General features: G+C 38.3%; 1 protein-coding gene and 1 pseudogene across 1 annotated transcript; both read left to right on the plus strand.

The window, feature by feature from the left end:
* The first annotated feature begins 7,049 nt into the window (after window positions 1–7,049).
* On the plus strand, window positions 7,050–43,176 carry LOC127670600 (vomeronasal type-2 receptor 116-like). Its single transcript, XM_052165090.1, has 6 exons — window positions 7,050–7,258; window positions 21,173–21,464; window positions 21,830–22,636; window positions 24,473–24,700; window positions 30,278–30,401; window positions 42,239–43,176. Exons 1-6 carry the CDS (start codon window positions 7,083–7,085, stop codon window positions 43,174–43,176), a joined length of 2,565 nt encoding a protein of 854 aa, XP_052021050.1. The 5' UTR covers window positions 7,050–7,082.
* A 2,450-nt stretch (window positions 43,177–45,626) lies between these two features.
* Window positions 45,627–46,800, plus strand: LOC127670601 (leucine-rich repeat-containing protein 58-like; annotated as a pseudogene).
* The last annotated feature ends 14,148 nt before the right edge of the window (window positions 46,801–60,948 follow it).

A 60,948-nucleotide genomic window follows, 5' to 3' on the forward strand; every position in this document is an offset into this window, starting at 1 on the left:
CAAGTGATACTCTCACAGAGAGGAGAGAATAAAATGTGTTTTAAATGTGGAGGTTTGGGTCATTTTAGAAGTGATTGCCCTAGGAACAGAGGCTCTGTAAGTGGGCAATCAAGTTATCCCCAGGAGTTTGTCCTAGATGCAGGAAAGGTAATCACTGGGCCAGGCACTGTAAATCTAAAATATATTCAGGGCTGTTCTGTGTCGGGAACCAGGCAGAGGGGCCAGCCTCAGGGAGAGGGGCCAACCTCAGGCAGAGGGCCAGCCTCAGGCAGAGGGGCCAGCCTCCCCCCAGATGCCCACAGCAAGCATTTTGTGGGGCCATGAAGCCGCTGCCAGGCCAGGGACATCTGTTTTTGAATTTTCAGGGCAACACCAGGCAGCTCAGGATTGGACATTTATTCCACCTCCCATGTTGTATTAACCCCAGAAATGGGAGTTCAGACCCTGCCTACAGGAGTTTTCGGATCTTTGCCTGCAGAAACTTGTGGATTGCTTCTAGGACAAAGCAGTACTATTGTAAAAGAACTGCAGGGTTATCCAGGTTCATAGACAATGATTATGAGGGAGAAATTAAAATTATGGCTGCTTCCCTTCATGGTATTATAGCTATACCTGCTAACCAAAGAATTGCTCAACTTAGTTCCCTTGTATCAACTAACTACCTTCCAGATTCCAGTAAGAGAGGACAGAGTGGCTTTGGTTCCTCTGTTGTGTACTGGGTTCAATCTATTATTAGTAAGAGATCTAACCTTAAATTAACAATTGAGGGAAAAAACTTTGAAGGATTAGTAGATGCTGGAGCTGATGTGACAATTATTAGAGGACAAGACTGGCCTTCAACTTGTCCCTTGTCAGATATGCTCACTCACCTCTGAGGGATTGGTTATGCCAATAACCCAAAGCAAAGCGCTAAACTTCTAACCTGCAAAGATGAAGAAGGCAATTCAGGACAAATTCAGCCTTATGCCAAATTTGCCTACTACCCTTTGGGGGAAAGAGATCTCTTGTCACAGGTGGATTTATAGTGTGTAGTCCTAATAAGGTAGTGGCTACCGCTTTACAGTAAATTGCTTTCACTATGTTTGGGTATGGGCCTTGAACTCCTGATCTCTCCAAGATTTTATCATGAAGGGATGCTGAATTTTGTCAAAAGCGATTTCAGCATCTAATAAAATGACCATGCCGGTTTTTTTTTTATTTTGTTTATGTAGTGGATTACATTGATGGATTTGCATATATTGTACCATCTCTGCATCCCTGGGATGAAGCCTACTTGATGATGGTGAATTATTGTTTTGATGCATTCTTTGATTCGGCTGGCCAGAGTTTTGTTGAGTATTTTTGCATCAATGTTCATAAAGGAAATTGGTCTTAACTTTTCTTTCCTTGTTTGGTCTTTGTTTGGTTTAGGTATAAGTATTATTGTGGCTTCATAGAATGAATTGGCTGGTGTTCCTTGTGTTTCTATTTTGTGGAATAGTTTGAAGAGTATTGGTATTAACTCTTCTTTGACGATCTGATAGAATTCCCCACTAAACCCATCTGGTCCTGGGCTTTTTTTCCCCGTTGGGAGACTCTTAACAACTGCTTCTATTTCAACAGGATTAATGTAACTATTTAGATGCTATTTAGATGGTTTATCTGATCCCGTTTTAACGCTGTCACCTGGTATGTGTCTAGAAAATTGTCCATTTTGTTCAGATTTTCCAATTTTGTTGAGTATTAGCTCTTGTAGTAGTATCTGGTGATTTCTTAATTTCCACAGTTTCTATTTTTTTTCCATGAGACAGGGTTTCTCTGTATATCCCTGGCTGTCCTGGAACTCACTCTGTAGACTAGGCTGGCTTTGAACTCTGGAATCTGCCTGCCTCTGCCTCCCAAGTGCTGGGAATTAAAGGCATGTGACACTACCGCCTGGCTAGTTTCTATTGTTATATCTCCCTTTTCATTTCTGATTTTATTAATTTGGGGAGAGCCTCTGTGCCCTCTGGTTAGTCTGGCTAAGGGTTTATCTCTCTGGTTGATTTTCTCAAAGAACCACCTCCTGGTTTCGTTGATTCTTTGTATAGTTCTTTTTGTTTCTATTTGGTTGATTTCAGTCCTGAGTTTGGTTATTTCCTGAAGTTTACTCCTCTTGCGTGTATTTGCTTTCTTTTGTTCTTTAACTTTTAGGTGTGTTGTCAAGCTGCTAGCATAAGCTCCATTTTTTTTGGAGACACTTAGAGCTCTGAGTTTTCCTCTTAGCACTGCTTTCATTGTGTCCCATAATTTTGGCATGATGATGTGTCCTCATGTTCATTAATTTCTATAAAGTCTTTAATTTCTTTCTTTATTTCTCCCTTGAGCAAGCTATCATCGAGTAGAACATTGTTCAGCATCCCTGATTATGTATATTTTTGCTGTTTTTGTTTGAACTAAAGTCCAGCCTTAGGCCGTAGTGATCTGATAGGGTGCATGGAATTATTTCAATATTCCTGTATCTGTTGAGACCTCTTTTGTGACCAATTAATTATATGGTCAACTTTGGAGAAGGTACCATGAGGTGCTGAGAAGAAAGTATATTCTTTTTGTTTAGGGTGGAATGTTCTATTAATATCTGTTAGATCCATTTAGTCCATAACTTCAGTTAGTTTTACTGTTTCTCTGTTTAGCTTGTGTTTCCATGATTTGTCCATTGCTGAGTGTGGGGTGTTGAAGTCTCCCACTGTTATTGTGTGGGGTCCAATGTATGCTTTGAGCTTTAATAAAGTCTCTTTTATTAATGTGGGTATCCCTGCATTTGGAGCATAGATGTTCACAACTGAGAGTTCATCTTGGTAGATTTTTCCTTTGACCACTATGAAGTGTCCTTCCTTATCTTTTTTTGACAACTTTTTGTTGAAAGTTGATTTTATTTGATATAAGAATGGCTACTCCAGCTTGTTTCTTGGGACCATTTGCTTGGAAAATTGTTTTCCAACTTTCGACTGTGAGGTAGTGACTGTCTTTGTTACTGAGGTAGGTTTCTCGTGTGAAGAAAATTGTTGGGTCCTGTTAACATATCCAGTCTGTTAGTCTATGGCTTTTTATTGGGGAATTGAGACCATTGATGTTAAGAGATATTAAGGAAAAGCGATTGCTACTTTCTGTTATTTACATTGTTAAAAGTGGAATACTGATTGTGTGGCTATCTTCTTTTGGGTTTGTTGAAAGAAGATTACTTTCTTGCTTTTTCTACGGTGTAGTTTCCCTCCTTGTGTTGGTATTTTCTACTCATTATCCTTTGTAGGGCTGGGTTTATGGAAAGATATTGTGTAAATTCGGTTTTGTCATGGAATGTCTTGTTTTCTTTGTCTATGGTAATTGAGAGTTTTGTTGGGTATAGTAGCATGGACTGACATTTATGTTCTCTTAGGATTTGTATGACATCTGTCCAGGATCTTCTAGCTTTCATAGTTTCTGGTGAGAAGTCTGGTGTAATTCTGATAGGACTGCTTTTATATGTTTCTTGACCTTTTTCCCTTACTGCTTTTAATATTTTTTCTTTGTTTAGTGCATTTGGTGTTTAAATTATGTGATGGGAGGGGTTTCTGTTTTGGTCCAGTCTATTTGGAGTTCTGTAGGCTTCTTGTATGTTCATGGGCATTTCTCTCTTTAGGTTAGGGAAGTTTTCTTCTATAATTTTGTTGAAGATATTTACTGGCTCTTTAAATTGTAAATCTTTTCTCTCTTGTATACCTATAATCCTTAGGTATATAATCTTCTCATTCTGTCCTGGATTTCCTGCATGATTTGAGTTACAAACTTTTTGTATTTTGCATTTTCTGTGATTGTTGAGTCCATGCTTTCTCTGGTATCTTCAGCCCCTGAGATTCTTCTTTCTCCTGTATTCTGTTGCTGATGTTTGCATCTATGACTCCTGATTTCTTTACAATGTTTTCTATCTCCAGAGTTGTCTCCATTTGTGATTTCTTTGTTGTTTCTACTTCCATATTTAGACTCTGGATGGTTTTGTTCAGTTCCTTCACTTGTTTGTGTTTTCCTATAATTCTTTAAGGAGTTTTTGTGATTCCTCTTTAAGGGCTTCTACCTGTTGACCCATGTTTGCTTTTATTTCTTTAAGGGATTTTTGTGTTTCCTTTTTAAAGGACTTCTTGTTGACTCATGTTCTCCTGTATTTCTTTAAGGGAATTATTTATGTCCTTCTTGAAGTCCTCTGTCAGCATCATGAGATGTGATTTTCAATCTAGATCTTGCCTTTGTGTTGTGTTAGGTGTATCCAGGATTGGCTGTTATGGGAGATCTAGATTTGGATGGTGCCATGTTGCCTTGGTTTCTGTTGGTAATGTTCTCGTGTTTGCGTTTTGCCATCTGGTTATCTCTGGTGTTAGCTGGTCTTGCTGTCTCTGACTGTGGCTTCTCTGTCCTGCAAGCCTGTGTATCTGTACTCCTGGGATTCCTGTTCTCTCTGTGCACACTGGTATGTAGGCACTCCTGGGAGACCAGCTCTCCTGTGGTGGTGTTTGTGGATGTAGCTCTGTGGTCCAGGATCATCACCATGCTCCCAGGCCTCTCCACACTCCTGCAGAGGGACCAAATGTCCTGAGTGCAGTGGGCTCTTTATGATGTATCAGGAGACGTTGTCTTCACTATAGCAGACCCAAAGTCCCTGAGTGGTTCTGGTTCTCAAATGCTCTGAGTGCAGCTGATTCTCTAGAATGTATCGAAAATGGTGTTTTCACTATAGCAGACCTGGAAAGAGTCTGCCCCAGTAGAAATGACAGGCAGCCGTGGCACTTATTATCCTTTTATCAGATGTAGGGTTGGTAAAGATCTTTTCCCATTCTGAAGGTTGTTGCTTTGTCCTATTGACAGTGTCCTTTGCCTTACAGATAACAGGAAGGTCATGAAGAAGGAATATCAATCTCTGGATGCTTCACTTCTATTTAGAAAAGAGAACAAAATAATCGCAAGAGGTAGAGGGTGGGAGGGACTTTGAAGGAAGAGAGGAGGGAGAGAAAAAAAGATGGAGCAGGATCAGGTGTGGGAGGAGACTGGGGGTGTGTAAAGAGGGTCAGGAAATTGAACGGAGGTCTGTACCAATGGCAGATGGGAACTGGGGGTAGTCAACAGGAAGTCCCAGAGCAAGGAAAGCAAGAGGCTCCCAGGACCCAATGGGGATGACTTTAGCGGAAATATCTAACAAAATATGGAGAGAGAAACTATAGAGACCATATCCAGAGGTTAGGCACAGCCCCTGGTTGAGGGATGGGGTCACTCACCCTTCTTAAAATTTTAATGTACAATTACTCCTGTCTAAAGGAAATACAGGGACAAAGAATGGTACAGAGACTGAAGGAGAGGCCATCCATAGACTGCCCCACCAGGGAATCCATCCCATATGCAGCCACCAAACTCATTCTCTATTGTTGATGCCAACAAGTACTTGCTGATGAGAGCCTGATAAGGCTCTCTCCTGAGAGGCTCTGCCAGACCCTTACTGATACAGGCAAGGATGCTTGCAGCCAACCATCAGACTGAACATGGGGACCCCAGTGGAGGAGTTAGGGGAAGGATGAATAAGATGATGAGGTTTGTAACCCCATTGGAAGTACAACAATATCCACAAACCAGACCCCCCCAGAGCTCTGAGGAATTAAACCACCAACCAAAGAATACACATGGAGAGACCATGGCTCCAGCTGTATTGGTAGCAGAGGATGGGATTATCTGGCAACAGTGGGAAGGGAGGAACTTGGTCCTATTAAGGTTTGATGCCCCAGTATAGGAGAATGGTAGGGCATAGAGGCAGGAATGAGTGGTGAGTGGGGGAGAATCCTCATAGATGCAGGGGGAGGGAGGGTGGGATAGGGTTTTTTTTTAATTTACAGAAGTTTTTGCTTACCTGTATCATTCACCTACACGTGCCTATACATTCTTTTAGTTATTATGTTGTACAACCTTCATGGCAATCAAACTAACAGGAAAATGCAAGCACGTATACACTACAGAACAATGTATTTATTGTGCCTTAAATTTTTTTATTGATTGAAAATAGTCCTTGCTTATGATACATTTGTTGAGTGACTCCATGAAAGAAACATAGAGACCCCCTCAGCATATGATATGTTCTTTGGAGAAATGGGGGGAATTTCTCTAATACCCTCATGTCAGAAAAAGAAAAAAAGGAATGAGTTGTTAAGAGGGCAATGAATTATATATATATATATATATATATATATATATATATATATATATATATATATATATATATTCATTGTTCCAGGATGGATAAAGAACAAATTATTAACCTGATTTCTACCTTGAAATTAAGTTATGCATCTGAAGTAATAACTTCACCTTGGTAGTAGGTTACACAACAATGTGACACAAATGTGACACAAAGGGTATGCAGGAGTAAACTGGCCAAGTATTGGTATATAGACATGCATGTATGAAAGATAGAATTGTCTCAGAACCCTAAGAACCATACGAGAGTAAAAAGTGAACTTAAGACCAATACTATTAAGTTTTTTGGAGCATGGTGCACCTTTAATTAAGTTCATCAGTTCTTGGTATGGGTCTTTAATGTGTATTTATATTTTTCCAACAATGATTTCCTTTGATGTGATATGTGGGCATTATCTTGAAAGGCTCTCGAATAAATTCTTTCTTGGTAAACATTTTAGGCCATAAACACAGAGGCAGAAAGCAACACTGGGGTGTTTCAGTCTTGGAGTAATTATTGTGATTCCTAGTGGAAATGAAAGCATGTCCTTTGATGCTGTAACCTGTTTGTCACTGAGTGAGGTGACTCATATGGATAGCCTGAAGGATAAAGTGCCATAGAATTCTCACAGGGTGAATGGAAGGATCCTTGCACATATCTCTGGCTGATTAGAGTGTAATATTCTGTCATCATGTCAACAACAACAGTGCAAACACACTCACACACTCACAGGCACGCAATTGCAAACACATATGAGCACTGAATATATATACATGTAACACACCATAGGTTGTACCATCCCACGACTTAGATCTTGGCAGAAACATCTCTTCATGTGCTCTTCTCTTGGCTTTTTATCTTCTGGTTTTTACAGATGCGAACACCCATCTGGATCATTGCAACCCCTTTTGGCCTAACAGAATCAGAACATGTACTGCAACGTGATGGGTCTGTGGTCATTGGTGCATTTTTTCCTCTCATAGGTGACTCTGCTTCAAGTTTAGAAATAGATTGGAAAACATTACCTTTGGGCACATCTAATGATGTATGGTAAGTGATTTGTATCAACTCATTTTTAAATATTCGTTTGTCCTACTTTAAGTGTGGATTTGAACCTTATTCCAAAAATTTCTCCTCATGAGGTTTCCTTCATATATTCCATTCCAAGATCCTCTGTTTAATTTTCTTTTCTTGATGACTCCTTATGTCCTCTCAAGTGAGAAGAGAAATATGTCATTACAGAGTTTTGTGTTTCATATTTGGTCATTGCAGTTTGATCACCTTTCACCATGCTGTCTGTAATTCCTCAGACTGTGAGCACATTTCATGCCAGTCCTGTACTACAAGGGATGTTGGCAGTAGCCTGACACAACACTTCAGAGAATCGCGGAGTTTTATTTGTGATTGTATTAGAGCAGGTAATACCTTTGAAATCTGTGACATTGTAATACCTCCTCAGGTTCTAGAGTGATCAGTGTTGTTTGTGTCAGCTGACACAGATTTGAATGCAGTGATGGCAGAATTAGAAATTTATCTCTCTTCACTTTTATTTTCTATCCTTAACATTTTGCAGAGTATTGAAAGCTAATGTTTTTTAATTTATATGATTTCAGATTTTTATCCATTACAACCTATTTAATTTATAAATTTCCACTATGCAATACTTGATTTCATGAATTTATTCATACAGGAATATTCTGAGATTATGTCACTGAAGGCTCTTTCCTAGACAGTCTAATATCTGCAGGAACAGCAGATCTAGATAAAGTTTGCTTCAACTTCCTTGGTAATCTCAGACATAAATAGCAATGTACAATAATTTTTCAAGGAAATAAAGTGTATATTGTAGCATGCTGAAATTTCTATCAGGGTATATATAAACTAAAGAACTGAAATAGAGAAACAAAGTACACACTCAACTCTGAATTCAACCTGGGGAAGGAAAACTGTGCAATGAATGTCCTGCTTCTGGTTAGTTGCTGGAAAATTGCTGAATGTCTATGTGGATTTAGTCTAAGTAGAAACATTGCTAACACTTTGCTAGCAAATTGGTATGGTGATAAATTGTTAGGTCAAGGCAGTGTAGAAGGGAAATGATTCAGAAATAAAACATTATTAGGTGAAGAAGACATCTTTTCATATTTTGAAATAAATTTTAATATTAAAGATGATCAGAATGATCCAAAAATTCACAACTAGCTGAAATATTTCATGTGGCTCTCTAAATGCTCCAGGTATATATCTTTTTTTAACTTTGCAAGAACCATGGATGCATTTGATAAATCTTTTACACTGTTGTGCAGTTGCACCACGTCAGGAACCACTTTGCACTATGCCCCATGTCTGTCCAGACAGTGTAGTGGGAGCAGTCTCACTGCAAAAGCACATTTGCAGTAGAACAGCTCATCAAATACTAGCAAGTGGAAAATGACTTGTCAGATGATTTAACAGGATATGAAATAAGACAACAGAATTTGGGAAGTGATTTCTTTTTTCATGTATGATAAATATATGTATAAAGTATAAATATATTAAATATATTTATATTCGCCTTATTTAATGTAATTTAAAATTATCTAGTTTTCTACAAGAAAGGGTATCTGAATATAAAGTATTCATATAAAGTAAATATAGAGTAAGATCTATTAAATTTCATTCATGCTTCTGATTAAATCTTTTATAATAGATTGATGCGGTGCACAGTCATTTGAAAATGGATCTTTCTGATATTCTTCCTTTTCCGTTTCTATGTGCACAAGTGCAAGTGTCATGGTCACAATGAACACAATGATCATGTGCTTTCGAGTGGCTAGAATTATGAACCTTAACACTGGAGTTTCAATTTACGTGTGTTTAATTGGACTCATTTTCTGATTTTTTTATTATTAATCCATTTTGCAATAGTTTAGTGGAAGGTATTTTTTTATTAAAAAAATTTTGGAATCATAAACAGCAGGCAAGCATGAAAACCCCAAGCTGAAGTATTTCCCAATAAAATGAAGTCTGCAAGTTTGATCCATTTTACATAATGGTGTTTATAAAACCATAACTTTTTTCAGCAAAAATATTGCTAGTGATGCCTTCAGTTACAAGGATATTTGGTGGATTTCAAATTACCCAAAATATCCTAATCATTAAACCGTAGTATTTTTGGTGTAAGGTGATTTAAATTAACAAAATAACATGACAATAGTACTGTGGAAGTGAAAGTACATAGTAATAAACAAAAGAACAAGTTCTTTTGGTTTTTTTTGTTTTGTTTTTATTTTTTGTTTGTTGTTTTTGTTTTTTGGAGACAGGGCTTCTCTGTATAGCCCTGGCTGTCCTGGAACTCACTCAGTAGACCAGGCTGGCGTCGAACTCAGAAATCTGCCTGCCTCTTGTCTCCCAGAGTGCTGGGATTACATGTGTGTGTAACCACCGCCTGCCAAAGAACAAGTTCTTTATACACACATGACACTAATATTTGTTACATTGTGACTATTCTTGCATTGTCCCTTAATCCCTATTTCTTACTTGCTCTCTCCAAATCTGTACCTCAGAACTAATCCACTTGTCAGTGAGAACATGCCATGTTCATCTTCCTGGGTCTGGATAAGCTTGCTCTGGATAAATAATTCTACTTCCAAATTCCATGATGCCCTATTAAAGAGTTGTGTACTATGGCAGTATGTAAACTTAACACATTTTGTCTATTCTTTGACTGAGGGATATCTAGATTGCTTCTGGTTTCTGGCTGTTATGCAGTAAGTTGCAAAGAACATGGTTGAGCAAATGTCCTTGGGCACAACTGTAGAATATTTTGATGTATGCTCAGAAGAGGTATGGCTGGCTATTGAGTTGCTGATGGACAAGGTCACTGTAGAAGTTTGCCATGAATGGAGGAGCAAGCACATCCTTTCCTTGAGGTCCTCACCAGCGTCAACTGTCACTTTTGTTTCTGATCTTAGCCAAGCAGACATGTGTAAGATGAAATCACGGAATCATTTTGATTTACATTTTTCTGTTGAATTTTGAACATTTATTTAAATGTTTCCCAGACACTTAAGATTTTTCTGTTGAAAATTCTGTTTAGATCTGTACTGCATTTTAATTGAAATATTTGATTTGTTGTTTTCTAGTCTCTTGAGTACTCTAAATATTTTGGATAATAGCTATCTGCAAGAAGTGGAATTGGTGAAAATCTTTCTGCATTCTGAAGACTGCTGTTTTGAACAACTGGTCTTTCCTTGGCCTTACCAAACCTTTTTTATTATCATTTTATTAGCTGTGATAATGTACAGCAACTGCATGATTGGTGTTCTGTTCAGAAAGTCTTTCCTCTTCAATGCGTGCAACGGTTTGCCCTAATTTCTCTAGGATTAGATTCAGTATTTCTGGTCTAATGTTAATATCTTTGATCTATTTGGAATTTAGGTTTGTGCAAAACCTGGATGTGCAACTAATTGCATTCTATAATCATTGACATCTAGTGAGACCACAACAATTCATGGAAAATATTTTCTTATTTACAGTTGTATAATTTTTGGATTTTTATCTGAGATCAATTGTCCATAGGTGTATGGATTCCAATAAGGGTTTTTTCGTTTAATTCTATTAATAAACCTGTTTGTTTTAAGCTAAAATAATGATGGTTTTATTACTATTGCTGTGTAGTACAGTTTGAAATCAGGGAAAGTAATACCTTGGGATTTTCTTTATTGTACATAATTGTTTTATCTACAGTGGGATTTTATTTCTACGTATGAAGTTACATATTCTTTTAATTTTTGAAAAGTATTCTGTTGTAATTTTGATAATGATTAAGTTGAAACAGGAGATTTCTTTTGATTAGAAGGCCATTTTCATTATGTTGATCCTACTATTGCATCAGCTCTTGAGATCTTTCTGTCTTCTGACATCTTCAATTTATTTTCAATGACTGAACATTTTTATTATACATGTTTTTAACTTGCTTGGTGTTTGTTACCACAATATTTTTATATAATTTGCGGCTGTTGTATAGAGTGGTTCACTAGCAATTTCTTCCTTGGTCTCCTTATTGATTCCATATATGATGGTTATTGATAATATTTGGTTAGTTTAGTATATGTGACTTTGGACTCACTTATTTATATTATCATATCATCTGTGAATAGTGATATTTTGATAGCTTCCTTTTCAATTTGAATTCCCATAAACTCCTCTTCTGTTTTATTGTTCAATCTACAACTTCAAGTACTATATTAAATAGTTCTGGAGATAGTGGACAGCTTTGTCTTCTTCCTGATGTTTGAAGAATTGCTTTCTTGGATTTAGGCTTGGTGTAAACTGGCTTTCTTAAGTGTATGTCCCTTATACCACAGATCAGTAGAAAACTATTTATCTTTAAAGGTTTCTCCATGTTTTCAAATGCTGTTTCAGCATTTAATGACATGATTATGCACTTTTTTCAGGTTTTTCATACTGTGGATTACATTGAAAGATTTGTATATATTTAACCATTTCCTCATCTCAGAGATGAGACCCGGTTGATCATAGTAGATGATGCTGTCAATGCCCTTTCAGTTCTTTGCAAGTCTTTTATTGAGTAGTTTCACCTACTTTCAGTAGAAATTTTTCTACAACAGGCTTTCTTATACTCTGTGGTGTTTGGTCATTAGAGTGTCAGTGGCATCATAAAATGAATTGGGCAATGTTCCTTTTGAATATATTTCTAGGAAGATTAGCATTAGTCTTTCTTTGAGAGTCTTGTTGAATTCTCCTCTAAAACCATCTGACCTTCAGTTTTTTTTTGTTGTTGTTGTTGCTTTGCTTTAACTGAATGATTTTAATGACTTCTTCTATATCCTTTGGGGCTACAGGACAATTTGCACTGCTTATCTGATTTTCATTTAACTGTGGTAAGTAGTATTTATGAAGAAAACTGTCCCTTTCTTTCACCAATTATGTGGAAGAAGGGTCTTTAAAGGAGGAACTAATGATTATTTGAATTTCTTTTTTATCTTTGGTTGTTTGCCTCTTTTTCTTTCTGAATTTGGTAATTTGGGTATAGCTTTCGTGTCTTTTAGGCAGTTCGGATAAACATTTTTTCATCCTGTTTGTTTTAGAGAATCAACTCTTGTTTAACTGATTGTTTTGTTCTTTCTGTTTCAGTTGTAATAATTTCAGCCATGTGTTTGATTGTTTCCTACCATGCAATTATCTTGCCTGTGTTTGCTTCTTTTTATTGTAGAATATTCTGGTGTGCTGTTAAGTTGAATGTAGAAGATCTCTCCAATTTCTTTATGAAAGTACATACTGCTTTAACATTTCCTATTAGCACAATGTCATTGAGTCCACAACTTTGATTATGATCTGTATTCATTTTCATTGAATAGCAACGAAGTTTTTAATTTCTTCCTTTATTTATACCTTGATCCAGTAGTTATTCTGAAGAGATATCTTCAGTGTCCATGAGTTACTATGCTATTTGTTGTTCTGTCATTGATGATAGATTACAAGTGATGTCATTGTTGATAGCTTGTTAATTATTATTTTCCTGATCAAATATAAAGGTTTATTTCAATGTTTTTATGAGTTTAAATATACTTTGTGAATAATTATTGGTAATTTTCTAAGAGTGTTAGAGGAGGTGCTCAGAAGAAGGTATTTTCTTTTGTGTTTGGGCGAAATACTTTTTAGTTATCTGCTATGTCCATTTGGTTCTTATTGTCTATTACATCTACAATTTCTATGTTTAGTTTTTGTCTGGTATGTCCAGACTATTGGTGAGCGTGGAATATTGAAATCTTGCTCTACAAGGGTGTGAAGGATGATGGGATTTGAACTTTAGTAATGTTTCTTTTCAAATATTGGTGCCCTTGAATTTGAGGCATAGTTGTTGAGAATTGAAGTATACTATTGGTAGATGTTTCCTTGGTAAGTATGAAGTCCACTTCCCCATCTCCTTTTGGCAATTTTAGCTGGAAGTCTATCTTGGTAGACGTGACCTTACTGATCTTCTTGGATATTGGTTTGGAAACCCCTTCCAGGCCTTAATTCTGAGATAATTTTTTTTATCTTTGATGTTGAGTAGTGTTTGTATTATGCAGCAAAGTAACATCTTGATTTTGTAGTCATTTTATTTGGTTGTGTTGTTTTTCAGGGAATTATGTCCATTGGTAATGAGAGACAATGATTAATGATTATTAACTCTTGTTATTTTATTTTAGGTATTGATGTTGGTGGTAGGGTGGAGTGTATGTTTGCTTTGCTGCTTTTGTTATGCTGGTATGAGATTATTTATTGCCTGAATTTTCAGGGCTACATTTGACATCCTTTAGTTTGAATTTTTCTACAAGTACATTCTGTACTTTGTCTTTCTCATGGTCTATCTCGTTTTCTTCATCTATTGTTAGTGAAGTTTTCACTGGGTAAAATACTATCCATGGATATCTGTGGTCTCTTGGAGTCTATATGAAATCTTCCTGGGCCCACATGGCTTTTAGAGTGTCTCTTAAGAATTCTGATGTAATTCTATTTGGTATGCCTTTATATATTACTTTCCATTTTCTCTTTTAGTTTTAATCCTTTTTTGTATTTCTTCTTTTATTTTCTTTTGTGTACTTAGTGTTTTGATTATTATGTAGCAGGAATGTTTACTTAGCTTGTCTTTTTGGTAATTTGTAAGCTTCTTGCATATTATAGGCAACTCTTTCTATAGGATATGACATTTTTATTCTAAGGCTTTGTTAAAATATCCTGGATTTCTGACATGGGGATTCTCTACTTCTCCTATTTCTATGTGTGTAAACTTTGTTTTTTATATTGTCCAAGATTTTTCTGGATGTTTTGGGTCTGGAATTTTTTAAAATTTAACATTTATTTGAATGATATATCTATTTTATCTATGCTGTCTTCTTTTTTCTTATACAAATACATTATTTATCATTTTTTGTTTATATTTATAATGAGAATTCCCTTCCCAGTTCCACTTCCACAAAGCTCCCAATCACATTATCCCTCACCCCCTACTCTTTACCTCTATGAGTGTGCTCCTCCATCCACTCACCCCGTACTGCCTCACCAGTCTAGCATCCCTTTACACAGAGAATCATGCCTCCTTACCCTCCCTTGATGTCAGAGAAGGCCATCCTCTTCTCCATATGTATCTGGAATCATGTCTTGGTTCATGTACAATCTTTGGTTGCTTGTTTAGTCCCTGGGAGGCCTGGATGGTCCAGTTACTTGATGTTGCTCTTCATATGGGGTTGCAATCCCCTTCAGCTCCTACAGTTCTTCCCCTTCTCTTCTATTTGGGTCCCTGCATTCAGTCCAGTAGTTGCCTATTAGTTTCTCCATTAGTAATAATCAGTTGCTGGCATAACCTCTCAGAGAACAGTCATATCAGGCTCCTTCCAGCAAGCCCTTGACATCAACAATATTGTGGGAGTTTGCTTCTACAGGTAGGATGAATTCCTCTCGTGGTGGCCTCTAGATGGCTTTTACTTCAGTCTCTCTTCCATTTTTGTCTCTCTCTTTCCTTTGGACAGGAATATTTCTGGGTTTAAAGTTTTGAATTACATGGGTGGCATCATGATTCAACTGGGGGTCATGACTATCCACTGGAGGTTGTATGTAGAGGTTTTGTATCTCTTTCTTGGATATTACTACTAAAGCCATCCCCATTGCATCCTGGGAGCCTCTCACTTTTCTGGAGTCTAGGACTGTCTTCTGGTTGCCCCAGTTTCGACATCTCCACTGCTACTTGTTTCTGTTTTATTTTCTGTCTTCTCCCCTGCCTCTTCTATTACCTGTTCATGCCCCTCCTTTTTGCCCTCCTGCTCCTCTATCCCTCTTTGGTTACTCCTGTTCTCTAACTCTGTTGGTTTGCTTTATAGTTCTTTAATTATGTTTAGGTATGGAATTGAATTCCGGATCTCTCCTATACTTTTAGCATGAGGGGGTGTTTTATTTTGTCAAAAGTTTTTCAGGATCCAATGAGAAGATCATGTGGGTTTTTGTTTGTTTGACATTGTTTATATAATGGATTAAGTTGATGGATTTCCATATATTGAACCATCTCTGCAACCCTGAGATGAAGCACAATTGATCATGGTGAATAATCATTTTGATGTGTTCTTGGATTCATTTTGCTAGAATTCTATTGAATATTTTTACAGCAATATTCATCAGGGAAATTGTTAACTGTTCTGAAATTCTCTTTCTTTGTTGGGTCTTTGTGTGGTTTAGCATAAATGAGGCTTTACAAAGCATAAATGAGGCTTTGTAAAATGTATTGGGTAGTGTTCCTTCTGTTTTATTTTGTGAAAGAGTTTGGGTTTATTGGTATTAAGACATCTTTAATTCTGATAGAAATCTACCCTCAAATCTTCTGGCCCTGTGCATTTATTTATTAATTTATTTTTACTATTTTTTTATTGAGTATCTTCTTCATTTAGATTGCCAGTGGTAAAACCTTTCCCAATTTACCAACTCCCAAAAGCCCCCCTCCCCAAAGATTCCCTACACCTCCTCCCACCCCCTGCCTCCACATATATGCCCCTCTACCCGACACAGTCCCACCTTCCCACCCCACATTCCCCCTGTTCGTTTCCCTTTGTTGGGGCCTCTATTGAGCCTTTACATGACCAAAGACCACTCCTCTCACTGATGCCTAACAAGGTCTTCCTCTGACACATTTTTGGCTGGAACCATGTGTACCCCTTTGTTGATAGTTCAGTCCCTGGGAGTGTTGGGGTGTCTGGGTGTCCGAAGTCATTGTTCTTCACAGGGGTCTATATACTCCTTCAGTCCTCCGGACCACCCTCCATATCCTCCGTTGGGGACCACAAGCCCAGTCTAATAATTGGTTGCTAGTTTCTGCCTCTGTATTTGTAAGGCTCTGGCAGGGCCCCTCTGGAGACAGCCATGGCATGCTCCTTTTGGTACATGCTTCTTGTCGTAGTATCAGGGTTTGGTGACTGTTTATAGGATGAATCTCCACGTAGGGCAGTCACTGGGTGGCCTTTACTTCAGACTCTGCTCCACACATTGCCTCCCTTATTGTTCCTGTGAGTATTATGGATACAGAAACTGTGGTATATATACACAATGGAATACTATTCAGCTATTAAAAACAGTGAATTCATGAAATTCTTAGGCAAATGGATGGAACTGGAAAGTGTCACCCTGAGTGAGGTAACCTAGTCACAAATGAATGCACATGGTATACACTCACTAATAAGCGGATGCTAGTCCAAAAGCTCAAAATAAACAATTTACAATTCACCCAGAACAGGAAGCTCAAGAAGAAGGAGGACTTAAGTGAGGGTGCTATGGTTCCTCTGAGAAAGGGACTTCCAATTTTGTTGAGTATAGTCTATGGTATTAGGACCTGATAATTTCTTTAAATTTCCTCCATCTCTGTTGCTATGTCTCCCTTTTCATTTATGACATTGTTAATTTGGATACTGTCTCTGTGTTGTCTAATTAGTTTGGCTAAGTATTTCCACTATCTTGTTGATAAAGAAACAACAACTGCTTTTGCTGATTCTTTATATAGTTCTTTTTGTTTCTACTTGGTTGATTTCATCCTCGAGTTTGATTATTTCCAGCTGTCTACTCCTCTTTGGTGTATTTGCTTATTTCTGTAAGAGAGCTTTCAGGTGTGCTGTTAAACTGCTAGTGTATGCTCCCTCCAGTTACTTTTTGGAGGCACTCAGAGCTATGAGCTTTCCTCTTAGCACTGCTTTCACTGTGCCCCATAAGTTTGGGTATGTTGTGTCTTTCATTTTCATTGAATTCTAAAAGTCTTTCATTTCCTTCTTTATTTCTTTCCTGACCAAGTTAACATTGAGGAGATAGATGTTCAACTTCCATGTGTACACGGGCTTCCTGTTTTTGTAGTTATCGAAGATCAGCCTCATTCGGTGGTGGTCTGATAGAATACATGGGATTAACTAAAAATTCTTGGATCTGTTGATGTTTATTTTGTGTCCAAATTATATGGTAGATAATTTGAGAAGGTACCATGGTGAGAAGAAGGTTTATTATTTTGCTTTAGGGTTAAATCATCTGTAATTAGCAGTTAAATCCATCTGTTTCATAAATTCTGTTAGTTTCACTGTGTCTCTCTCTTTAGTTTCTGTATCCATGATCTGACCATTGGTTAGATTGAAATATTAAAGTGACCCACTGTTATTGTGAGGTTCACTGTGTGCTTTGAACTTTAATAAAATTTCTATTATGAATGTGGGTGCCCTGGCAATTGTAGCACAGATGTTCAGAATTGAGAGCTCTCCTTGGAATATTTTTCATATGTTGAGTACGAAGTGTCCTTCCTTATCTTTTTTGAAAACTTTTGGTTGTAAGTAGATTTTATTCAATATTGGAATCGCTACTCCAGCTTCTTTCCTGAGATCATTTGCTTTGAAAATTGTTTTCCAGCCCTTTACCCTGAGGTAGTTTCTGTTTTTGACTGTGAGCTATGCTTCCTGTATGCAGCAAAATGCTGTATCCTGTTCACATATCCAGTATGTTAGTCTATATCTTTTTATTGGGAAATTGAGTCTATTGATATTAAGAGATGTTAGGAAATAGTGATTGTTGTTTCCTGTTATTTTTGTTGTTAAAGATGAAATTATGTTCTTTTCTTTTGGGTATCTTCTTTGGGGTTCCTTGAAAGAAGATTACTTTCTTCTGTTTCTAGGGTGTAGTTTCCCTCCTCCTGTTGGAATTTTCCATTTGTTACCCTTTGCAGGGCTGAATTTGTAGAAAGATAGTAGCCTCGGCTGGCATTTGTCTTCTCTTAGGGTTTGTATGATATCTGCTGAGGATCTTCTAGCTCTCATAGTTTCTGTTTAGAAGTCTGGTGTAATCCTGATAGGTCTGCCTTTATATGTTACCTGACCTTTTAAACTTACCGCTTTTAATATTCTTTATTTGTTTTGTGCATTTTGTGTTTTGACTATTATGTAATGGGAGGAATTTCTGTTCTGGTTCAGTCTGTTTGGAGTTCTGTAGGCTTCTTATATATTCATGGGCATCTCTTTCTTTAGGTTATGGAAGTTTTGTTCTATAATTTTATTGAAGATATTTACTTGCCCTCTCTGTCGGGAATCTTTGTTCTATTCTATACCTATTATCCTTAGGTTTTGTCTTTTCATTGTGTCTTGGATTCCCAGGATGTTTTGAGTTAGGAACTTTTTTCATTTTGGGGTTTCTTTGATTGTTGTGTCAATATTTTCTATGGTGTCTTCTGCACCTTAGATTCTCTCTTCTATCTTTTGTATTCTGTTGGAGCTGCTTGCATCTATGAGTCCTGATCTCTCTCCTAGTTTTTCTATCTTCAGTGTTATCTCCTTTTGTTTCCTTTGTTGTTTCTATTTCCATTTTTAATCATGGATGGTTTTGTTCAGTTCCTTAACCTATTTGGTTGTGTTTTCCTATAATTCTTTAAGGTATTTTTGTGTTTCCTCTTTAACACTTTCTACCTGTTTTCCTGCATTTCTTTAAGGGAGTTATTTATGTACTTACAGTCCTCTATCATTATCATGAGATTTGATTTTAAATGAGAGCCTTGATTTCTGGTTTGTTGGTGTATCCAGGGCTTGCTGTGGTGGGAGATGTGGGTTATCCTGATGACAAGTAGCCTTGGTTTCTGTTGTTTATGTTCTTCCCCTTGGCTCTTGCCATCTAGTTATCTCTGGTGTTAGTTGGTATTCTTGTCCCTGATTGTGGCTTGTCCCTTCTGCAAGTCTGCGTGTCAGCACTCCTTTGATATCAGTTCTCTCTGGGAGGAATTCTCTCTGTGGCCCATGGTTAACTCTGGGCAGTGACTGAAACCCAAGTGATTCTATCTCACACTTCTCCTTGATTCCTGCGATCTGAGGACTCTGGTCAGGTCCCTCAGAGCAGATTGGTAGTCTTATCACTGCTCATAGGTTTGTCATCACTACTTGGAGACTAACTCTCTACTGGCAGTATTTTGGCATAGAGAGCTGGTGCACAGGTTCAGCTCTGGGATAGAAACCAGAAGTGAAACTAGATGTTGTTTGTGGGCAGGGAAAATATCCTGTCAATGTTGCAGCTTCAGAGCTTATGTGGGCTTCTATGAGTGCTCATCAGTGAGGAAAAGCAGAAATCACCAAATCACTTGAGGCTAGGCGTTCATATGTTATTCTGACCTCCAGACCTGACTGTCCTCTTTAGCAGTGAAGTCCTACTATGTTGACTCTTTTCTTTCTCCTGTATTTTAGAATCATTTAGTGGAGAGCATCTAACTTAGCCAAAAGGTCAAGAAGCAATAACTTAGGTACTTTTAACAATATTTGTGACTTCACAGTGAAATTTTTCTACTTTTTCATTTTCTTTGAGATAGGGTTAATGTATATCCAGGGTTGTCTGGAAGCAAGATATAGACAGACTCATATGGAATTTACAGATAGGCCTGCTTCTGCATGTTTAATAAGGTTGTATGTAGTAGACTCATGCACCCACCAGTGGTATAGATAATGACAGATCCTTTTCAATATTTTAAGGCATAGGAGTTTTAGGTGAGCAGATTACCAGAAAACTTTGAAACTCTCCACTGTAATACCTGCCACTATGTCCTGGATGTGGTCCACTTTACTTCTCTGCTCATCTTCAGGTCCATCCAAAAACCACAGTGTCCTGCTAGCAAGACTCCCACCTTTGATTTCTGCTTTGAAGTATCCCTATATCTCCTGGAAGTTTTGCTATTCACTTTCTTCCCAGCTATTGGTAATCAGATATATCTTACGTCCTACAGGCAAGTGAGGAAGGATGAATGTTCACAAAATATCAGGCCACTAATGGTCTGTAGAAATAGCAAAACCAAGAACTGACAACTAAGCCAGTGCTTTACTCCCTGAAAGATTAGAATTCAGCAATCCAATAATAGTGACAAAACATCACACAATGTGCGCCAACATAGAAACTTGCCACCAATCTTGATCCTTTTCCTAGTTTTCTTTCTTTCTTTCTTTCTTTCTTTCTTTCTTTCTTTCTTTCTCTCTCTCTTTCTTTCTTTCTTTCTTCTTTTTTTTGGATTTGGTTTTTTTTGAGACCAGGTTTCTCTGTTCCCTGAGACAGAGTTCCTTGGCTGTCCTGGAACTCACCCTGTAGACCAGGCTGGCCACAAACTCAGAAATCTGCCTGCCTCTGCCTCCTAGAGTGCTGGGATTACAGGCGTGTGCCACTGCCACCCAGCTCCTAGTTTTCTTAAGGAGATGAGTCTGGGATAGAAGAAAAAGCCAGAAACCTAGTAAGCTTGAGTATGTCTGAGACCCTGGCACCCTGGTACCCAGGCACCCACCAGAGATTGTAGGCATCTCCTAACTCCCTACTACATTCCTGAATTGGATACTTGCCATATTTTCCACATAAGGACATAAGGCATGTGATCACATACCACAAAACATAGTTTTCCATGCAAATGAGGTACCTAGTGGCTCTGAGGGTTTACACAATATGATTCCCTTTCTAGCCATTCCATCTTGCAATAGTTATTTAATCTCTGGCCCACACAGAGAAGGTTGCATCCATCTATTTTCCAGGGTAAACCAAAAATGAACAGGTTTTTCAAAAGCCAAATCTTGCCACAGATAGACTGAATTCACAAAGTGAGCTCTTTCATAATAGTATATCACATGAATCTGGTGGATTCATGAAAAATAAACTATTTTTCATGGTTTGGCATACTGGAAGATAAGTACAGTGGATAATTTGTGAAGAAATATATTTCATTCTACGACGGAATTATGTTATATTTCCACATCTGGAAGTCAGAGAAAGCAAACTCTCTTGGATATATAATTAATAAGTTTTGCTCTTCAGCATATCATTTGAAATGAAGAATTTGTTGAAGGACTGTGTGTTCTAAGCAAACACAAGCTTTCAGAATATAAAAGCCATTGCTTTAAAGTTATAGGTATAATAGTTATGAGTTCCCAATATGAATGCTGTGATACTTCTATGCAGGATGGATATACGAAACTACCAACTTGTTTTGGCCATGTTATTTGCCATCAATGAAATCAACTTGAACCCTCATGTTTTACCAAACACGTCTCTGGGACTTGAGATATATAGTCTCTCAGATACTGAAAGGAACATTCTGAAGAGTGTATTCTATTGGCTCACAGGTTTGAGCATATTTATCCCTAATTACAATTGTAGAAAAAAGTGGAAATCGGCTGCTACACTTACTGGAATATCATGGAAATCATCTGAAATCATTGGGACATTGTTGGGTCTTTACAAATTTCCTCAGGTGAGTGCACATGATGTGAGTGGTGGGAAGCCAGCTTTCTTTTCTCAGAATTAGCTGTTTGCAAAATGAAAAGGAGAGATTTTGATTAATTGGCATTAAAGAGCAAATAGAAAGACAAGTACGGACACAGTCTGTTATTTTTTTTTTTTTACTTTGATGTAGAGTAAGGAGGGTGAACAGTACACAAGGCAATTTAAAACTTTGATACTTTTAATAATTTTTCTGGAAACACTCAGGAGATGAGATGTGACATTAAGAACTATTGAGCAGAGTATCAACTTTATAACTTAAATCGGGTTTTTAAGACTAAGACTATTTAAATGACATTTATTGTTCTCCTTTTTAAAATACTGATTTCCTTTCAGCTTACTGTTGGGCCTTTTGATCATGCAGAGATTGACACAAATCATTTTACATCTGTGTACCAGGTAGCCCCCAAAGACACGGCTCTGTTCTGTGGTATTGCCTCTTTGATGCTTCATTTCAGCTGGACCTGGGTGGGACTGCTCATCACAGATGACCACAAAGGTTCTCCGTTTGCATCAGATTTTAGAATGGAGATGGAAAAGAACAAAGCCTGCATAGCTTTTGTGGAAACAGTATCGTTTGTGGGAGAACCAATATATTATTTGCTAAGATATGATCAGATGCGTACTATAGAGTCATCTGCAGATGTGATTGTAATTTATGAACACAATAATTTCCTATTAACTATAATAGTAAATATCCATAGAAAGTACACAATGAATAAAATCTGGATTATGAATAAAAAATGGATTAGCCCAAGTATTCATCCATATACAGTGTTACATTTATCCCATGGGGCTCTCACTTTTTCACCCCATCATGGGGAGATTGTTGGTTTCATAAAATTTATGCAGGAAGCCAATCCTGTTAAGTACCCAGAAGATACTTTTCTTCTTATCTTGTGGATGATTTTTTTCAATTGCTCAAGATTGCATTCTGCACGTAAAATCATTGAAAACTGTGTGCCCAATGCCTCTTTGGGATTGTTGCCAAGGAGTCTTTTTGAAATGGTCATGACTGAAGAGAGTTACAATGTGTACAATGCTGTGTATGCAGTGGCCCACAGTCTCCATGAGAAGAATCTCAATCAAATACAAGTTCAACCACAGGCAAATATTGATAGGACTCTGTTATCCCCCTGGCAGGTAATGTGCCTTTCTTTGTATTTTAAATTCACCAATAGATTCCTGAAAAGCTCTCAAACTAGTAATACTATATTATTTTTCCATTCAATAACCTATAAGACATAGTGCATATTTCAGTGCTTAGATATCAATATAGTTCAATGTCTATGTATATGATAAGTGGCCTGTAGAAGATTCTGTTCAACAGACTAATTCTTCTTTTTTGTAGAAATAGCAGAGATAGCTGGGCATGGTGGCACATGCCTGTAATCCCAGCACTTGGGAGGCAGAAGTAGGCAGATTTCTGAGTTCGAGACCAGCTTGGTCTACAGAGTGAGTTCCAGGACAGCTAGGACTACACAGAGAAACCCTGTCTTGAAAAAGAACCAAAACCCCCAAGCAAACAAAAAAAAAATAGCAGAGATATTTGTCTTGATAATTTCTCAGTAGAAAAACCAAGACTTTCATTAATGTGCCGATCGCTGAGGAATCTTCATGTCTTAGAGTTGGGAATACCCAGGGGATGCTCCACCATCTCAGAGAAATTGATGGGGGTTGGGTGGTGAGATAGATTAGTCTAAAAAGAGGAACTGCAATCAAGATGGAACTGAATAATTACATTGAAAAGCATACAAAACCTATAAAAAAGGAAATGAAGATCCAAATTCTAGAGTAGATTTAGAAAGTAGAATGGGAATTGCCAAGAAAATGTGATTATAGGGTAAAGGCAATGAAAATGTTGTTTAGAGGATACCCCACTTTAGATAAATAAGAATAATTTGGTGTTTCACAGCATGACATACAGTTAGTTGTGATGGGTAGTCATAGTTGTCAATGTGACTGCATCTGCAATCCAAATCCAAGTGCCAAGCTGCTGGGTCTCGTGGGGTTACCCTGTTAAGCTGTCTTGAGAGGCATGTGTCAGGCGACTTTTGGGCGTTAGGTCATTGGATCTAGGGAAATGTTGTGTGACTTTTTATTCATAGGAACTATAAGCACTCTTTAAGTCAGTGAAGCATACAGGACAACTGTGTATCTCTGGGTTTCATAGAAGTCAACATACATGTAAATCATGGCTACCAATTCATGTTAAGCTATGCTTTCTAGTTTGAAAACTGCCATTGTATTCTATGTTGCTAAGTTTATAAAACATTTGATTGTTTGAAATGCATGTTCTCATTCTTGCAAATAAACCAGAACAAAAAGAAAAAAGAAAGAAGAAAAAAAATCCAGGTTTTCAAGTTCATTTTACACAAAATATATACAAAATTCCTGTATGCCATTAGCATAAGTATGTGCTCTAAATCAGCCCACTCCTACTCTCCACCAAACACAAATAACCCCATCTTAAACATTGAGGCTGTGAAAATGTCCGGAAATATAAGGATATACCTAGTTTTTCAAAGAAGTTGAGATCTGTTCACTCCATAGTCCTTGAACATTTAGTAGTACTTGGAAGAGTAATAAGATAGTTTTTTTTTCAACCATGGCAAAGTAATACGCTCTTTTGTAGCATTTTATAGATTCTTGGAATTATATTTTATTCTATTAGATAATAGTGATAGAAATGAAGTAGTTTCAATCTTTTGAAAAGGGATAAAAAGTTGTGACTTGTTTGCTGTATTATCTTTGATCATTTGGTACTTCTTGGCCTGGCATTTTCTATGCAAACTGACATTTAAGAAATAAATTATATTTATTTTCTCCTAAGGTTTCTTTTGTTGTGTTCAATCCCATAGATAATTAATTAAAACAGTGTTAACATCATACCTTATTGTCAGGAAATAACTCCTTATTCATAATTAAATTATAAATCCATAACTTCAACTTCATTTTACGATTTCTCATATCTTTCAGCTTCACCCTTTTCTGAAGACTATTCAATTCAAAAACTCTGTTGGTGACCCTGTGGTTCTGGACTGGAAAAGGATGGCTGATCCAGAGTATGATATTCACAACGTTTGGAACTTTCCATCAGGTCTTTCACTATTGGTGAAAGTGGGTACATTTGTTCCTAGTGCTTCCAAGGGGGAACAGCTGATGATATCTGAATACATGATTAACTGGCCCATAGGATTTACAGAGGTGTGATTCTAAGTAAACCTTATATGCTTCTTGATGTAGTAAATCTTGGTTGTTAATAATTACCCCATCAATACACTCATAACTATTATTATTAAAAGTTTTACTGATCGCTCATTCTTGTGGAAGTGTTTTAAATATTTTTAAATTATCTAATTATTTTGACCTTTAAAGAAAGGTTATCAGTTAGTACTTTCTGATATCATTGTAACATAAGAGATATCACGCTGTTTACATTAACTTCTAGAGTCCAAGGTAAATTTTTTTCAAAATAACACAAATTGAACTTCCCTGAGAAGAGGAATCTTAGTATAGATAGTATTTCTGATCTTCTTTCATCAAGGAAAACCTGTCGAGTATTATCATAAAACATGGTACTATGAGGGACCATTACTATGGGAGATATTTCCCTAATTTATTAAAAAAACGGGATTAGAAAGATATTAGTGAAAAAAACACCCTTACCAATAATAACCACAAATAATGTAAACTATTTTGATATATCTCTAACCAAGGAAATCAAAGACGTGTATGAAAACAAATTCAAGTCCTTGAAGAAATAAATTGAAGAAGATGTGAGAAGATGGAAAACTCTTTCATTCTCATGGATGAATTTGATTAATCTAGTGAAAATTGGAAATTTAGAGTGTTACCTAAATTTTACAAATTTAATAAAGGAATCTACAGATACAGTGTAATTCCTATGAAAATTCTCACACAATTATTTACAGACCTTCAAAGAGCAATTCTCAACTTCATATGGAAAAAACAAGAACCAAGGATAGCTAAATGAACCTGAACAATAAAAGAACTTTGGGAGAAATCACCATCCTTGCCCTCAAAATGTAATACTGAGCAATGGTATAAAACCTTTATAGTTTCCTATAAAATGAAAGTAGTTGATCAGTGGAATGAAATCAGCTCCCTGTAGTACATTTACGGACACTTGATTTTTGACAGAAGCCAAACCTTAAAATGGAAAAAGAAAGAAAGCATCTTCAACAAATGATATCTCTCCTACTGAATATATGCTTATAGAAGAAGGCAAATAGACCAATATTTATCACTCTGAAGACACCCAAGACCAAGTGCATCAAAAACCTTAACATATTGAAAAGATATGGAGAGAGGGGGCAGCCTTGTCTAGTCCCTGATTTTAGTGGGATTGCCTCAAGTTTCTCTCCATTTAGTTTGAAGTTGGCTACCGGTTTGCTGTATATTGCTTTTACTATGTTTAGATATGGGCCTTGTATTCCTGTCTTTTCCAAGATTTTTAGCATGAAAGGATGCTGAATTTTGTCAAATGCTTTTTAAGCATCTAATGAAATGATCATGTGGTTTTTTTTCTTTGAGTTTGTTTATGTAGTGGATAGCATTTATAGATTTCCGTATATTGAACCATCCCTGCATCCCTGGGATGAAGCCTACTTGATCATGGTGGATGATCGTTTTGATGTGTTCTTGGATTCAGTGGGCAAGAATTTTATTTAGTATTTTTGCATCGATGTTCATAAGGGAAATTGGCCTGAAATTCTCTTTCTTAGTTGGGTCTTTGTGTGGTTTTGGTATCAGCGTAATAGTGGCTTCGAAGAAGGAGTTTGGTAGTGTTCTTTCTGTTTCTATTTGGTGGAAGAGTTTGAAGAGTATTGGTGTTAAGTCTTCTTTGAAGGTCTGATAGAATTCTGCACTGAAACCATCTGGTCCTGTGCTTTTATTGGTTGGAAGCCTATCTATGACCCCTTCTATTTCTTTAGGGGTTATGGGTCTGTTTAGATGGTCTATTTGATCCTGGTTTAATTTTGGTAACTGGTATCTGTCTAAGAAAATGTCCATTTCCTCCAGATTCTCCAGTTGTGTTGAGTACAGGTTTTTGTACTAGGATCTGATGATTTTTTGAATTTCCTCGGTTTCTGTTGTGATATCTCCGTTTTCATTTCTAATTTTGTTAATTTAGATACTTTCTCTGTGCCCTTTGGCTAGTCTGGCTAAGGGTTTATCTATCTTGTTGATTTTTTCAAAGAACCAGCTTTTGGTCTTGTTGATTCTTTGTATGGTTCTTGTGGTTTCTACTTGATTGATTTCGGCCCCGAGTTTGATGATTTCCTGTCTTCTCCTCCTCCTGGGTGAATTAGCTTCTTCTTGTTCCAGGGTTTTCAGTTGTTCCGTTAATCTTCACCTCACACCAGTCAGAATGACTAAGGTCAAAAACTCAGGAGACAGCAGGTGTTGGCAAGGATTTGGAGAAAGAGGAACACTCCTCCACTGCTGGTGGGATTGCAAGATGGTGCAACCACTTTAGAAATCAGTCTGGCGGTTCCTCAGAAAACTGGGCATGTCACTTCCTGAGGACTCTGTTATACCACTACTGGGCATATATCCAGAGGATTCTTCAGCATGCAATAAGGACACATGCTCGACTATGTTGATAGCAGCCCTATTTGTAGTAGCCAGAAGCTGGAAAGAGCCTAGATGTCCTTCAACGGAGGAATGGATACTAAAAATGTGGTATATTTACACAATGCAGTACTATTCAGCCATTAGAAACAATGAATTCATGAAATTCTTAGACAAATGGATGGAGATGGAGAACACCATACTAAGTGAGGTAACCCAGTCTCAAAAGATCAATCATGGTATGCACTCACAGATAAGTGGATGTTAGCCTAGAAACTTTGAATACTCAGGACATAATCCACAAATTAAATGATGTCCAAAAAGAATGGAGGAGTGGGCCCTGGTTCTGGAAAGACTCAGTGCAAGAGTATAGGAGAATTCCAGAACAGGGAAGTGGGAAGGGGTAGATGGAAGAATAGGGGGACAGAAGAGGGCTTATGGGACTTGCGGGGAGTGGGGACCCAGAAAAGGGGAAATCATTTGCAATGTAAATAAAATAAATAAATAAATAAAAACAAACCTTAACATAATACCAAGATACACAGAGTCTAATAGAAGAGAAAGTGTGAAATAGCTTTGAACCCATTGGCAGAGAAGACAATTTCCTGGACGGATCATGAAACCATTGATAACTGAACCTGAAATGCTTCCATAAGGCAAAGGACATTATCAATAGGACAAAAGTGGCAGCTGATAGACTGTGAAAAGATCTTCATTAACATTACATTCAGTAGAAGTCTAATATTCTAAATAATGAGTAATTCAAGAAATTAGATTCCTTATTTTGAAAAGCTAATAACAAAATTTTTAAAATGTGGTAAAGAACTAAATAGAGAATTCTCAAAAGAGGAGCCTTGAATGTCTTAGAAGCAGTTAAAGAAATGTTCAACAACCATAGTCATCAGGGAAATGCAAGTGAAAATGACCCTGAGAAATCATCTTACACCAATCAAAATGGCTAAGATAAAAAGAAATGCTCAAGAGATAGTATATGGTAGTAAGGATATAGATAAAGGGCAGCACTCCTCTCTTTCTGGTGTGATTGCAAACTTGTACAATCACACAGGAAAACAATCTGGCATTTTCTCAGAAAACTTGAAATAGTACTACGTGAAGAAGTGTATATATACTGCTTCTGGGCATATAACCAAAACTGCTCTACCATATCAGAAAGACACTTGCTCTACTATCTTTATAGCATCCTTATCCATAATAGCCAGAAACTGGAAACAACGCAGATAGGCCTCAATAGAAAAACAGATTCAGAAAATGTGGTTCATTCACATAGTGGTCTACTATTCAGCTATTAAAACACTTGGCCATTATAAATTTTCAAGGAAAACGGATGGAACTAGAAAATATCCTCCTCAATAAGGTAACCCAGACCCAAAAGGCATGCACTGTATTTGCTCACTCTTGAGAGGACATTAGTCATAAAGTACATGATAGCTCTGATTCAGTCCACAGATCTAGTGAAGCTAAATAAAGCAGGATACTGAAGGAAGCATACTTGAATCTCACTTAGAAGTGGTTTTTAAATAGTCATAATTGGTAGATGGAGGAAGGACTTGGGTGTGAGAGGGAAGGTGGTAGGGAATGGTGGTCTCAGTATCAGGTGTTGGGAGAATTAGAAGAATGAAAGGCAATCTGTAGCTGCCAGCAGTGGAGGGTTTGGGGGAATCACAAGAAGTGTCAGAAACATGGCTTTAGGAAGGGTACCAGTAGAAAATTCAGGTGATCATAGCTGAGAAAAATAGCCGTGGAGATATAGTACATGAAGAGGACAAACAACTCCTATAGCCATGCTGGTCCTGCCTTGGGGGGATAAGGACAACAACACAGACACAAAAATTTTGACCCCAAATCTGTCCTATTTAAAAGAAATGCAAGGATGGAAGAGAGATTGATAGAATGGCCAACCAATAATTGGCCCAATTTGAGATCCATCCTGGGGCAATACTCAATCCCTGAAACGGTTAATGATATTTTGTTATGCTTGCAGAAAAAGACCTAGCACAAGTGTCGTCCAAGATGCTTCACCCAACAGTAGACAGACACAGATGAAGAGATCCACAGCCTAACACTGGACAGAGCTAAGGGTCTCTTATGGAAGGATTGAGGATAGTTTAGGAACTGCACAGGAAGACCAAGAGTCTAGTAACCTCAACCCTTGGGGGCTCTGACAAAATAATCCACCAATCAAAGGTCATACATGAGATAGACATAGTCTCAACACCCTCAAAATATGTAGTAGATGTGCAGCTCAAACTCCATGTTTGTTCCAAAAAGCTGAAGTGGGGGCTGTCCTTAAGCTATCTGTGGGACTCACTCCACAACTTAGCTGCCTTCCTTGGCCAGAGTGGGAGAGTATGAAGCTAATCCTGTAGAGACATGATGTGGCAGAGTGGCAGTAAATCCAGGGGGCCCACACCCTCTCAGCACAGCAGGCCAGGGGGAGGAGTGTTAGGGTGTGGACTAGGAGAGGTAGCATCCTGTATGTGAAATTAATAAAACAATTAGTGAAAAAATAATCGCAATGACACATAAAATGGAGTGGTGTCAGGTGGTCCTAAGTTGTTTAAAAATCATGGGTGAGAAACCCATGATTAGCAGGATAGTAAACAGAAATACTGCATGTTCTCCATTTCTATTAATTTTCCAGTTTCCTGCTTTAACTCCTGTCCTTATTTCCATTGATGAGAAACATGTCTGTCCTCAGTTTACTATTGGCACGGTGTTTGATCACAATAGAAACCACAACTAAGACAACTAGAAAGGCAGTCACAGTCAGTTTTCTGGCGGCCTTTGCTTTTAAGCCTTTGGCAGACACACAACAAACTGAGAGGATGTCCCTTTATTCTTAAGTCTCATCTTGGAAAAATGGCAACAAAACCAATGCGAGGAAAGTAGGATTGTCTTCAGAACATCGCAGTTGGAGGGTGAAGTTCATCATGGCAGGGAATCAGGACAGCAGTGATGTGAGGAAATTGGGCAGATTCTGTCCACATTCAGCAGGAGGAAAGCGATCGCTGTTGCTGGCCAAACTTCATTTCCACTTTTCATTCAATAGCACGTTTGTACGTTTTTAAATATAAATTTTAATTAATACACCTTCCATTATAAAATATGTACTTGGGCACTGAAAAGGAGCTAAGCATTTTGTATCTTGTATTAAATATTTTTCAGATTCCTCGGTCTGTCTGCAGTGAGAGCTGCAGTCCTGGATTCAGGAAAGTTGTCCTGGAGGGAAGGCCTACCTGTTGCTTTGACTGCAGTCCTTGCCCAGACAATGAGATTTCCAATGAGACAGGTGAAGGACAAGTCTCTCAGAGGGTTTTACATCCTCCCTATGGCGCACTGACAAAACTAAGTAATGAAAAAAAACTAAACAAGAGAACTACGTGGCAATTACATTACTTCAGATTCGCAACTAAATCTTTAAGTCTATGCTCTTTCTTTAAAATTTTTTATTGTTTGTTTTATTTGTTTACATTTCAAATATTATCTCCCTTCCTGTTTTGCCTTCAGCAACCCTCCAATCCCATCCCTCCTGCTTCTATGATGATGCCACCCCCACCCACACAACACCTTCCTACTTCAGAGCCCTAGCATTCTCCACCGCTGCGTCATCCACCCTCCACAGGACTAAAGGGCTCCCCTCCCACTGATGCCAGATAAGATAATCTTCTGGTGCATATGCAGCCGTACCCATGGTTCTCTCCATGTGTTCTGGTTGGTTGATACTGTTCTTCCTATGGAGTTGCAACCCCTTCAGCTCCTGCAGGCCTTCGTCTAACTCCTCCATTGGGATTCTTGTGCTCAGTCCAATGATTGGCTGTGAGCATCCCCATCTGTATTTCTCAGGCTCTGTCAGTAGACATCTGTATCTGGCTCCTCTGAGCAAGCACTTTTATAATTATTAGTTATATTCTTTATTTACATTTCAAATGTCGTCCCCATTCCTGATTTCCCCCTGAAAATCCCCTAACTCATCCCCCCTCCCCCTGCTCACCATTCCACGGACTCTCACTTCCCTGTCTTGGGGTTCCCCTATACTGGGGCATCTAGCTTTCTCAGGACCAAGGGCCTCTCCTCCCTTTGATGTCCAACTAGGCCATCCTCTGCTTCTTATATATCTGGAGCCATGGGTCCATCCCTGTGTACTCTATGGTTGATGGTTCAGTCCCTGGGAGCTCTGGGGGAGCTGGGTGGTTCATATTGTTGTTCTTCCTATGGCGCTGCAACCCCTTCAGCTCCTTGGGTCTCTTCTCTAGTTCGTCCATTGTGCTAAGTTCAATGGTTGGCTGACAGCATCCACCTCTATATTTGTCAATCACTGGCAGAGCCTCCCAGGTGACAGCTATATCAAGCTCCTATCAGCAAGCACTTGTTGGCATCCACAATAGTGTCCAGGTTTTGTAACTGTATATGAGTTGGATCCCTAGGTGGGGCAGTCTCTGGTTATCTCTCCCTCAGTCTCTGATCTACACTTTGTCTCTGTATCTCCTCCTGTGGGTATTTAGTTCCCCCTACTAAGAAGGACTAGAGTATCCATAATTTGTTCTTCTATCCTCTTGAGCTTCATTTAGTCTGTGAATTGTATCCTGACACTCTTTTCTCCTCATCCTCTGCTCTGTCAACCAATTTTTTCCCTCTAGCTCCCATTATTATTTTCTTCCATCTTCTAAGTAGGACTGAAGGATCCACAATTTGGTCTTCTTTCAGCTTGATCTTCATTGTTTGTCCATTGTATGGTGGGTATTACAAGCCTTTTGCCTAATAGCCACATCACTATGAGAGAGTAGTACATATGTTTCATGTTCTTTTGCTGCTCAACATTTTCAGTGAGGATGGTATTTTCTACTTCCATCCATTTGAATGCAAAACTCAAAGTTGCCATTTCTAATAGCTAAATAGCACTCCATTGCGTATTTGCATGATAAGTATTGTATCCATTCTTTCATTGATGGGCATCTGGGTTGTTTCAAGTTCTGGCTATTATAAAAAAGGCTGATATGATCATATTGGAGAGTCTTTTGGATATATGCCCAGGAGTGGTGTAACTGGATCCTCAGGTAGTACTATTTACAATTTTCTGAGAAACTATCACACTGATTTCAAGAGTGGTTTTACCAGCTTCCATTCCCACCAGCAATAGTAGAGTTTGCCTCTTTCTCCACATCCTTACCAGCATTTGCTGTCACCTGAGAGTTTGATTTTAGTTATTCTAAAGGGTGTGTGGTGGAATCTGAGGGTCATTTTGATTTACATTTCCCTGATGACTAAGAATGTTGAACAATTCACTAGGAGCTTCTAAGCCACTTGAGATTCCTTATTTGGAAAGTCTTTTATTAGCTCTGTATTCCATTTTTAATAGCATTACCTGGTTCTCTGGAGTCTTTATGCTAACGTCTTTGATCCACTTCACTTGAAGTTTTGTTCAGGGTGATAGATATACATCTATTTTCATTCCTCTACATCAGACATCCCATTAGCTCACCACTATTATTTAGATGCTTTCTTTTTTCCCTATTGTATGATTTTGGGTTTTTGTCAGAAATTTAAGTGTCTGTAGGCATGTGGCTTTGAGGATTGATTCCATTGATCAATATGTTTGTTCCTAGACTAGTATCATGCAGATTTTATTACTATTACTTAAGGTCAAGGATGGGGTTGCCTCCAAAAGTTCTGTTATAGTTCAGGATTCCCTTAGTGATGCTGGGATTTTGTTTTTCCATATAAAGTTAAGATTACTATTTCAAGGTCTGTAAAGAATTGTAATTTTGATGGGAATTGGATTGAATACGTAGATTACTTTTGGTTTGGTAATCATTTACATTATGTTAATTTCAATTTCAAGGGCATGAGAGATCTTTGGATATTCTGATATCTTTCTCAATGTTTTCTTCAGTGATTTCAAGATAATTTCTTATAGGTTTTCAGTTGCATGGCTAGAATTACATGAAGATATTTATATTATTTGTAAATATTGTAAAGTAATCTGTTTCCCTAATTTCTTTCTCAGCTCATTTATCATTTGTGTAAAGAAGGAGTATGGCATTTTTAATGTTAATTTTGTATTCAGCCACTTTTTTCTGATTTTTAATATTTCTTTAATTATTATTTCTTTTTTCTTTTTTATTAATTTTATTAATTTTATTCGATACATTTTTTATTTACATTTCAAATGATTTCCCCTTTTCTGGGCCCCTACTCCCCGAGTGTTCATCAGTTGTACGTGTTCTCTGGTAGAAATTTTTGGAATTATTTATGTTTATTATCATATCATCTGTCAAAAGCAATACTTTGACTTCTTTCTTTCCAATTTGTAGCCACTTGATCTGTTTTAGTTCTCTGACTGTTCCAGCTACAACTTCAACCTCTGTATTGAATAGATTAGTGAGAGTGGGCAACATTGTCTTGTCCCTGATCTTAGTGGAATTACCTAAGTTTCTGTCCATTTAATTTGATATTAGCTACTGGCTTTCTGTATGTTGTTTGTGTAAAATTTAGATCTTTGACATATATCCCTGATTTTTCAAATACTTTAAAAATGAATTGATGTCACATTTTCTTTCTTTTAATTAATTTTTTACACTCCATATTTTATTCACCCCCATCTACTCACCAACTGTTCAACATCTCATACTTCCTTCACACCCCCTGTCTCCACATGGAGGTCCAGACCCCCAACCTGCCTGACCTCTAAACTCCCTGAGGTCTCCAGTCTCTTGATGGTTAGGTGCATCATCTCATAACACTGACCCATCAGTCCTCTACTGTATGTGTGCTGGGAGCTGGTATATGCTGCCTGTTTGGTGGTCCAGTGATCGAAAGATCACATAAGTCCAGATTAATTGAGACTGCTGGTCCTCCTACAGGATCGCTCTTCTCCTCAGCTTCTTTCAACCTTCACTATTTCAACAACAGGGGTCAGCTGCTTCTGTCTATTGGTTGGGTACAAATATCTGCATCTGACACTTTCTGCTGCTTTTTGGGATTTCCAGTGCTCTGTCAAGCTAGGAGGTTCCTTTCTGTGAATGAATTGGTATCACATTTTCATAATGTTTCCTTCAGCATTTAATGAGATGATCAATATGTTTTTTTTTCTTCAGTTTTTTTCTATGGTGAATCAGGCAGAAGGATTTTCATGTATTGAACCATCTTTGGATCTCAGGGATGAATCCTACTGAGTTATGGTTTATGACATTTTTGATGTGTTCTTGGAATTGGTTTGTGAGTTTTGATTTTTATAGATTGTTTTTAGTATTTCTGCATCAATATACATAAGTGAAATAGGTCTGAAATTATTTTTGTTTGTTGAGTCTGTGAAATTTGTGTATCAGTTTGACGGTGGACTCATAAAATGAGTTTGGCAGTGCTCCTGTTTCTATTTGGTGGAGTAATCCGTGAAGCATTGGTTTTAGCTCTCCTTTAAAAGTCTGGGAGAATTCTGAAATAAAACCACCTGGCCCTGGGTATTTTTTTTTTATTTGATATATTTTTTATTTACATTTCAAATGATTTCCCCTTTTCTGTTAGCCCACTAACCAAAAGTCCCATAAGCCCTCTTCCCTCCCCCTGTTCTCCCATACACCCCTTCCCACTTCCCTGTTCTGGTTTTGCCCTATACTTCTACACTGAGTCTTTCCAGAACTAGGGGCCTCTTCTACATTCTTCTTGCACATCATTTGATGTGTGGATTTTGTTTTGGGTATTCCAATTTTCTAGGGTATTTTTAATCAAGAGACATTTCATGACTGCTTCTCTTTTTTTTTTTTTAGGGTTTTACAGATATTTATATAGGATACCTGATCTTGATTTAACTTTAGTAAGTGTGGAATTTGTTTAGAAATTCAGCCAGTTCATTAAGCTTTTCCAGTTTTGTGGAGTATAAGCTTTGAAGTAAGCTAACACTTCTTTTTTTCTTGTCTGTGTTTTTGCCTCCCTTTTCATTTCTGATTTTATTTATTTATATATATATTTATTTATGTTTGATTAGATGTTTTCTTTACTTACATTTCAAATGTTATCCCCTTTCCTCGTTTCCCCTCTGAAAACGCCCTATTCCATCGCCCCTTCCCCTGCTCACCAACCTACAATCTCATGCTTCCTTGTCCTGGCATTCCCCAATACTGAGGCATCGAATCTTCTCAGGACCAAGGGACTCTCCTCCCTTTGATGTCCAACAAGGCCATCCTCTGCTACATAAGAAGCGGGAACCATGGGTTCTTCCATGTGTACTCTTTTGTTGGTGGTTTAGTCCCTGGGAGCTCTGGGGGGGTTCTGGTTGGTTCATATTGTTGTTGCTTCTATGGGACTACAAGTTCCTTCAGCTCCTTGGGACCTTTCTCTAGGTCCTCCATTGGGGACCTTATGATCAGTTCAGTGGTTTTCTGAGATCATCCACCTCTGCACTTGTCTGCTACTGGCAGAGCCTCTCAAGAGACAGCTATTTCGGGCTACTGTCAGCAAGTGCTTGTTGGCATCCACAATAGTGATTGGGTTTGGTGACTGTATATGGGATTGATCTCTCTGTGGGGCAGTCTCTGGAAGGTCTTTCATTCAGGCTCTGCTCACACTTGGTCTCTTTATCTCCTCCCATGGTCACTTTGTGCCCCCTTCTAAGAAGGACCAAAGTATTCATACTTTGGTCTTCCTTCTTCTTGAGCTTTGTTTGGTCTGGGAATTGTATCTTAGGTATTCTGAGCTTCTAGGCTAATATCCACTTATCAGTGAGCACATTCCATGTGTGTTCTTTTGTGATTGGGTTATCTCACTTGGGATGATATCTTCTGCTTCCATTCGTTTCCCTAAGAATTTCAAAATTAATAAATTCATTGTTTTTAATAGCTGAATAGTGTATTCTATTGTGTAAATGTACCACATTTTCTGTATCCATTCCAGTGTTGAGGAACATGTAGGTTCTTCCCAGCTTCTGGCTGCTATGAACATAGTGTAGCATGTGTCCTTATTACATGTTGGAGAATAATCTGGGTATATGCCCAGCAGTGGTAAAGCTGGGTCATCAGGTAATACTATGTCCAATTTTCTGAGGAAACAGCAAACTGACTTCAGAGTGGTTGTACCAGCTTGCAGTCCCACCAGCAGTGGGGGGGGGGGTGTTCCTCTTTCTCCACATCCTTGCCAGCACCTGCTGTCACTTGAGTTTTTGATCTTAGCCATTCTTACTGGGGTGAGGCCGAAATTCAGGGTTGTTTTGATTTGCATTTCCCTGATGACTAAGGATCTTGAACATTTCTTTAGGTGTTTCTCAGTAAGAGAAAGAAATTACAAAAATAACATCCTACACAGTAATCACCAACAATATAAAGTATCTTGATGTGACTCTAACCAAACAAGTCAAAGATCTGTATGACAAGAACTTCAAGTCACTGAAGAAAGAAATTGAAGAAGACCTCAGAAGATGGAAAGATCTCCCATGCTTGTGGATTGGCAGGATTAATATAGTAAAAATGACCATCTTGTCAAAAGCAATATACAGATTAAATGCTGTCCCCATCCAAATTCCAACTCAATTTTTCAGAGTTAGAAAGAGCAATTCTCAAATTCATCTGGCATAACAAAAAACCCAGGATAGTAAAAATGATTCTCAAAAATAAAAGAACTTCTGTGGGAATCCAGCATCCTGGACCTCAAACTATACTACAGAGCAACAGTGTTTAAAAAGTGAATGGTAAACTGGTACAGTGACAGACTGGTAGATCAGTGCAATGGAATTGAAGACCCAGAAATGAAACAACACACCTATGGTCACTTGATGTTTGACAAAGTAGGTAAAACCATCCAGTGAGAAAAAGATTATCATTTCATCAAATGGTTATGGTTTAACTGGTGATCAGCTTGCAGAAGAATGCAAATTGATCCATTATTATCTCCTTGTACAAAGCTCAAGTTCAATTGGATCAAGGACCTCCACATCAAACCAGATCCACTGAATCTAATAGAAGAGGAAGTGTGGAAGAGCCTCGAGCACATGGACACAGGGGAAAATTCCCTGAACAGAGCACCAATGACTTATGCTCTAAGATAAAGAATTGGCAAATGGGACTTCAGAGCCCTGATTTGATTATTTCCTCTTCTTGCCTCCTCTTCCTGGTATTTCATTTTTCTAGAGCTCTCACATATATGCTTAAATTACTCTTTTGAGAATTTTCAAATTAAATTCTTTATAAAGACACTCAGTGCAGTGATCCTTCCTCTTAGCACTATTTTTACTGTTTCCCAAGAATTTGGGTTTGCTGTGCTTTGTTTTTATTGAAATCTAAAAATTTCTTTATTTCTCCCCTAATCCAGAGATCACTGAGTAATGAGTTCTTCAGTTTTCATGAGTGTTTAGGTTTCATGGTATTTCTGTTGTTGAAGTCCAAATTTCCTCCAAGGTTCTCTCATAACAGAAAAAATGATGTTTCAATTTTCTTGTATCCATGAAGGATGCTTTGTGACTGATTATCTGGTAAATATTGGGGGGAAGAATCCATTAGGTGCTGAGAAGACAGTATATTCTTTTGTGTTTGTGTGAAATATTCTCTAGATGCCTTTTAAGTTCATTTGATTCATAATGTCTGTAAGTTTTGTTATTTCTCTGTTTAGTTTCTGACTAAATAACATGTCAATTGGTGAAAACAGGGCGTTGAAATTAACCACTAGTAGTGATCAGAGTTTGACATGTGGTTCAAGCTTTATCAATGTTTCATTTACAAATGTTCATGCCTTTGAACTGGAGGCATGCATGTTGAGAATTGAAATATCATCTTAGTAGATTTTTCCTTTGCTGAGTATGAATTATCCATTCCCATCTCCTTTTATTAATTTTAGTTGGAAGTTTATTTTAATAAGTATAAGAATGATTATTTCAGCTTACTTCTAGGGCTTTTTGTCCTGGAAATTTTTTTCAGAACTTACTCTAAGGTAATGTCTATTGGTATTGCTGAGTTCTTTGTTTTATACAGCAAAGTGAAAGCATCTTAGTCAGGGTTTCTATTCCTGCACAAACATCATGACCACGAAGGAAGTTGGGGAGGAAAGGGTTTATTCAGCTTACACTTCCACACTGCTGTTCATCACTAAAGGAAGTCAGGACTGGAACTCAAGCAGGTCAGGAAGCAGGAGCTGATGCAGAGGCCATGGAGGGATGTTACTTTTGGGCTAGCATCCCTGGCTTTCTCGGTCTGCTTTCTTATGGAAAGCAAGACTACCAGCCCAGGGATGGCAACACTGACAAGGGGCCCTTCCCTGTAATCACTAAATGAGAAAATGCCCCACAGCTGGATCTCATGGAGCCATTTTCCCAAATGAAGCACCTGTCTCTGTGGTAAGTCCAACCTGTGTCAGGTTGACACACAAAACCAGCCAGTACAGAGAGTTCCTGTTTTTGTACTTGTTCTGTTAGTCTGTGTCATTTATTGAGAAATTGAATCCATAGATGGTGAGAAATATTAATGATCAGTGTTTGTTCATCCCTATTATTTGATGTTGGTGTTGTGTGTATATGGGTTTGTGTGTGTTTAAATTGATTTTCCTTGTATGGAATTACCTATTTCTTGTGTTTCCTTCAAATTAGCTATCATCTTTCTGTTGGAGTTTTCCTTCTAGCATTTTGTTTTAGGAATGGATTTTTGGATAGATATTGTTTAAATCCAGACTTGTCTTGAATTATGGTTGTTTACTCCATCTATTGTGATTGACAGTTTTGCTGGTTATAGGACTCTAGGTTGGCATGTGTGATGTTTTCATAGGTTTTAGATATCTGTCTAGGCCCTTCAGTTTTTAGAGAATCTATTGAAAATGCACAATTCTAACAGGTCTGCCATGGAATGATACCTGGTCTTTTCCCTCAGTGCTTAGTCTTTCTTAGTCCTCTACATTCTGCATTTTCATTATTTTGTTGAGGGAGGACTTTTCTGGCCCACTCTATTTTGTGTTACACAAGCATCTTTTATGTTTATAGGTATTTCTCTCTTTACATTGAGATTTTTTCTAATATAATTTTGTTGAAAATACTTTCTTACCCTGGGATCTGGGAGTCTTTACCTTCTACTATTCCGATCATTCTAAGGTTACTTGTTTTCTTTGTATTCCAGATTTCTTGGCTGTTTTGTTTCAGGGATATTTTAGCGTTAACATTTTCTTTTACTGATGTGCCAGTTTCTATTTTTGTATGCCTGAGATTCTCTCCTACATCCTTTCATCTTATTGGTGATCCTTGCATTTGTTGTTGTGTAAGCTTCTTTAGGGTTTCCATCTGCCGTTTACTCTCAGTTTGTATTTTCATTCTGGCTTCTATTTCCACTTTCATTTCCTGAACAGCTTTACTTACTTCCCTGGTTAACTGTAGTTTCTGCTATTACTTTAAGAGATTTATTTGTTTCCTCTGTAAAGTCCTATATTTGTCTGATTGTGTTTTCCTTTTCTTTTTTAAGCATTTTATTCCTTTCCTTTTTAACGGCCTCTATCATCTTCATTAGACTGGATTTAAGGGCACCGTGGTTCAGTTGTGTTAAGATTTGCAGGGCTTGCTGTTGTAGAGTAAGTTTGCCCTGTTGGTGTCATAATATTCTTGAATTTTTTTGTTTGAGTTAGTTTCATGCCTTTAGCCATCTAGATGTTTTTTTTTAATAATAAAACAATAAATAAAACAATAAATAATTCGACAACATAAGGAGGTCAAAGGGATACAAACTGGGAAGGAAGAAGTCAAACGATCATTATTTGCAGATGTCATGATAGTCTACCTAAGTGACCCAAAAAACTCCACTAGAGAACTCCTACAGCCATCTAGATGTTTTAGTCACTGCATGTTCCTGTTATGATATATATTGGGATGATGGCTAACCACCGTGATCTTGGTGTGATAGTCCCCTGGTGTATATTTTGGGGCTATATGGTTCTGGAATAGCAGGTCTTAAAAAGATGGCAAGAGACTTGGCAGAAAATTTTATATCTGGCAGGGACGATCTCCTCAGAGCCATGCCTGACAAAGTTCTTTGGGCAGGGACGATTAGAGAAGGAAAGAAATCTAAATGTTTTGGTTCTGGATCAACAGGCTTGATGAACCTGGGCAGAGATGTAGTGGGAGAATAGAAGTCTGGTGCAGATTTCTGGATAATTATATTTCCTCATCTATTAATTTCCATTATTTGACTGTAAAATATTTTATATAAGGTATTTCTCTGCTACATATAGACTACCTAATTGCCTGTTAATTCGGTTATAGTTCCTGTATGCAGATTGAAGACATATAAATTTCACTTACGAATTTAATGTGGTTGTAGAAGGACCACTTCAACTGTCTCCCCAAAATGCTTCCTTTATTACAGACTGAAGTTCAGACACGTTAGAGATATGTACATTTGGAGGGATGGAATAGAATAAAGGTTTAGACCTACATCACACTATCAGATTGCATTGATTAAAAATACAGCTACATATATGTTGAACACTCAAAAGTTAAAGAAATTACTTATCAAAGGAATTTGAATACAGGGAAATATAATAAACATATATTTCAAGACAAACCATACGCCTTATACGAAATAAATTTTGTCTTATAGATCAGTTGCAATAAATTAATGAATATTGTTTATAAGATACAATATTAAAAGCTAGTATAACACAGCAACAAATATAATCTAACAACACAGCAGAACAGATTTGTGTAAAAGTGTTACATTAGCATGAATAGTCACATTGAGAAAATGTTAACTATTTGACAGGAGAGTTCAAGAAAGCATAAGAAAGATACACAAATACAGTACTGAGTGTAAAAAGAAGTAAATGTAGTCTTTCTGTATCTTTTAAGGAAAAGTGAAACTAAAATAGTTTTTGAAATAAAGCCTTTACAAAAATACGGAAAGTTATTTGTGACAAGAAATATGTGATTAAATAATATTAGGAGCATTTATTTTTCTCCTCTGAGTTTTATTCACAAAGATTTAGTTCTTAAAATCTATTCTGGAGGAACAAAGAAAACATAAATTTAACTATTAAGTAGTACATTTCCTGGAAATGTTTCAAAAAGTTTTCCAAAACAGTAAACTAATAGCCACGAAATTATCTCAATATTAAAAGGAACTTAAATCCCCTACTCTACCCTTAATTTCATCACAGAACCCAGTAGTACTTAAAAGAGAAAAGGCCTACTAACTTTTCTCAAACATCCATCGCTATAATACCTGTGAGAACTTCCTTCCATCAAAAATGAAAGGGGCTGGGGAAAGATAAGGAATGGTTTGAAGACATATTTAGTAGTTTCCAACCAACATCACATGAGAAGAAAATATTTTCAAACTGAAAAAAATTTATAAATAAAAATGAATTTGTGTCATATATCCCAGACTAAAAAATCATATTACATAAGAAATTCAATGAAAAATGTCTATTTCAAAATTGAATTCGCATCTTCTATTGGAAATTTAGAAATATTTTTGAGAACTGGTATAAAAGTAGAATTAGTTATTGCACTGTAATTTTGTATTTTCTAGTTTGAAAATATGTGCTTCAACTGTATTACAAAATATAAATAAAAGAAAGGTAAAAAGCTTAAAAAAAGGAATACTTCAATATACAACTAAAATAAATAGGCTCTCGGTATGAGATTTTATGGGTTTTTTTCATTGTCATTTTGACACAATCAGGATTTATGTAATAAAAGAAAAACCACAATTGAAAATCCGTTGTACATACTCATGTTTAGTGGTTGCTGTTGGCTGCGCTGCCTCACTGGGTTGGTGCACCTCTGAGGAGGTGATCACAAGCTACATAACAAAGCAGGTCAGGGAAAATAGTAGAGGCAGGGCAGGCAGCACCACACCCCAGTGGACTCAGCTTCAGTTCTTACCTCCTTATCCTCCCTCCAGTTCCTGCATGGTTTCCTCAGTGATATATTTATAATGTATAATGTGAAAAATACCCTTTTCTCTAGAAAAGGATACTCTTCATCGGGTTTTTGGAAAGAAGTATAAACCTTAACTTGTGTAATTATTTACTTTAGAATACTCATATCTCCATACCAAAAGTGACAAGGAGACATGGTTGTAATAACAATCCAATGAGTTTGAAGCATAAAATGTAGTAGGGTAAAGGGAAACTTGACTGTGCATTCATGATCAACTTCATTTCCACCAGGTATGGATCAGTGTGTGCACTGTCCAGAAACTCATTATGCAAATGCAGAGAAGACACACTGCCTGGAGAAAACTATCATCTTTCTGGCCTATGATGATCCCTTGGGGAAGGGACTCACATTCGTGTCCTTTGGATTTTCTACTCTCACAGCTCTTGTTATTGGGGTCTTTGTAAACCACAGGGACACTCCAATAGTCAAGGCCAATAACAGATCTCTCAGTTACATCCTGCTCATCACTCTGACCCTCTGTTTCTTCTGTCCATTGCTCTTCCTTGGTCTTCCACACACAGCCACATGTATCCTGCAACAGAACGTGTTTGGACTTCTGTTCACCGTGACTCTATCCACTGTGTTGGCCAAAACCATCACTGTAGTTATGGCCTTCAAGATTACAGCTCCAGGAAGAAAGATCAGATGGTTGCAGATATCACAGGTCCCTAAGTGTGTCATTCCATCTTGCACTCTGATACAAGTACTTCTCTCTGGCATATGGCTGGGAACATCCCCTCCCTTTATTGACATGGATGCTCACTCTGAACAGGGACACATCATCATTCTTTGCAACAAGGGCTCAGCTGTTGCCTTCCACTGTGCTCTGGCCTACCTGGGAGTCATGGCCTTGGGTAGTTACCTCATGGCTTTCTTGTCCAGGAACCATCCTGACACATTTAATGAATCCAAGTCCATGGCTTTCAGCATGCTTGTGTTCTGCAGTGTATGGGTCACGTTCCTCCCTGTCTACCACAGCACCACTGGGAAGGTCAGGGTAGCTATGGAAATGTTCTCTATCCTGGCTTCCAGTGCAAGCATTCTAATTGTAATCTTTGTCCCTAAGTGCTACATTGTTTTGTTTAGGCCAGAATTAAACACACTTCCTCATACCAGGGATGAAAGACACCACAGGGGCAAATATTTACTTAAAACATTGTTCACATGATTCTTCATCTAAACTGAATTTCACTGGATCTCTACCGATCTGACCATCACATATTAGGTCACATGTTTTTCCTGTGATGGCTTTGTGGGTATGGCTTCTTCTCACCGGATATTATATTCTGAGCATAATTCCCTGGAACCCCATGATGAAGTAAGGAATCGATTTTCTGAAGTTGGACTAGTGCATTTCCAGTCCTTAAAATAAGTAAACATTTTTAATATAACTTTAGAAAACCCTTTTGAAAACAATCATAACATTGAGATATGACAGCATGAGCTTTCATTGTTTACACTGACATAAAATATTAATTTTTCCTCTTGAAATCTGTCACTTTTTGCAATAAGGACACTCTATTCATCAAATCATGTGATGGTCCTGGGGCTTTTTCTCTAAATTCTTATTTCTAAATCATATTAATTACTTCAACCAGTGGTGTTTTTTCCTTAAAGGACCTTTTCATTTCTCCCAGTGATGACTATGCAATGTCTTTCTGGTGGCATTGATTTCTAACAGTTTCACATGTCATGAATTTCACACAGTTTGACTGCCACATAAAACTTCATATCTCAACATTCCTCACAAATTTTCACATTTTCAATTCTTTCAGTACTGTTCTTATTTCAACTAAAGTCCTGAAACAGCAATCAGCAGAAACCATGGCATAGCTAAATGTGACCCATCTTGATGTCTGTCCTGCTAAATAAGCAATTAGTTCTCTGAGTCTGAGGTCAGCATCATGTGGGCGAATCCCTGACACCGCTCCACATTATGTGCAATGTGTAACATGATTATATTGACCAATAAAATTCTTGTTCCTCTGGAACCATAAGTTAATTGTGACATCACTCTAACCATTATTCACTACCTTCTTATCCAAAATTATGAAAAGTGTCCTTTAAACACTTCCCAACACATTTTGAAAATTTTGTGTATCTCAAAATCTAAAATTATTTCTTGACACCATATAAGGATAACAGTGGATTAAATCCTGAGTCTTTGCAAACAAACAATGTGCTCTAAAAATTATGCATAATTTTTAGCACATAGAATTCTTTACTTTTAAAATCTATTCAAAATGTGGGCATGTAACCCCCATTTTTCAGACTAAGTTAGCAGACCACTTGCCCAAAACTCACAAAGGTAATGGTTTGCTCCTAACATGAATTAAAATTTGCTTGACCATCTTAAATCTGTGGTTCACAAGCTCTATAACTCTGTGACCCTTTAATATAGTCCCAAATATTCTGGTTACTCCAATAATAATATTATTTTCATGGATAATTCATTACAATAATTCTGCTACCATTATGAATCATTAAATAATTTTCTCCTAATTCAAAGGTATTTGGTGACTCTTGTGAAGAGTCCTGTGAACACAGAAGGGACATGACTCAAGGGTTGAGAATCACTGCTCTCACTGAATTTATAGTAATTTCAGAACTTCAAAGGCATCTTTCTTTTCTTTCAAGAAAAAATAAACTAACTCCAGTATTCTCTCGTTTTCTTCCCTCCTTCTTCCTTCTTTCCTTCCTTCACTCCTTCCTCTCTGCTTCCTCTCCTATATTTTTCCTTTTCTACTGATAAAATCTTCCTTGAAGCCAAAATTATCTATCTTCAACTAAAAGCTACTTGTCTAGATAACCATCAGCAGCTTTGGCAGTCTAAATCTTTTAGAGCGATATTTTTTATTCTCTCTGAACCAAAGACTGCTATTAATAGCTATAATAACCATGGACTCATTTATTTACTGTACTTTAATTCAGTTTAAAGATTTATTACCAACTCACATATTCGCCAACCATGGGCGACTTATCCCTTTTGTTAAAAATTGATTCTTTTCTTAAACAAAATATCCTGATTACAGTTTTATCTCACTCTAATCTTCCCAGTTTCTCTCTACTCTCATCCCTTCTGGATCTAGTCCATTTCTGTTTCTCATTAGAAAAGAATAGGATTCTGTAAGATAAAAACAAAACATACTAGCAAATCCTATAATATTTAATATTTAATATTTAATATTTTGATGCGGATTGCATTGAATCAGTAGATTTCTTTTGGTAAGATGCCCATTTCACTGTATTAAACCTATCAATCCATGAGAATGGGAGACCTTTCCATCCTCTGCTTCCCCAGCATGGCAATTCTTTTTTTTTTTTTTTTCATTTTTCTTCAATTTATTTTTTAAAAAAATTCTCTTTGCATCCTGACTGCGGTCCCCCATCTCCTCTTCTAGTTATGATCTTACAAATCCCTCTCCCTCCATATTCCCCTCTACCCTGTGCCATGCTGCACCACTTCTGATGGGGTGGAACCCTTCAGGTTCAGGGATGCACTGCCTCATCAGGCTTCCTAGGATCCCGCTGGATGGAGGAGACCGGGCTAGGGGAGGCCAAACTCAACTGGTCCATCCACAGAATGTGGGGCATTGCTCGCAGGAGGCGCTGCTGTGACTGCTGCTGGTCGCTTCCACTGGCACGCTGGGTGGTGGATTCCTCCTCCTGCTCCTGGACATGAGTGGCAATGACCTCGCAGTGCTGGGACCGGACCTGCTGACACTGAGCGGCCCGCGCATGCTGCTGGCCAGGAACAACCAGCTGGGCGGCCCAGGCTTGCTGCCAAAGGGCCTGCCTGGCCCAGTCGCTGCTCTGCTGCAGCCTCCAGGTGCTCAACCTCAGTGGCAACAGCTTCCAGGAGCTGCCTGCCTCGCTGCTGTAGCTGCATGTGCTTCAGACCTTCAGCCTGGGCTGGGCAGCAATTAGCTGAAGAGCATTCTGGCAGAGATAGAGAACTTGCAGAGTTTAGAATGTTTATACCTTGGAGTAAAAGTCATTGAAGAAATCCCACCAGAAGAATTAGCAAATCTGCCTTCTCCGAGTTACTCGGTGCTGTGTGACAAGATCCAAAGTGTGCCTACTCAGCAATCACAGTTGCATTCGCTTCGATCCTCAGTTTTCATAACTTGGTGACATACCTGCCTCGAGAGATCCGCAATCTTATTCCCTGGAAACGTTGAGTTTACGAGGAAACCCGTTGGCTGGTTGTTTTGTTAGAGATTTTACATGACCATACAGCTCTTCTAGAATTAGCCTCAAGGACCATTAAGATACGAAGTATTTCTTACACACAACTATGGACTTCCTGGGAATCTTCATAGATACTTGGGTTCAGCCAACAATTGTCCAAAACCCAAAGTGTGGTGGAGTCTATTTTGACTGTGGTGTCAGACAAATTAAGTTTGTGGGTTTCTGAGGGAAGTACCGTCTTCCCTCATGCACTGCGTGCTCCAGAATGCTCCTCCCACTGCACTCTGCCTCACACAACTCCACATCCCAGAGTGAGTCTGACTCAGAAGATGAAGCCAGTGCACACAGAAGGCAGAAAGTTCTTCATGGTTGGGGAGCAGTGGGTATTGATAAAACACGGAGCAGAAGTGACTTAAAAAGAAACCGGGTCTTGAAGTTGATTGGAGACCTGAGCGTTTTTCGTCTTGAATGTCCATGTAAGACTTTGCCATGGTATGAAAGAAAGGTTTTGCATTTTATCTTCACATTTGGCAGGAGTGAGTCTGGTCCCGAGTTTAGATTCCTTGAGTGTAATTTATTATCAATGGCAGTTCAAAATTAAGCTGATTGACCACAATTTTCATGTAAGTCTTTGAAGAAACACTAACAGCATGGTTCATTCTGAAGAGCAGTCATGTTTGCAATCAGGCAGATCAACCTCGGACAGCTGAGTTGATTAAAGAAGTCATCACAGTCCTCTTACCATGGCTGGTTTATGCTGAACACTATACACAAATAAAATGAACCTTCTCCTTGTGTTACCCCTGGACTGTTGAAAGCCTTTCTAAACACCTAACTGGACAGTAAGGCCTATAACTTTTAATATATTTAAACCAGCTCTTGTCTTGTGTGATTGTTACTAACTTTATATAAACTAGCAGTTCCTTAATCCTAGCAAGATTATGGAAGCTTAATATACAAATTATTTCAGAGCAACCTACAACCTGACACTGTGCGAAACACTTGGAAATATACTTTAACTAGCTGAATAATTGTATACATAATACCTGAGTTCTGAGGGCCTGGAACTCTGTAGAATGGACTGGCCTGGAACTAAGAGATCCTTCTGGAAGGACTCCCAGATGGGACATCTTCCAGGTGGCAATTCTAGGGGTCCTCTGCCTCCCTAGTTTCTGATATTATAGGTGTACACCACCATCTGCTTCCATGGCCATCTCAACTTTGTGTTAACTGCAATGATCTCTTCTAAGTAAATGTCTTTTACACTTAATGAGAGGCTAAAGTCTTGATCTGTGTATTCACTAAGAGGCAGAGTAATAGTTTTGGACCCCCCAAAAATATAGATGATAGTCTAAGAACTGCTAAGTAGTCTAAGAACCTGCTTTACAACATCGGACTAAATGAGGAAAAGTCGAGCATAGTTATGCACACCTTCAGACCTGCACTTGGGAGGTAGAGGCAGAAGAACAGGACTTCAGAGTTAACCTAGGCTCCATAGTACATTTGAGGCCAGCCTAGCTACATACATGAAAACTTGTCTCAAGGTAGAAGGGGGCGGATTTTAACCACCACGTGTGTCTCCTTTGTTCCTCTTGTTTACTAAGCCAAGACTTCCTCTACATTTAAAAGAAAAACTACAACTACATAAGGCAGAGTGAAGCAGAGTCTATTGTGTTGGTCCTCAGTAGAGGAGATCACAGAGCCAGCAACCACTGAACACCAAAGAAAGCATTGAGAGAACATTAAATACATTGTATCCCTAAAGTGGGGAAGAAAAATAGTAACACAAAGTGTTGTCATCGGAAATTAATAAAATTTACTAACTAGTTGATTAGGAATAAAATACTAAAAGTATAAGCTAACATTAAAAAGCATGAAACTGTCACTGCTGATCATTAACCAACCTGTAACAGGAAGTCTAGTTGGTAAGTGCCAAAAGCAGTTTCAGATTGCAGTGTGGCATCAGGTGATCTCTTGAAGAGTGCTTTATTAGAAGCCAACTGTATGCAGAATCCTTGCATATTACATTTCTTTATTTTTATTTTTATTTTATTCGATACATTTTTATTTATATTTCAAATGATTTTCTCTTTTCTGGTCCCCCACTCCCCGAAAGTCACATAAGCCCCCTTCCCTCCCCTGTTCTCCCACCCACCCCTTCCCACTTCCCTGTTCTGGTTTTGCCTTATACTGCTACACTGAGTCTTTCCAGAACCAGGGGCCACTCCTCCGTTGTTCTTGTACCTCATTTGATGTGTGGATTATGTTTTGGGTATTCCAGTTTTACAGGCTAATATCCACTTATTAGTGAGTGCATACCATGATTGATCTTTTGAGACTGGGTTACCTCACTTAGTATGATGTTCTCCAGCTCCATCCATTTGCCTAAGAATTTCATGAATTCATTGTTTCTAATGGCTGAATAGTACTCCATTGTGTATATATACCACATTTTTTGCATCCATTTTTCTGTTGAGGGATACCTGGGTTCTTTCCAGCTTCTGGCTATTATAAATAGGGCTGCTATGAACATAGTGGAACATATATCCTTATTACATGCTGGGGAATCCTCTGGGTATATGGCCTGGAGTGGTATAGCAGGATCTTTTGGAAGTGACTTGCCCAGTTTTCTGAGGAACCACCAGACTGATATACAGAGTGGTTGTACCAATTTGCAACCCCACCAGCAGTGGAGGAGTGTTCCTCTTTCTCCACATCCTCGCCAACACCTGCTGTCTCTTGAGTTTTTAATCTTAGCCATTCTGACTGGTGTAAGGTGAAATCTCAGGGTTGTTCTGATTTTCATTTCCCTGATGACTAATGAAGTTGAGCATTTTTTAAGATGTTTCTCTGCCATCCAAAGTTCTTCAGGTGAGAATTCAACTCTGTACCCCATTTTTAATAGGGTTATTTGGTTTTCTGGGGTCTAACTTCTTGAGTTCTTTGTATACATTGGATATTAGCCCTCTATCTGATGTAGGGTTGGTGAAGATCTTTCCCCAATTTGTTGATTGCCGATTTGTCCTTTTGATGGTGCCCTTTGCTTTACAGAAACTTTGTAATTTTATGAGGTCCCATTTGTCAATTCTTGATCTTAGAGCATACGCTACTGGTGTTCTGTTCAGGAACTTTCCCCTTGTACCGATGTCCTCAAGGGTCTTCCCCAGTTTCTTTTCTATTAGCTTCAGAGTGTCTGGCTTTATGTGGAGGTCCTTGATCCATTTGGAGTTGAGCTTAGTACAAGGAGACAAGGATGGATCAATTCACATTCTTCTGCATGCTGACCTCCAGTTGAACCAGCACCATTTGTTGAAAAGGCTATCTATTTCCCTTGGATGTTTTCAGCCCCTTTGTCGAGGATCAAGTGGCCATAGATGTGTGGGTTCATTTCTGGATCTTCAATCCTGTTCTATTGATCTGCCTGCCTGTCACTGTACCAATACCATGCAGTTTTTAACATTATTGCACGGTAGTATTGCTTGAGGTCAGGGATACTGATTCCCCCAGAATTTCTTTTGTTGTTGAGAATAGTTTTAGCTATCCTGGGTTTTTTGTTATTCCAGATGAATTTGAGAATTGCTCTTTCTAACTCTATGAAGGATTGAGTTGGGATTTTGATGGGTATTGCGTTGAATTTGTATATTGCTTTTGGCAAAATGGCCATTTTAACTATATTAATCCTGGTGATCCATGAGCATGGGAGGATTTTCCATTTTTTGAGGTCTTCTTCCATTTCCTTCTTCAGAGTCTTGAAGTTCTTGTCAAACAGATCTTTCACATGTTTGGTGAGAGTCACCCCAAGGTACTTTATACTGTTTGTGGCTATTGTGAAGGGTTTCAGTTCCATAATTTCTTTCTCAGCCTGCTTATCCTTTGAGTATAGGAAGGCTACTGATTTGCTTGAGTTGATTTTATAATCTGGGCATATACACAAAGGATTCCCCAGCATGCAATAAAGACACCTGATCCATTATGTTCATAGCAGCCTTATTTATAATAGCCAGAAGCTAGAAAGAACCCAGATGTCCCTCAAAGGAGGAATGGATACAGAAAATGTGGTATATTTACACAATGGAATACTACTCAGCAATTAGAAACAATGAATTCACAAAATTTTCAGGCAAATGGTTTGACCTAAAAAATATCCTAAGTGAGGCAACCCAATCACAAAGGAATACACATGGAATGCAATCTCTGATAAGTGGATATTAATTAGCCCAGAAGCTCTGAATTTGGAAGGCACAAATCTCATAACAAATGACTCCCATGAAGAAGTATGGAGAGGGTCCTGATCCTGGAAAGGATTGATCCAGCATTGGAGGGGAATATAAGGACAGAGAAAAAGGAGGAAGGAGATTGGAGAATGGGTTGAGAGAAAAGGTTTAAGGGACATATGGGGAGGGGGGATCTGGGAAAGGGGAAATCATTTGGAATGTAAACAAAGAATATAGAAAATAAAAATATTAAAATAAAAAAAAGAAAAAGAAAGTAAATGAAGACTATTCAGTAAATATAAATAAATAAATACATAAATAAATAAATAAATAAATAAATATTCAGACATTAAAAAAAAGATATGGCAATATCTTTCAGGTAATAACATCTATAAAACATAGGTAACCTACTTCAAAGAGATCCAAAGTATTTCTAGTAGAAAGCAGGAGGGCAAAGCTGTGGCTAATTGAAGATGCAATAAGACACAGGGGACAGCATTCACTTCACCTGGTTAACAAGAAAACACGCTTTTGCAGTTGGAGGCAGGAGAAACAAAGTAACCTTATCTAACTGTAATGCGTACATGTGGGAAATTACTGAAGATAGTTTTTTTTTTTTTTTTTTTTTTTAAATCAATGTGACAAACGCCTGAAGTTCTGGTACATATAAAACTGAAAGACCCAGGCAACGAGTACTTGTATTAAGTTTGCAGTTAAATATTTTTAATCCTTATATTTAATCCCTTCTTACCTTTGGCAAAAAGCCCACAGAGACCAACTGCTGAGATCCTCCCAGAGATCTCCACGACCAAGAAACAGGAACACCTACCAACCGTTTTACCCAGAGGCCTTTGCTCCTTTGTGCTACACCCAGTTAACTGGACCACCCAGGGGCCTTTGCGTCCTGTCCTCATGCTATGCCCTCCTAAATACTTCACCAGAGACCTTGCACCCTGGTTGCAGGACAGAAGAGCTCATGGTACACATTTCTGCCCATAGCTACTGTACAGGAGACAGTTGCAAAGACTTCTGCCACCACTGCTGACAGAAACGCACTCTAGCTGGAGGTGGCAGAAGGGCAAAGGGAGCCTTCATTTTCTAAGTGGAAGATGGGGATTGCGAAGATGAATTTCTGAAGACACAAAGTGAGTTGGAATGAATTTCATGTTCTATTAGAACCGTGTGGGTTTTAAGGTTCTGCAGTGAACAAGGTCTGAATGGAGGCCTGGCCTCTGCCCCGTCAGGAAGAGCTGTGTTTCAAGGTCCTGCAGAAGTCTGAGTGTATCAGTTGCAGAGCTGGTTGGGTTCTAGGGAAGAGGGAATTTGTTTCTGTGTCACAGAAGGTGAAATACTGGCAATCAAGCAGAGAAAACAAAGTGTAATCCTCCCACAGTGTTGCTTAGTGAGTGCTGAGGTACAGTTAAGCAGCTAAACACATGTATGATTCACGGTCGGCACTTTCTTCTGGCGTTACCTTGTTGGAATCTTTATACTCAGAAAGGTTTGAAACATCAGGGCATGCTTGTTATGGATTATCCCATAAACTGACTGGTTTGGAATCCTATGCTAATGTTGACACACAAGCCCTTGGAGATAAAGACTGCTGTCACAGCATATCTCCAACAGCTGCAGAGCCAGAATCCTGGGCTGACATTCAGGGCTGTACAGAGAGCATTATATGGACAAGAACAAGGGAACTTGTCATGCCTGGTTCTTCATTAGAATACCTAAATGTAACCTCCCTCCAATGAGTTTACCACAGGCACAGTGCTTTGAGTCATGCCTTACACCTCCATAGTAGGTCCTGGGAGAGCTTGTTTTTGTTTCGGTCTCTTTTGTGACCACTTGGACACCAAAGCATCTCCTTTTCAAGTTCTGCGCCCTTTTATAAGGACTCAAGTCATGATTTCCATTTAGAGTTTTGTGCCAAGAGGAGCTAATTCTTATGGAATTGGCAAAAGGAAAAAGAACGTGCTGTTTCTCTCTGCATGGCTTAACACAAGTAACTATTTTCTTTTGCTTCAAAGGAGAGCAAAGTTGGTATAAATTGTCATGATATTATGGGTGGTACTAACTTTGTCTTTTCATATTAATCTTTTCATATTAATCATTCATAGTTGAATGTCTTTATAGGAAAAAGAATCTTTTATACAGTCAAGAATCCTTATGATTGGGGGAGCACTGACAAATGCATGGCTTTATACAAAGGTCAGTTGAGTTGCATGTATTCTTAAGGTTTTCATTGTTTGCTGTATTGGAAAGTTTTTATTTTGCTGTCCTAAAAAGGTACACCACCACAAACTTATGAACCATAAGAGTTAAAATATAAACTCTTGTGTTAAATCACATACATTGGAAAATTGATATTGATATATTTAAAAAAAAATGACAGGGCCCTTCTACGGATGTGGACAGGGTCGGAAGAAAGAAGTAAATGGGTTGTTATAGTTAAATTTCAGTAGATACACACATGGATTTCTCATAAGTAACACTCTCCAATTTGTGTAAATAACATGTGCAAGCAATATATATATATAAAGTTGAAGCTCTACCACCCTCAGTAAGACAATAGTGATAGACAGATGGCACAGTGCTTCCTGGTATTAAGAAAGTCCTGGTTTGGGTCTCAGCAACACGTTGACTCACAACCACCTGTGACATCAGTTTGAGAGATCAGATGTGCTCTTCAGGACTCCTGGCAACACTCATTGCACATGAACCTCATATAAGCATGCACACATGTACACATGTACACGCCTGTACGCGCACGTGTGCACACGCATGCGCGCGCGCACACACACACACACACAACTAAATGTAAACATGTAAATAGTATGTAGTTTTACTAAAACAGTAATGATGAGTGTTTGTAAAAATAACATGTGAAGGGTTGGGTACCTTTTCACATGTAGAGACATTTACTTGACAGAGTTTGATAATAAATGATGATAACAGAAATATAAATGAAGGATATGGAAACAAGGCTTACTTAGGCTAATGCTTTAATGGTGTTACGAGCAATATCAGAGTTTCTTTTTTCTTGAAGTTTTAGTTAAATGAATAAAATAATATTGTAAAACTCTTGAATGAAGCTCTTGAATATTTTTTCAAGTATTGTGAGAAAACCATGACAGGCTAGCAGTAAACGTTAGGAGCTGCCAACACAAGGAAATGAAGAGGACAAAGGAAGCTACTCCTGTCACAGTGGAGGTCACCAGGCAGTCGTGTAGGCAGTCTATGTAAGGCTAAAGATAACATGTGGAAAAGGCCGGACTAAACAAAAATGCATTCATAATCTTTGGTTGGTAGCAGAAAGATAGAAAGAGGAAGAGAAGGAAGAGGAGGATGAGGACGAAGGGGAGGAAGAAGACAAAAATTACTTTTCTAAAATAGGATTGTGGTGGTTTGAATGAAAACGCCCCCCATACACTCACAGAGATTGGCACGATTAAGTGGTGTGACTTTGCTGGAGCTCATAGGACATGTTGGAGGATGTATGTGACTGAGGGTGGGCCTCGAGGTTTCAAATGCTCAACCCAGGCTCAGGGTCCCTCTCTCTTCCTTCTCCCTTCCAATCCAGATGTAGATTTCTCAGTTAACTCTGCAGTACAATGTCTGCCTGTATGCCACCATGTCTCCTGTCATAATAATAATGGTTGTATTTCACCTCTGAAATACAACCCAGCCCCAATTCAGTATTCTCCATTTTAAGAGTTGCAATGGTTATGGTTCCTCTTCACAGCAAGAAAACACTAAGATGTAAACTGGTGCCATGGCCTGTGGTGTTGCCAATATCAGACGAGCCATGCTTTCTTCTGGAGGAATACAGAAGACTTTCAGACTTCGAACTAAAGGGCAGATGGACAATTCAGGCAGGGTTTATTGGGTTATAGTAGTAGGATCATGGAAGACAGTGATGCTTGGGGTTATTTAAACTGTGAGGGCTCAGCCAGAAAGATTCAGGGGAGAATATTATTAGTATGGTGCCTAGAAAAATATTCTTGTGATATTTTGGCTAAGAGCATTGCCGCTTTCTACAATTATGTTAAGATCAATCTGAGGCTAGATTGAACATAATATGCATTAAAAGTTTTGACAGAGGACACTTAAAGCAGCCTAGCATTGACTGTGTCATGTTGTTCTTTTTGGTCTGACTTATGCAGTTTTATAATGAAAAGGAACAATCTGAACTAGGAAGAATACAAAATGTACAGTCTGAAAAAGAGAGCACCAGGACTTTAAAAGCAACTAAATCCTGTACTCAAGGACATTTAAAGAATTTATTAGCTTCAGAGTGTCTGGCTTTATGTGGAGGTCCTTGATCCATTTGGATTTGAGCATAGTAAAGGAGACAAGGATGGATCAATTCGAATTCTTCTGCATGCTGACCTCCAGTTGAACCAGCACCATTTGTTGAAAAGGCTATCTTTTTTCCATTGGATGTTTTCAGCCTCTTTGTCGAGGATCAAGTGGCCATAGATGTGTGGGTTCATTTCTGGATCTTCAATCCTGTTCCATTGATCCTCCTGCCTGTCACTGTACCAATACCATGCAGTTTTTAACACTATTGCTCTGTAGTATTGCTTGAGGTCAGGGATACTGATTTCCCCAGATTTTCTTTTGTTGCTGAGAATAGTTTTGGCTATCCTGGGTTTTTTGTTGTTCCAGATGAATTTGATAATTGCTCTTTCTAACTCTGTGAAGAATTGAGTTGGGATTTTGATGGGTATTGCATTGAATCTGTATAGTGCTTTAGGCAAAATGGCCATTTTAACTATATTGATTCTACCGATCCAGGAGCATGGGAGGTTTTCCCATTTTTTGAGGTCTTCTTCCATTTCCTTCTTCAGAGTCTTGAAGTTCTTGTCATACAGATCTTTCACATGTTTGGTAAGAGTCACCCCAAGATACTTTATACTGTTTGTGGCTCTTGTGAAGGGGGTCATTTCCCTAATTTCTTTCTCAGCCTGCTTATCCTTTGAGTATAGGAAGGCCACTGATTTGCTTGAGTTGATTTTATAACCTGCCACTTTGCTGAAGTTGTTTATCAGCTGTAGGAGCTCTCTAGTGGAGTTCTTTGGGTCACTTAGTTAGACGATCATGTCGTCTGCAAATAATGATAGTTTGACTTCTTCCTTTCCAATTTGTATCCCTTTGACCTCCTTATGTTGTCGAATTGCCCGAGCTAGTACCTCAAGTACAATATTGAAAAGATAAGGAGAAAGGGGGCAGCCTTGTCTGGTCCCTGATTTCAGTGGGATTGCTTCAAGTTTCTCTCCATTTAGTTTGATGCTGGCTACCGGTTTGCTGTATATTGCTTTTACTATGTTTAGGTATGGGCCTTGAATTCCTGTTCTCTCCAAGACTTTAAGCATGAAGGGATGCTGAATTTTGTCAAATGCTTTTTCAGCATCCAATGAAATGACCATGTGGTTTTGTTCTTTGAGTTTGTTTATGTAGTGGATTGTATTGATGGATTTCCGTATATTGAACCAACCCTGCATTCCCGGGATAAAGCCTACTTGATCATGGTGGATGATCGTTTTGATGTGTTCTTGGATTCGGTTGGCAAGAATTTTATTGAGTATTTTTGCATCGATGTTCATAAGGGAAATTGGTCTGAAGTTCTCTTTCTTTGTTGGGTCTTTGTGTGGCTTTGGTATCAGCGTAATTGTGGCTTCGTAGAAGGAATTGGGTAGTGTTCCTTCTGTTTCTATTTTGTGGAATAGTTTGAAGAGTATTGGTGTTAACTCTTCTTTGAAGGTCTGGTAGAATTCTGCACTGAAGCCATCTGGTCCTGTGCTTTTTTTGGTTGGAAGACTTTCTATGACTCCTTCTATTTCTTTAGGCATTATGGGACTGTTTAGATGGTCTAGTTGGTCCTGATTTAATTTTGGTATTTGGTATCTGTCAAGGAAATTGTCCATTTCCTCCAGATTCTCCAGTTGTGTTGAGTATAGGCTCTTGTAGTAGGATCTGATGATTTTTTAGATTTCCTCAGTTTCTGTTGTTATATCTCCCTTTTCATTTCTAACTTTGTTAATTTGGATACTTTCTCTGTGCCCTTTGGTCATTCTGGCTAAGGGTTTATCTATCTTGTTGATTTTCTCAAAGAACCAGCTCCTGGTATTGTTGATTTTTTGTATGGTTCTCTTTGTTTCTACTTGATTGATTTCGGCCCTGAGTTTGATGATTTCCTGCCTTCTACTCCTCCTGGGCGAAATAGCTTCTTTTTGTTCTAAGGCTTTCAGGTGTGTCATTAAGCTGGTAATGTATGCTCTCTTCATTTTCTTTTTGGAGGCACTCAGGGCTATGAGTTTTCCTCTTAGCACTGCTTTCATTGTGTCCCATAGGTTTGGGTATGTTGTGTTTTCATTTTCATTGTGTTCTAAAAAGTCTTTAATTTCTTTCTTTATTTCTTCCTTGACCAAGGTATCATTGAAGCTAATAGAAAAGAAATTGGGGAAGACCCTTGAGGACATCGGTACAGGGAGAAAGTTTCTGAACAGAACACCAATAGCGTATGCTCTAAGAGCAAGAATTGACAAATGGGACCTCATAAAATTACAAAGTTTCTGTAAGGCAAAGGACACCATCAAGAGGACAAATCGGCAACCAACAAATTGGGAAAAGATCTTCACCAATCCTACATCAGATAGAGGGCTAATATCCAATATATATAAAGAACTCAAGAAGTTAGACTCCAGAAAACCAAACAACCCTATTAAAAAATGGGGTACAGAGTTAAACAAAGAATTCTCACCTGAAGAACTTCGGATGGCGGAGAAACATCTTAAAAAATGCTCAACTTCATTAGTCATTAGGGAAATGCAAATCAAAACAACCCTAAGATTTCATCTTACACCAGTTAGAATGGCTAAGATTAAAAATTCAGGAGACAGCAGGTGTTGGAGAGGGTGTGGAGAAAGAGGAACCCTCCTCCACTGCTGGTGGGGTTGCAAATTGGTACAACCACTCTGGAAATCAGTCTGGCGGTTCCTCCGAAAACTGGGTACCTTACTTCCAGAAGATCCTGCTATACCACTCCTGGGCATATACCCAGAAGACTCCCCACCATGTAATAAGGATACATGTTCTACTATGTTCATAGCAGCCCTATTTGTAATTGCCAGATGCTGGAAAGAACCCAGGTATCCCTCAACAGAAGAGTGGATGCAAAAAATGTGGTATATCTACACAATGGAGTACTATTCAGCCATTAGAAACAATGAATTTATGAAATTCTTAGGCAAATGGATGGAGCTAGAGAATATCATACTAAGTGAGATAACCCAGACTCAAAAGGCGAATCATGGTATGCACTCACTAATAAGTGGATATTAACCTAGAAAACTGGAATACCCAAATCATAATCCACACATCAAATGAGGTACAAGAAGAAAGGAGGAGTGGCCCCTGGTTCTGGAAAGACTCAGTGAAACAGTATTCAGCAAAACCAGAACGGGGAAGTGGGAAGGGGTGGGTGGGAGGACAGGGGAAGAGAAGGGGGTTTGCGGGACTTTCGGGGAGTGGGTGGGGCTAGAAAAGGGGAAATCATTTGAAATGTAAATAAATTATATCGAATAAAAAAAATTAAAAAAAAAATTTAAAGAAGTGCCTGATGCTAGATGAAATACAAGGAATGTTTGACATCAAGGTAAGACAAGACCCAGCCAAGCTTCCAACTCATGAAAAGGCCTGAGACATACCTTAATACTAGCATTAGGGAGGCAGAGACAAGTAGACTTCAGAGTTCAAGGCCACCATGTTTTTTTCAGAGCAATTTCTAAGCCGTTCAACCTTAGGCACTGAAGAAAACCATTGAAAACAGAAAGCTGGTGAAAAATGTATTTGAAAAATAAGAATTTTTTAATAAGGGGGTTATTTTACAGCTCAACAAGTAACAAAACTTGGCAGCCTTGGCCTTGTGATCATGTCAGAGTCAAGGTTACAAGAAAGATGTTGTGAAATATCCCTCCATGTTGAAGGGAATTCTCAGAGGTCAGACATGTTAGGGGTGTCCCTGCATAGAGGTCAAGAGAGGCCATTGCATAAATCTGTGAAGGTGAAGCCTGGATTGCCTTGGAGACCCCAAGATGTTAGAGATGCCAGAGCCCTGGGATATCTGCTGAAGAAAGCTGCTAACACAGGGCCGAATCACCCCAAGAAAAATAGTGTGTTGCACTCAACATGTACGAAAGGAGTTGGAGATCTGAAGAGTGTTTTTACATCATACATGAAGATGCAGAGTTTGGAGTATGTTCAGCTGGTTTTTAGTCTCCCTTGGCCCAGTATTTCCTCATTACATCCTCTTTATACCCTTTGGGAGTGGTAATGTATATATCCCCTGCCATTATTTTTTGAAAGTATGTGACTTGCTTCTTCATTGTGATTTTACAGGGGATTACAGTGAGATTACATGAGACTCAGACAAGACTTTGCTTTCAAACAAAGCTGTTCCTGTGATAGACAATGGGGACATTCTAAGTAAAACTAAATGATTTTTGCATGATGATGATGGACTATTGATGCAATGGAGTAGAATGTAGTAGTTTGAGTGAAAATGGCCCTAAAGTGGCACAGGGAGTGACACTTTTAGGAGGTGTGGCCTTGTTGGAGTAAGTGTGGCCCTGTTGGAGGAATTGTGTCACTGGGAATGGGCCTTGACTTTCCAAATGCTCAAGCCAGGTCCAATGTCTCTTTCTCAGGAGCTTGCCAATTCAGTTGTAGAACTCTTAGCTATCTCTTCAACATTATGTCTACCTGTATTCCACCATGCTTCCCACTATGATGATAATAGACTATAACACTGAACTATAAGCAAGCCCCAATTAAATATTTTTCTTCAAAAGACTTGTTGAGTTCTGGCTGCCTTCCCAGACCATTTAAGTGCCAGGGGCCCTATGTAAGACCACACATAATGGCCATACTTTCCCTTTAAAGTAGGCCTAACATCACCAAAAGGCACCCAATGCTCTGGGTTCTATATTCTGTTCCATGACTCTGGAAGCTTTCCCAGAGGCCATGTGGGCACTAGGGACCCAAGGTAAGACATGGTCCCCTGCATACTAGCTCCCCTTAAAGTATACCCAAAAGCCATAAACTACACCCCATCTCTGGGCAACCATATTAGACACTACAATGTTGCTAGAAGATCTTTACATTCCCAGAGGTCATGCCAGTTCTAGGGATCAAGAGGTTATGGTGGTTCCCCAAATCCAAATCCAAGAGGTTGTCCAGGCCAAAAAGTCTTAGAAAAGAGAACACACTGGACCTGAAGTCTGACTGATCACCAAAACTGCAGGCAACCCAGGACAAAAAATCAGAACAGAAAGAAAATTCAAGGAAAACAATACTCCTGTGGTGGAATTAGGGCTGAGGAGGAGGGCAACTCTGTAGGAGGATCAGCAGTCTCAATTAACTTGGACGCCTGAACTCTCTCAAACACTGGACCACCAAACAGGCAGCATACATCAGTTGATATGAGGCTCCCAACATATGTACAGCAGAGGACTGCTGGATCTGTGTTCAATCAGAGATGATGCACTTAACCCTCAAGAGACTGGAGGCCCACGGAAGTTTAGAGGTTAGGTGGGGTGGGGTGGGAGTTTGGAAAATTCTGTGGAGAGAGGGGGTAGGGAGGAGGTGGGATGTGGAATAGTCGGGAGGGTGGATGGGGGGGGAAATAAAATATGGAATGTAAATTTTTTTTAAAAAATTAAAAAGAAAGAAAAGATCAAACCTCAGAATAATAGCAATAGAAAAAATATTCCCAGGTCAAAGGATCAGGAAATAACTTCAATAAAATTATAGAGGAAAATTTCCCTAAACTAAAGAGATATCTATAAATGTACATGTAGCTTACAAAATACCACATAGATTGAGCCAGAAAAGATCTTCCATCAAAAGATAATCAAATATATATGTATAGGTATTAATGTATATATTATATATGTATATATGTATATATATTATTAAAAAACTATATATAGGAAAATATTTAAAGCAGAAAGGGAAAGAGGGAAAGTAACATATGAAGGCAAATGTGTTTAAATTTCACCAGAATTCTCAACAGATGCTCTAAAACCCAGAAAGACCTAGAAACCTGACTTACAGATTTTAAGACACCAGATATGTCATTCCAGACTATGATATCCAGCAAACCTCTCAATCAACAGAGATGGAGAAAATAAGATATTCTGTGAGAAAAGACACTAAATAACATCTACAAATCCAGCCAAAAGAAGATACTAGATGAAAAAATCCATTCTGAGCAGGTTAACAACACCAAAGAAAACACAGCAAATAAAAAGTTACACAGGAGAAAAACTAAAGGAAGGTACACACACACACACACACACACACACACACACACACACACACAACATGTCTCCAGTACCTAAGAGGTCATCTTGCATACAGCTCCACAAGTGAGCCCAGTTCTCTGCCAAGTGGAAGCAAGGCCCAGATCTGAGTGCCCCGTCATCATGCTGGTCTTGAGACGGTCTCAAGACCCAGATTTACTGTACGCTTGT

The sequence above is a fragment of the Apodemus sylvaticus genome, chromosome 20 (assembly GCF_947179515.1).
Source record: "Apodemus sylvaticus chromosome 20, mApoSyl1.1, whole genome shotgun sequence".
NCBI classification, from domain to species: domain Eukaryota; kingdom Metazoa; phylum Chordata; class Mammalia; order Rodentia; family Muridae; genus Apodemus; species Apodemus sylvaticus.

Coding starts and splice junctions, on each gene's coding strand:
- LOC127670600 (XM_052165090.1), top strand. CDS start 7,083: ATGCGAACACCCATCTGGATCATTGCAACCCCTTTTGGCCTAACAGAA. Junction 22,637..24,472: donor CTCTGTTATCCCCCTGGCAG/GTAATGTGCCTT, acceptor CATATCTTTCAG/CTTCACCCTTTTCTGAAGAC. Junction 24,701..30,277: donor GGCCCATAGGATTTACAGAG/GTGTGATTCTAA, acceptor AATATTTTTCAG/ATTCCTCGGTCTGTCTGCAG.